At 41.6% G+C, this 60,245-nt stretch overlaps 1 protein-coding gene across 1 annotated transcript; it reads right to left on the reverse strand.

Moving 5' to 3' along the window:
* Nucleotides 1-2,122: 2,122 nt before the first annotated feature.
* On the reverse strand, nt 2,123-59,434 carry LOC117225560 (uncharacterized). The gene is made up of 18 exons (XM_076519441.1): nt 59,316-59,434; nt 58,829-58,996; nt 56,104-56,298; nt 17,513-17,621; nt 17,319-17,417; nt 16,894-17,089; nt 15,516-15,702; nt 13,736-13,824; nt 12,956-13,229; nt 11,350-11,449; nt 11,099-11,251; nt 10,089-10,284; nt 8,838-9,016; nt 7,580-7,946; nt 6,589-6,935; nt 5,475-5,798; nt 4,617-4,730; nt 2,123-3,015 (listed from the first exon to the last, which is right to left on the reverse strand). The coding sequence occupies exons 1-18, from the start codon at nt 59,432-59,434 to the stop codon at nt 2,875-2,877; spliced, it is 3,357 nt and encodes a 1,118-aa protein (XP_076375556.1). The 3' UTR covers nt 2,123-2,874.
* Between the last annotated feature and the right edge of the window lie 811 nt (nt 59,435-60,245).

Below are 60,245 nucleotides of genomic sequence, written 5' to 3' on the forward strand. Positions count from 1 at the left end.
TCGAATGTACACAATGTAATCGTCCATGTTAAAATAGTAACTTGGAATAATCAACAATGCGTGTTTGAACAAGGGGGACCACCACCGTGTGCACCGTGCGGGGAAAATCGAAATATACAAGCAAGCGGGCGGGAGGCGCGGCGCCGGGGCGGCGACGCGCAAAAATACAAGCCTTTTTCTCGCGCGTGTAAAATCATTAGCATCCGCGCGAGTTACGAGCCTCATTTGCATACCCGATGCCCGCGGTATAATGCACGCCGTTTCTGGAGGACTCCTCGATATTCGCCTCGATATCCATTTTTCCCTCCCTTCCCCCCTCCCCCTCCCCCCCGTTATATCCTCTCCGTTTTATTTGGATTTCATTCGGTAAGCTCCGGCCGCGCGAGCAAACCGTAAATCTCAAATATAAAAACACTATTCAATATACGAAATACATTTTGTCAAGTTTAAAAAAGAGAGAAAGAGAGAAAGAGAGAGGGAGAGAGTTAGCTAGAGTGGGAGAGAGAGAAAACTAGAGCTAGAGAGAGAGAGAAAAAGAGAGAGAGAGAGAGTAAATTCGTTCTAACTTCATCCCGTCGATCCAATTTCCAATAAAATTCCTTTTCGAGAGCCCGAAATTGCTTTGCCTCCTGAGAATGTAAATATTCGAGTGTCACAGAAAGTATTGCCGCGTTCGGCGGCTTCGGCCGCTGTGTTTCCCGATTATTATTTTTCGCAAGCAAAATAAATTCGGCGAACGGCGACGTAGCGATCGCCGATCGCTGAAATTTCCTAGATTTTTACAGAAATTTCTAAATCTTCACAGTAATTTCCTAGATTTTTACAGAAATTTCCGAAATTTTTACAGAAATGTTCGGACCATTACAGAAATTTTCAGATCATTACAAAAATTTCCTACATTTTTACAGAAATCTCCAGCTTATTATATTCCGATATATCGTTCGGCGCTCTCGCGAGGCTCGCGATTGTTCGAAGCGCGCTAATTGATCGATGCTGTTCGTCGGGACTGCCGATTTCGATTCACTACGTCCGCATAGCTTTGCGATAAGGTCGCGATAATTAATTCTAGTAAATCGATGAACTAATGATTCGTTGCACGGTCGGTCTCGAAAGTTTGCGCACCCGCTGCTGAACTTCCGTGTATTTCAGAAATACAGTTTCTTTCAGTATCTTAACCGAGTAGAACAATTTTTCTGATTCAAATTTCTTTGTTTTCTCACTTCAAATGTATCCTGACTGCGCCGATTTCAATCTCATTGCCAAAATTACTTGATATCAATGTTTTTGGTGAAGATTGCAAGAATTAATTAATTGTAATTATAAAATATATAACGATAATTATATGTATATAATATATATAACGATTTAGATGAATTAAATCGAGTCGTAAGATATTCGAGCACACTAAATTTGATTACCAACGAATTATTAAGACTCGTTAGAGCAAGTACTTAGTTACTTCGATCAATTTCAACTTTCCCAGTTTCACTTTCCTTGGCTAAACTGTGCTGAAGTTACAAGCTGAACCCGTGAATTTCGTGAGATATTTTTGGCTTATAGTTTGACAATCGACGGCGTTAAATACTGCATTCATGGAAGAAAAAATGTCTTATGATTTTTACGTTTCTTTAACACTTCGAATTTCGCGTGAGAAATGGCTGTCGAAATTACTGTTGTCCTTTAAAAATCAATCTTCACACGTGCGTTCGATGCGAACAATTTGTGACGATTCTCATTGACATCTGCGCGATGCAAAATTATTAAAAATGTATCGAACTGTCGCGCACGTTACAATTTTAAACCACAGTAGAACCTCTATTATCCGATCCCTCTGGTAGCCGAATTCTTTGTCATCGAGACACGTTGTTCGTTTAAATCAAAGATTCACAATTTATCGTCAATGAGGACTTAATTTAACAATTGAATTCACTATCTGACCGCTTACGTTTCCTGGATTATCTCTATTTTACTTATTTTTTACTTAGGCCAGTGGTGCCCCTATTATATTTAATTATATATATATATATATATATATATATATATATATATATATATATATATATATATATATAATTAAATTTCCTTATTCTTTTACTTTCTTCATTTTTAAATTAAGAAATATAATATGTCTTATTCGATAAATATAAATATTAATTATACCCGAGAACAAGCCAGGGGCACAGCAATTGATATCGCTCCACAGTGACTGATGCTACTACCCTATACAGTACATTCTCTCTAATTATTGCTCTGCTAGTAAACAAAAATGGAGAATTTTGGAAGAGCAACTCAATAACAATAATTTCGAGCGAGGCTCGATTAATCGCATCTCCTCTTCCCAAATTGTTTATGTAAAAAATTGTAATCTTTGTTTAAAAGCTGAGTGTCAATTTGAGAGAATTTACTGCACTTACCCCTGGATCGCATAATTACCGAGGTTCCACTGTGCGTTGATTCTACGAGATCGTTAACATCGAGCTGAAGAATTTGATTAGAAAACAAAATAATTTCATTTGAGAGATCGCGAATGAAATTTAGGAGGCGTGCGGAAAGTTTCGCGACCGACGGTGTGCCTGTCCTAAAAACAAAATTCAGCTAATTGCACGGGAGCCCGGTCGCGGGGCGAGAAGATCGCAGAATTCGGAACACCGGGACGGGGCGATCCCGTTCTCGCACGTGCGATTCGCACGGGCCGAAGTGCTCTAATTGAATCCTTCGCAGCCACGGGAAGAGATTTCCACGGTCGCCAGGCGAAGTTTTCGACGTCGTTCGGAACTCTTTCGGCGGCGGCGAGGTAAGACTAAAAAGGGGGATGTCGGGAACGGTGGATGGCGGCGCCACGCGGGGGCGTGCGCGGAAGAATTGGATTCTTCATCAATCGAGATCGGGTAGGCCGCCGTTGGAGCCGAAGCTGTCTCTGGAATCCTTTTGGGCTCGCTCGAAATGGCTGCCGGGAGAGACGTCTTTCAGACGGTTCTCGAAATTCAGAAAGTCTGAGCCGCACGGACTGCAGGCCTGCATTGATTGGGCAAAAGGTTCTTTGTTCAAGCGATCCGGCACACTGTTCCTTCAACCCTTAACAACCCGCCGGCGTTCTAAGCGATTCGCGCACCCACCGACCGATCGATTACAAACAATGTTCGTGGAAAATTGTTTTTGAAAATGTTGCCCACTTTCGTAACTATCTTTTCAAACGGAATAACTTTTTTAAAATTGGCTCGAAGGGCTTCGATATTTTTGAGATGTTTGAGCGACTAGTTTTCTTTGAAATGAGTACGCGAAAAGTTTTTTCAAGTTGCAATCGATTGGAGTGATGAAAAAATTAAAGAACGGTGTCTTTTTTTAAAACTTTTTTATCTGAGCCCGTAACGAAAATTTAAGAAATGCATTTTATAGGTCACGGTAAAATTTCATCGAAATCGGTTGACCTGGATATGAGCTTTAATCGATTAGAGATCGCGAAAATCGCGGTTTTTCACGAATTTCAAGCAAAAACGGGTAATTTTTACATCTCTCAGTGACTATAGCTTGACTACGCGTCGACCGATAATCCGTCGATCATGAAATTGAGATAAATAAGAAGTTTGCAAATTAGCAATAAAGAGGTAACGCACAAATGAACTAATAAACTGAACTTAACGAAACACAAAAAGAATGTCAATGTTTTTTTTTTAGAGAAAACTCTGAATCGAAAGAAGATCCCGTGATGAAAGATGCGTTTTGCACCGCATAACTAATTTTCAAAGAAAAGCGAACTTGCACCGATTTTATTCTGAACCCTCGATTTATCGAACGCCAACCTTTACTTGGACGTTTAAATATTGACAATAGGAGAGCAGAGTTTGATTTCTGTTTAACGCTAAACATACCATGTCGGTCAATTTCCGCGCTGCTTATTGACCATTATCGATCGGTTATGGCAGTAATGCATGCAGGGTTGTCAAGGGTTAACCGGACTGCGGATGTTTATGCATTCTGAGCTAACGTACTCAAGTCATTTTGCTTTAACCCGGCTTTTGTCTCGAGCACCTCGAATATTTCACTAGTTATTGATAATCGAAACAGAATTGCTATCATTAGATTACTATCGTCGACTACCTGATACGATAGTCGAGCTAAATTAATCGTGACGAAGATTCCATACACGCTCCGGCAAATTTGAATATTATTCGTTTTCTCTAAATCGGAACAAAATTTGATTCTTCTGTTATCAAAATCTATACAAGCAGCATAAATAATCTCATTCTGTTACAGAAATGATTAAGAATGATACTTCTCTCAAAGTTTTATATTTAATTTTCTAAATTCGCGTCCACGAAGAAAATTTCACTTCGAGTAAACGTCAATTACTTCAAATCTTAAAATTGTGCATATTTGAAACAGTTTACGTAAAGACGTATCTTGAATTACGTTATTTTTATTTACATTTTGAACCTCTATATACGATTATTACAATCGAAAATTCTAATCATCCGGATGAATGCAATAATTCAATGTGCTCGCAGGAGGTGAAGGATTAGGAAATGTAAAAATGGCTCAATGAAATCGTGCATCAATACGGAGAATCGCAGGTTTGCATAAACACCGCCGGTCCACTTACGATAAATTGTTTTTACTTGGATCAAGAAGCTGTCGGACTCGGTATTTTCTGTTATTTGCCTTTCCAACCGGGGCGACGAGATCACGGTGCTCTCCGCGCTGTTGCATAGCCCTCCTTCGCTGTCCATCATCTTTCAAGAATAATCACGAGTTCGTTTAAAATGATTAATTTAATTTAATTAAATAACGGCGAAGCACTCGTATAATTGCGATGATCCCGACATCGGACTGCGGATCTTCGTGCGAAATAAAAACTGTCGTTCGCCGACCGGGACAAACAGAAAGCAGATAAAGACGTCGAATCACTTCGATCGATGCAAATGCAGCATAAAATCCGCAGTCCGTTTATTGCTCGAGTGGAACGGAAAACGGCACGACAGGTGACGGCTGTCGTTAAATAAATTGAGTTCGTTAACGAACGTGAAATTTCGAGGTATGTTCACATTTTATTGCTAGCAATACAATGTAAAAAAAAAAATATGTAAAAAAAATAACGAAAGCACGAATGCGGACGCAATCTCGGCGGAAATAAATTAGTCTAACTAAAATTTCGCTAATAATAATAATAATAATAATAATAGTAGAATCTGAGAACGTTCCTGGCAAGAAAACTAAACCATTCTCGCCGTGACATGAGCGATCAAAAATAATTGGTTGCTTCTCGCTAGAAATCACAGTCGTGTAACGCCGTCGAATAGGTCGTCGGTTCAAAAAAGTCTTATCGGATGCTAGATCGAGTCTATTCGGGATTCGAGCAGATGGTGATAGAACTGCATGTCGATCGAATAGAAATTGATGTTATTTTGCTGCCAGGACCTTAAGAACTCGCAAGCGAAGCACTCCGTGAAGTTACAATAGTCAGGGGAATCTGTTACCAGCTTGGTCTTCTCCTCGACCATCTCGACCACGTTGTTGCCGTCCTCGGTGCTGGTGATGATGCCGGTGGCCAACTTTTTCCCAAGAATTTTCACCTCTTTCCGACAGCCGCCGGACGTGTTCACGACGTTCGTCTCGCATCCGTTCGTGTTCGCGGCGGTGTTCTTCAGGAACTGTTCGTACGGCGTGAGCAGCTTCACGTTCGAGTACTGCGACGCCATGATCTCCTGACTATGATTTTTCGGGCCCAGGATCTTCACCTCGCCGAGGCCGGAGAACAGCTTCGACGGCGGCATGCTGTTGTTCGTCTTGATGCCGAGGACCTTGCCGCGAAATTACAGCGTTTATGCATCAAAATAATCGCCGCTGACCGTCGAGTAATTTTTCTTTTTTTTTAACAGCATACAATTTCATTTGAAGGACAATGTCAGTGGTGGTCGATGATCGAAGGACAATTTCGATTTCGTAAATCATTATTAAAATATATGAACTTACCGAAAGTTAGGATGATATATTTTTTTTATTCTTCGGTACACTGAAGGGTCGAGGACAGTATAGAGGGTGTCCCATGAGTATGTTAACGCTTAGAAATGAGGGGTTCCTGAGGTCATTTGAAGTAACTTTTTCCTTAGCGAAAATGCGATCCGCGGCTTCGTTCGCGAGTTATCGAGGAAAAACGGTGACCAATGAGAAGCGAGATCAGCTGATGCGAGGCGACCGAGTTAATGGGGAGCAGCGGGTTTCGATCGCTCGGCCGGCTAGCGCTACGCGTTCTCGCATCTCATTGGTCAGTGATTTTTCGTTAATAACTCGTAAACGAAGCCGCGGATTGTATTTTTGCCAAGGAAAAAGTTACTTCAAATGACCTCATGAATCACCTCTTTGCAAATGTTAACGTAATTATGGGCCTTCATATAATGGGCCTTAACATAATTGCGCCTTCCATGTGTAAATAAATAAATAAGTAAATATATAAATAAATACATAAATAAATAAATAAATAAGTCGGTGTAGAAACGACCTGAATATCGGTAACAATGTGATATAAAAAACAGAGAATCGACGTGAATGTTAAACAGTGACAATTGGGACATTGCGAAAAGACAAGATTACCTTGTTACTCTGATGCGTCGTTCCCAGAATCTTGATGTCCGATTGGCCAATGGGCATCAAACCCCCGTCGGGTTCACTGTCGTCGAAAACGGATGACAGTTTCATCTTGCTTTCATAGACCGAGTGATGTTCCTCCATCGTAGAACTACCGAGAATGTTCAGATCCTCAGTTAAACTATTGTTGCTCTTCAAATACGGAAGCGTTTCACTTAGGATCGACAAGGGGGGATGATTTTTCAATAACAGGGAGGATATCGAAGGTTGCGAGGTGGTTGACAAAGTGGAAATGTCGCTTCGGTGACTGAGAATGTTTGTTAACTCTTGTTGACTCGAGGGTACTCCTATACCTATCGTAAAAGTCAGCGGATTCATATTTCAAGGTACTGGTCTCTCGATCGCAGTGCTATTATGGTTACATTTAAAAGCATCGCGTCGCTGAACGATCGAACAATTTAGAGCCAAATCGCTGTCCTCGAACTTCGTCGATGATTAAAGGATGCAGCATTTTTAAGCGAATAAAATAATTGAAGAAAAATGGAAACCTCTGAACGCGAAACATTTTTATTTTGCATAAAGATCCCCGGTGTACAGTAAATTCTCCCTGACTTTCCTTCAGCTTGTAAATGCATAATTTTGGAAGAAGATATACTATTATTTAAGCCTTGCACCTCGTCTTTATAATTATTCACAATCGACATCTATAAAAATGAGCCACGAGGCTCGAATAATCTTCTCTTTCTAAATTATCCAATTTTTGTTTACAAGCTGAAAGAAAATTCGGCAGGATTTGCCGGACTTATCATCGAACAAATACGTCGCAGCTTTCGTCAGATGATCCAAGAAAATTCTGCGAGTACGAAGGGTTAAAGGACTCGAGCGTGCTTTACTCGACCGGCGCGGAACGAGATCTCTAAATTGTTCGGGGCTGTTCGAGCATCTTGCGGAATCCAGAAACACGTAAGAGATGTCAGCGTTAGAGTGGAATGTTCACCTTCGTCGTCGTGCTCGTTGACGGCGAGGCCGGCGTCGATGGACAACGATTTCGGGCCGAGGATTAAATCGTCGATTTTCGGCTGCGAGAGGAAACTGATACCGTCGACGAAACGATCGTCCAGGCTCTTCATGTCGAGGATCCTGATGTCTTTGTCCTCGAGAATCTCGATGCCATCCATCGGCATGGGTTTCTGCGCCGAGGCCGAGTTAAGTACCATGATCTGATTATCCGAATCCCCGATGATCACCTCCCCGTTGCCACGTGTGTTCACCACATTGATCGCGTCCGCTTCGTCGCCGTCGAGGATCGTCACGTCGTGAGCGTTCTGCGCCATCAAATCGCGCGCCTCGCTGTTCGTCATCACCTAATTGCCAAGTTAACGCGGTGAAATGACTGACAACAGCCGCGACGGTAGTTCAGAGACTTTTGACGAAATTCTGCAATGATCCGAACTCCTTCGTGTTAACACCGCCATTTCTTAGTTGAATTGTCCCAACTAATATTTCTGATCGCTCGAAAAACGAGACAAATCAACGGAATTGCATTTGCTTGAAAGCTTGAATATTTTCGTTTTGTTTATAAAAGACACCGGGGTGTTCCGAATATTTTCAAATATCCCGAAAATCATCGCACACTCCGCATTTAATATTCTATAGCGAATAATAAAAAGAATTAATTAAAAAACAATTTTAATTTAATTCTAATTTAATTCTGATTTAATTCTAATTTAATTCTGATTTAGTTCTGATTTAGCTCTGATTTAGTTCTAATTTAATTCTGATTTAGTTCTAATTTAATTCAGATTTAGTTCTAATTTAGTTCTGATTTAGTTCTAATTTAGTTCTGATTTAGTTCTAATTTAGTTCTGATTTAGTTCTAATTTAGTTCTGATTTAGTTCTAATTTAATTCTGATTTAATTCTGATTTAATTCTAATTTAATTCTGATTTAATTCTAATTTAATCCTAATTTAATTCTGATTTAATCCTAATTTAATTCTGATTCAATTCTAATTTAATTCCAATTTAATTATATAATTCGAAATAATTAATTCGAAGATTTTCTCGTTACAACGTTACACCGAGACTACCAATTTCGGATTTCGCGTCGAAGGAGAAACAAATCTTTCGAATGTACCCCAGTCGAAAAATTGACTGCGCAACAAGGATCGCGAGTCTTCGAAAGCACATATTGGATAAGTGGCAACGCCCGGGCCGGGAATAAGCGTGAAAATCATGATCGATAAGTTTCATCACCTCGTAACGGCCGTCCTCGGTGGCCCGCACGAATTGTATCCCGCCCTGGGCAGCCAGTTCCAGCAACTCGTTGCAATCCTCCATCGTCGGGGATACAACGGTTCCATTCTGGCGATTTGGCTCGTTTCTCGGGGCCTCACCGTACGTGAACTGGGAATCCAATGCCGTGACTAGGCTCTCTGTCGACAATGCACCAAATAAAGACCACATTGCCGCGACAGTGTGAAAAACAGCGCCGCCTTTAACGAGCCAATTATATGGCCGAGCGGCGACAGACACGCTCGAATCTTGGCGTCGCCGGTGTCTCGGGATCGCAGATTTCATCGTGAAGAACTGAATCATTCCGTCGTGAAGCTAAATTATTTAACCGTTCCGATCTACTTCTGGAAGATCTTTTTCGAGGAGCAATGCCATCAGCCGAGGCAATTATTCGGTGCCGGTTTCAGGGACGCGAGAGTAAATATTTTATTTCAACCTTCACTTGTTCTTCGGGTTCGTTTAATTTAGTCATCATTGATTTTAAACGAATAGTTTTAGAGCAATCTTGTCTGAATTTTTCAATTTTCGAGGAGAAATCGGTACGATAAATGATCGATCTTGTAAATTATGTGCTGTCGATGTACTTTCGATATTTTCTATAAATGTATTCTTCAGGGTGTCCAAAAATTATGGTACTTCCGTGAAATGAGGGGTTCCTGAGATCATTTGAAGTAACTTTTTCCTTAGCGAAAATGCAATCCGCGGCGTCGTTTGCGAGTTATTAGCGAAAAACAGTGACCAATGAGAGGCGAGCTAGGCTGACGCTAGGCGGCCGAGCCAATGGGGAGCAGCGGGCTTCGATCGCTCGGCCGCCTAGCGCTACGCGTTCTCGCCTCTCATTGGTCAGTGTTTTTCGTTAATAACTCGTAAACGAAGCGACGGATTGCATTTTCGTTAAGAAGAAAGTTGCTTCGAATGACCTCAAGAACATCCTGGGACACCCTGTATCATTTATGCATATTTTATTATAAACACAGGATCTGTTTAAAATAACCAAGAGATCGATCAGATTCGATTTCACTGTGCGGAGAGGAATGCGCGCTAAGACATCTGCTAACGTCTACTAAGTATTTTCTACTAAAGACATTCGGAAGTCACTCCGAGACCTCGACCGTTCCAGTATTATTAATCTTTCCGTGTAGGATTGTCTATTTTCCGATATCCCTGGATGCCCCCACAGTTTACGATTATTCATACGAAGGTAATCCTCACCGTGTTCGCTTTCCGGACCAGGCGGCTCGACGATGAAATTGATTTTTCCGTCGGGATCAATGCTCTGAATGACAGTCGCCACCACAGGCACCTTTATCTGCACAGCTTTGATCCTGTCAGCGTCCGGCGCGATCGTCGGGCTCAGGCTCATCTTTCCGGCTATTCGAAGATCTTCCGCTGTCGCCGCAGTCAAAATCTAAGAAACAGACACGCAACATTGCTCGTCAATTTTATTTTCAATCAGATGCACCTATTAACAGGTTTTTCAATAATTGAAATGTGTTTAAGGGGAATATGTGGGTTGCAGAGTTATTTATTCAGATTTGATAATTAATCTTTGCGCAATTAATAATTCTCTGTTAAATAATATTATAAATATTCTAAAATACTCTATCATAATTCCCAACTGTATATGATGTTCTAAATGTTTTAAAACAATTTAGAATACTCTACTTAATATACTCTATAATTGCCAAATTTTATTAAAATGGACAAAACGTAATATTGTCGAAAAAGTAATTCATGCCATGCAATTTTCGCAATTATAATTTAATTAACACTAGATTATTATTAACGCGTCATTTGGGCATGTTCCAAATGTTTCAATTTGCGATTATTGAAATTTTAAAGACACATTTATTTATTCAACAAAGTTTCATTAAACATGTATCGTAACAAACATTGCTAAAAAGTAGAATAAATATTGTTAAACCTAGTGTTAAATAAAGTACTTAAATGATATGAAATATAAGAGATTGTTGGCGTAGAGGTGAAAGTGTTAAACAATAATATCAAAAAAGCTTGTTGCATTATATTAATCTAAATAATTCCATGTATTATGAACGAAATTATCGTAATTTTTGAACAGCCTATTAAAAAATTCTTAACCGATGGTATTCGATGTTGAAAGCACTGTTAGACGAGTAAATTGTTAATAAATGAACCAGCAAATAAAGTGTCGATAAATAAAGCCGATAAATAAAGTGTTAGTAAATAAGCGAAGGTTTTACATTCTTGTGAGTTCCAGTCGGCGAGACTTTCACGAGGATAGGAATTCCCTTGGCAGGCTTGAAGAGAGCGAAAGGCGTTTGGTTCTCCAGCAGAGCCATCTCCATCGCTTTGGTGTCGATCTTGTCGATCACCACCGACTCCATGACATCGGACTTTCGAGAAACAGTTCACGGCGTTCATTGTCACATTTCTCTTTCTCCGTTGTATTATGATAAGAAAAAAAAGATGTAGATTATTCAGCGGACGGTACCTTAGGGGGGCTACAAATCGCGAGCAGGGGGTCCTTGTCTCTAACTTCCATGGTCTGATTGCGGTCATTGTTCGGCAGTTGCACGATCCGGACGTTTTTGCTAACAGTGAATTTTGAACGATTTTAGCGGATTCAATGGACTCGATTACATTTTCGTGTTGAAACAACGAAAAACCGTGGCACCGTTTTCATGGAAGGAAAATGGATACGCGATAGCTTCGTGTGTACCGTTAAAAATGTACCAGACTGGCGGAGTTGTCTGCATTTATAACTAGACCAACCAGAAATTTTAATTGCAGCATGAACTGTTGCTCGAAATTTCAAATTCATAGCATGCTAAAACAATGTTTTCAATGGAATCGGAAAATTTCGATTGTGAACGCAGCAATTCACTCTCGCCAGTAGAATCGATCAATTAATTCTCTAAGTATTAAACTGCGAATCTTTACGTAAAATAAAAAGTTCCCGCATCAATTGCAGAAAAATTTAAACGTTAAATATTTTTAACTCAGAATTTCGATTATAATTTCGATGTAATATAAGATATAATATATATATAAATATATATATATAATAATATAATATAATATAATATAATATAATATATATATAATAATATAATATAATATAATATAATATATATATAATAATATAATATAATATATATAATATAATATAATATAACATACAATATAAGTGAGAAATTGTTTTCAGTTTGAATAATCTTAGCAAGATAACGATGAAAAAGTATCCTCGAAATTATCTGGCAAATTATTTCGATTTTCCGTGTTTCCATTTCAACCATAAATGCAGAAAATCCGCAGTCTATAACAGAACAGAAAAGATACAAGTATAAGAAATATTATATTAGAATAACCTAACCCTTCAAGGTCCTACATCGAAGCAAATTAGAAATTAACTTCCGAACCGATGTACTTATTTATTTATTTTCTATGTATATTCATGGTTAAAATATGTACGATCAAAATATTTTTTTTAACTATCGAAAACAGACTATAAAATTACAAACAAAAACGCGGCAAACTCTAAATTCTAAACTGAGAGAATACTCGGTACCGCAAAGGGTTAACGTGTTCGCTGAACCGCGAATGTTTATGCAAAATAAAAATGTTCTCGAGTCGATGGTAAGTGAACATTATGTGACCTAACCCTTTAAGGTCCTACATCGAAGCAAATTAGAAATTGACTTCCGAACCAATATACTTATTTATTTATTTTCTATGTATATTCACGGTTAAATTATGTGCGGCAACGATCGAAATATATTTTAACTATCGAAAACAGACTACAAAATTACAAACAAAAACGCGGCAAATTCTAAATTCTAAACTGAGAGAATACTCGGCACCGCAAAGGGTTAACGTGTTCGCTGAACCGCGAATGTTTATGCAAAATAAAAATGTTCTCGAGTCGATGGTAAAGCAGCGAACATTGTGTTCCGAGTTATGAGAGAGAGACGTAGGAAACAGGAAATAGAGGATGGCCCGGAAAGATCAACATTCAGGCTGCGTTCGTTTATCCATGGAGAAAAGGCTCTCCGTCATGGAGCAAATTAAGCGACGCCGGCGTCGCGACGTCTACGTACTTCCTTATGATGTTCGGATCGTTGATTTCGGGCTGGGAGGCGGTCGGATGTCGATAGTTTATGCCGTGCTTGTACTCCTCGTGCGATCTCAAAGAGAATCGACGCGGAAACTCTTTGCCGCAGATTCCGCACACGTACTGCATTTTCTCGGCGTGTGCATGCGCTTTGACCTTGTGGCAGACCAAATTCGACATTTGATTGAAGCCTTTGCCGCAAAGCTCGCATTTGTACGGCCGCTCGTTCGTATGGGTAAACACGTGGTTCCTCAAATTGCCTGACAACGAAACGGTGTTCAACCATTAAAGCTTGTAATCATCCCCCGAATTATATTGACCGACGGCCGCGCGTATCGAGATCCGTTACAGGCCGATCTCGCGCCACGATTTCAGCCCGCCGCAAGTTTTCCGGCAACGATGATCGAGCCAGATCGAAACTTTCGACTTTTCTTTTCCACGCGATCGCGCTCGATCGCTGATCGGAGTCCGAAAAAATTCATCCTCGTCGAAGCTGTGGGATCGAACTGTACGCAATGTCTTTTTTTGTCAAACGCTATATGTTTTATGTTATTTATACGTTAAATGTTGCGAGAACGACGCGACCGGTGCGATGATTTTTCAGAGAAGTAACCGGGCTCGTTCGCGTTACCGATAGAGCCTGATTAAAAAGTGCGAAAGACGCGTTAATTTAATTATCGGATCGATCGTCCGCTGTTGTTCATTATTAGCTGGTGTATAAAATAATGGAAAACGTGGAAAGTTGAGCTTTTCAACGTTGTGATACCTTTTTGATGAAATCCTTTCCCGCAAACCTGACACTTGTGCGGCTTGTGCTCCGAGTGTGTTTTCCGATGCGAGATCAACGTGGAAACTCTGGAAAATTGGGAACACTAGAGTCAGCGTTGAAAATCAACGAGTAACGTACACGTGCAATTATCAAACCGTTTTAATATCAATTTTGTATATCTTTCTAACATCCCTATTGTCTCAGGTTGCGCCTATTTTTGTCACGATCGGACCGCAGATTTTCTGCGTTTGTGAGAAAAATGTGACACTAAAATCCGTAACGGTAAAAAGCTTAAATGAATTTAAGGATTCCAACACGTCCGATTTATTAAAATTATTGAAGGAAGAGAAATATTTCTATTTAACAGCTTTTTCCTACGATTAATACAGCATTGTTATTTAGAATAAAAATCTGCGGTCATAATGAATACCAAAAATCCTCGAACTAATAATAACAAATACCATCGTTAAAGAATCAATTGTCTAACACTGAACCTACCACGCCGAACTCGCACATTTTTTATTTTGAGACCCTTGACTGAGACTCTTGAGACTTTTGAGGACTGTTTTACAATAAAACAATAGCGAAACGTTTAAATAAATTCAATCCCGTCATTCTTGCAAAACGACGCACACCCAGAGCGCGTTTATCGTTCGGCAATCTCGAGGAAAAGTGGGAACAACGTTTTAAATAGCGCCGAATTAACTTCTCCGCGTGACAAAAAACGAACAACAGAGAGGCCCGGTGTCCGTCGTATCGGTAATATTTAAAGCCCCCCGGAAAAGCGATTCCGGCGGTCGGTCGAGTATCCGCGCTGGAACGCGCTTTAAGCGGCGACGCGCAAAAGCGGCGCTTTATTAAAGTTAATTCACAAAAGGACAGAGACGTCAGGCTCGTTAAAAATTTTCTTCCGCCGGTTCCGCACAATCGCGCGATCCCCGTGCCGCGATTCAAAACGCTAATGACCCGGCGTGCTCGGTTACGCGGGCATAATTAGTTTCCTCGCTTGTCGGCGAGATTGTAGTTTCGAAATTTTTCTCCCGCGTTTTTCCATCGCGCAGCAAACGAGACCCGGCGAACGGCTTTGACCGAGGATTCGGCGACGGAGACGGACGGAAAACCGACCCACCGACCTGGTCAACTGAAAATGAAACTGGGAAACACGAGATCGACGATTTCGATCCGGTAAATCGATTCGAATCGGACGTAGTTGCAATAATTTGTTATTCGCGGTACGTTAAATATTTTGAACTCAGAATTTCGATTATAATTTCGATGTAATATGAGATATAATATAATATATAATATAATACACAATATAATATATAATGTTATATAATATAATTTATAATATAATATACAATATAATGTACAATATATATATTATATAATATAATATATAATATATATATAATATAATATATAATGTATACTGTACAATATAATATAATATATAATATTATATACATAATGTAATATATATAATATAATATATAACATTATATGCATAATGTAATATATAATATAATATACAATATGATTATGTGACTCTCATCCCCCCTTTTTCATGACATTTTAAGGATCGAATTTTCTGCATTTCGTTGAATGCTAATTGTGACGTTTCTAAATGGCTGACGCGTAGGAGAGCAGGCGAGGCCGAGAAGTAAATCGGGGAACACGGTGTTGACGGTTCCATACGATCGGAAAGTTACGGGAAAGCAATTAGGATGCAGAGAGTAGTGTCATGAAGAAATAGCGTATCGATTCGGTTGCTGACCTGTTGAAAGTTTTCTTGCAAAATTCGCAAACGTAGGGCCGGGCGTCGCTGTGTATCGCCTTGTGCTGGCTCAGTGTCGATAGCTGCCGGAAAGCTTTGCCGCAAGCATCGCATTTAAAGTTCCTTTCGTCGGTGTGGGTCGGCAAATGTCTCATCAAGGTATACTGATGCCGGAACTCCTTCGAACCTATCGCGAATATTAAGTTGCCTTATATATATTTCTTGTTTAACGGATCGTCGAACAGACGCAACACCGTCTCGAACGATTTAACACGTTGACGTGCGAGGACGTTTCGAACGTGAAGAGTTGTCCAATAGTTTTATTTAACAATTTGAGTGTTGTGTTTATTTTTACAATATAGTGTCTATTACGTCTTCTCAATTCGATCGAAGTCTGCGAAAGGTGACAACGTTGCAAAAGCAATTGATGTCGCACAGATTAACATTTCAATTTTTGGCGTGATTGAATGGAATAATTTATTTTCCGTTATATTTATTTATTTATAATTCTTTTGAGGTTGTTGGCGGGGGCAAAATGTTAACACTCGAATCGCAACAATGTAACCGAGTACGCTTGTGATAATTTATTACATTATTCATATCGTGTTATTATATATCAAGAAGAATAGTTTTTCTCGCAGAGAAACGATCCATTAATAAAAATTGCATGAAAATTGAACTATCGAAAAATCCAACACGTCGGACGATAGACAATTTAGGATGATTTATCATGCCCTGTTTCCCATTTTGTTTCAGAAATCTGTTCACGAGAAATCGCGTGCGCCGTGCACCTATACATGTATGTATCGTAGTGCACATTCTCGAGAGCCATTTTCTGTCTCACAGAGAAATTGGAAATAAAAATTGCTGTACAATATTAATGAGCGCAATGGCCCAGTTATTAAACCAGCTGTTTAAAAAACGCTTTTTAAATCATCATTTTATTGTTCGATTGTTCTGCCTTTAACCTTTACGTTCTTTTCGTTTGTATTATCGAGCATGCCAACGTGTTAATGATTTATCTCGAAGCAAAATACAATAATGTCTCCCTTACTGACGCTCAGATTGTGCACAAAAATGGACAATTTGGGAAGAGGGGACACGATTATTCGAGCCTTGAAGCTCGTTTTTATAATCGTTGACAATTCGTGACTATAAAAAAACGTACCGCAAAGCTGGAATAATCGCATCTCCTCTTCCCAAATTGTCCATTTCTTTGGACAATCTGAGCGTCAATTAGAGTGGCATTACTGTAAATACGCGATATAAAATGAAGAAAAGATAAAGAAAGTTGAAGAATGAAAGAGAAAGAAGAAAAAGAAAAAGAAACAACGAAAAATATACACGAAATCATCGAAAGAATTTGATTTTAGCTCACAGATTCCGCATTCCCAAATTTTCAGCGTCTTTCCATCGCGTTTCAGGTACTTGACGAAATGAAGTTTCGATCTTGGATCATCCTTGTCGATCAGGTGAGTGGAGGACGAAGATGGCGTCTCGACAATCGGATGCGAGTACACCATTACGTTGTCTTCCGGGGCAACGATATTTTGATCCAATATTTGAAATGAATTCTGCATCTGTAACGACGATTAATTAGATTCTACGTCCGGTTTCTAGAAACTATTTGCAAATGGTGCAAGAACGAAATTTCTATGAAACGCGCGCGCGCGTTTCAGAATTGCATTCAGAAATGAAATTCGCACATACCAGAAATATCATAATCTCCGCTAATGTACCCATGACGGCCCCGTAACGGTCTGTTATTAGAATCGGTGTTACATAAATAATCCAATGATTTACCTTGTACTTAAATGCATCTTTGCCAAGAAATTTCGTTACGCTATCGTCAATGTTGATCACCTCGGAATCTATGGCAACGTCCAAGTTCATGCAATCATTCTGGTCGCAAAAGAAATTATATTGTTAAATTATATTATTATAAGAACTGTAATATGTACATGCGGAGAACGATTGTTACAGCTGATGCCAGTTACCTGAATCAACTGATGTTCATTAGCTGAAGACAAGCCGGGTATAACAGTGACGTCATTCCGCCCATCGGAACCTCCTGCCGTCTCCTCCTTCACGTAAACTTCGTAAACACTGATAATAGAATAATCAAAACGTTCTCTTATATCAATGATCACATTTCAAACGGTATACCGCGTTGAGAAAATTTTGTCATCAATTTCTTCGCTTCGAACAGAGAATACGGTAACGAAAAATATTCCATAAACCATTCGGCTGTTCTTGACGAGTATATTCGTCATTACACAAAATGTTGCAATTACTTCACGACGAGTATATTCGTCGTAATACAAATTGTTGACATTTCTTCGTGATGAGTATATTTCTCATAAGACAAAATTGTGCCATTTCTTCGTGACGAGTATATTCGTCATTACACAAAATGTTGCAATTATTTCATGACAAGTATATTCGTCGTAATAAAAATTGTTGACATTTCTTCGTGATGAGTATATTTCTCATAAGACAAAATTGTGCCATTTCTTCGTGACGAGTATATTCGTCATTACACAAAATGTTGCAATTATTTCATGACAAGTATATTCGTCGTAATAAAAATTGTTGACATTTCTTCGTGATGAGTATATTTCTCATAAGACAAAATTGTGCCATTTCTTCGTGACGAGTATATTCGTCATAATACAAAATGTTGCTATTTCTTCATGACGAGTATATTCGTCGTAACACAAAATGTTACCATTTCTTCCTGACGAGTATATTCGTCGTAATACAGAATATTGACATCTCTTCGTGACGAGTATATTCGACGTAATACAAAATGTTGCCATTTCTTCACGACGAGTATATTCGTCGTAACACAAATTGTTGCCATTTCTTCACGACGAGTATACTCGACAAAGACAGCTGACTGGTTAAGAAGGATATATATATATAAATATTTTGACATTCTTCGTTAAATTATATACATCACAAAATTGTCGTATTTAAAGAAAAATATAATATAAAACAATATAATTACAGTGACTTGCAAACATTTCAAAGAGACCGCAACGGATCGCCTGATCAACAGAATAAAATCAATGAACAGCTTCTACTTTACAATTTGTAAAACATAACGATTAAAACGGGCACGTTTGTCAGGCATGCCGAAAGTTCATCGAGGATCCTGTTAGCATAAAAACCGGCTCCGAAATCTCGTTAAATCTTCACGCTTGTTCTATACATTTTTTAAATCTGCAGCGCGCAAGTTATGAAAACAGCGTTTGAAAAAAAAAAGAAAGAAAAAAATATTCGAAAAATTCGACGAGAGAGATATTCGTAGCTGTGTTTAAAACGGTCGCGAGAGATCTTTGTTCTAATTTATTGACGCGGCCGGGAAATTCGAGCTGTGCGCTTATGCAAAATGAAAATTCTCCGCGGAAAATTCCGTGCCGCCGTTATCTGTAAACGTCAGAACTAATTTACCGCAATAGAAAGAAACCCCGGGGTTAAATCCGGGAATAAACCTGATTACACCGTAATCACTTAGAGGTCTAACCCTGACCTAACTCTCGGCCCTAACCGGAACGCATGTTAATGTTTTAAGCTCACCTGATAACCTCGTCCGGAATGGGACGAGGGAATTGCTCCTGCGAATCTTCGTACTGGGTCTCCCCTACAAAGTGCAACAGAGTGGTTCGTTGAAAATTACTCGTCTTTGCAGAAGCAATCGGTTTCTGCGCGGCCGGGCCGCCGCGAAATAATGAAAAAGTTCGCACGCGTTTCCGGCGCACGCAAAATCATCCGTAAAGAATTATACGATATGTTTTACCCGGGACACTGTAAAAAATAACTCTTCGGGGATAAAATGTACACGCTCCCGTTCTAATATTGGATGAAAACTTTTTGAGTCGGCTGTTTATCGGAGCAGCTGTAATAATAATGCATTGTCCCGCGCGTGATCGCGCCCGCTCGTAAATTCTCTCCTATTCGCCGGCATGGAGAATAACTTCTGTCTTTATCGAGCCGATCGCGAGACACTTGGGATCTGTGTATTTTTTCGCGGAGAGGCGTAACTTGAGAAGTGCATCCTCGAGACGCAGGTATCAGGCGCGATAACCAAATCTCGTTCGGGGTCTTTATAATCGATTCAGGAATTCCTGATCCGGCCGACGAAATGAAATGTTCGAATGTACTTTCTTTTTGTCGACGGAAAAGAAAAGTGCGTCGGGGTGCAAGAAATGCAATTAATGGAAGAAAATGAAACTGCAGATCTTCCGTGGAAAAGAACGTTTCGATGCCGATTCCTAAAAACAGAGACGAAATAAAAATGAATTTGTTATTGTTCGTGATTTTAACAACGTGAAAATAAATTAAAGTCAAACATACTGAAACTGCAGAATAAAAATTGTCGACGTCGAAAGCTAGAAATAGAAACGTGATAAAAATGGATTTTTTCTTTCGAAGATTGTGATAAGTTGAAATAAAGTCAGATGATAAAATTGTGAATCTTTGAAAATGCAAATGAAAAACTTTCTATATCGATTGCTATACAAATAGAATTGAAATAGATACGAATATTTTCTGTTGAAAATTCTAACGAGTTCAAATAAAATCAGATAAAATTGTGCATCAAATTGTGCAAAATAAAAATTGTCTATCGTCGAAAGCTACGAACATAAATGAAAACGAATTTTCTCTTTCGATAATTTCAACGAATTGTAAATAATTCTTTTTGAATGTTTTCAATTATATATTTTCAGCGAACAGATTGTAAAGAACGTCACGATTTTAAGGAAACTATGAACGTAGAACTGTTCGAAAAACCGAGTTTGTGTACCGTAGACTGCACCAGCGGCATTCTAAGCTTGGAAATAGTATGCAGCGCAGCGTTTATTTTGGAACTCGAGAGTTTTGCGGTGGAAAATCGTCGATGCATAAGCGAATCCTAATAGGAAGCTTTCAAGATTCCGGCTGAAAAAGTGGAGCACGATACTCTTGTTACTTTAAAATCTCCCATGATAGTCTTTCGCTCTTTTTGATTTAATAATCTGCCGGCCATCTCCTCCGCCGCCCCGCTGCAGTTACTTCAGCAAATCTTTTATGCACTTTGCGCAATCTGATCGCGCCCAACTAAAAGAATCCGTAATGGGGACGAATGAATAAATCGCATCACTTATTTCATATTGATTAAACGGCCGAATTTCGGGCTATAATTTTTGTTTCAGTTTTTAAACCTCGATGCGAAATCCTTCGCGTTTCCCCGGCGCAGAATATTCCTTTTTAACGCGGCCGTAAAAAGAATTTCAAATATCAAAATGAATTCGAAATTAGGCGTCATTGCAACTGGCAATTTTTCTAGCCTTTTCTGGAACGCGGATACGTTTAATAATCGACGCGGGTATCCTTGGGAAATAAATTAATTCGACGGGTAAATAATTTCAGACAGAGCTCTAAATTATTAATGTTTCATGCGACAGAGAGAGAGAGAGAGAGAGAGAGAGAGAGAGAGAGAGAATTTCATCGCGAAAGGAATAGATAAACTTTCGTGCGAATTAAGTGTACACGAAAAATTCTTTTATGTAAATCCACAATCGACGATTGCAACGAATTGTTAATAATATATCGAAACGCTGAAGTTATCTCACAGTTTGTCCGCCTTATTATTAATCTGGTCCGTTCGTTTTCAGCATGGATGCACGAGATGTGCGATCTTCTTCCCGGACAATGTATCGAGGCCAGCAGGCGGTGCTGTGACAATGTTGCACCCAGCCGTTTACACGTTCCTTCAACTGGTTCGTTCGCTCTTTTTTCGACTAACGGCTACAGAGGCCGTGAAATATTCCCGTCGAATAAACTTCTCCAATTAAACTTTTCTCCATCAAATAAATGTTACAACTTATAGGACGTTAACAGTTCTCGATTCGAATTCGTTTCCCAGACAGTGCAGAATTTCGCGAACTCCTTCCGCTGCAATTTTTCCCGACGCGTTACCGTCGAACCGAGCATTATTGTAGCAAAAAGCAGCGAGTAAAAATCGGCAACAATTTCTCGAAACGATTACACACCGTCTCCTCGACTATCGTATCGACGGAATCACGAGTTCCCCGACAGAAATCCTAAACAGATTCGACAACGTAACGTCGGCTCGCATAAATCTCCGCAAAAATTCACGAACCAGCCAGTTCGAAAGCAAAATATCTCGGAAGTCACTCGAGAACTCACTGTCACAAAACGATTCGAGACGAAGCTTCGCGATTTCCGCGAATAACGTTCGTCGCGATGAGAAAATCGTGGTAAAAGCCGGCGCGGCGCGTTAAGATCGAAGAAAAGCGCGAGAAAAGAAACGATCCGGGACGATCGAACGGGTAATTTACGATCCTCGATTGCGAATTCTCGTTTCCCGTGAAATCAGGGACCGCATCGGTAGCCATTGCGCGATCGGATCGGATGCTCGCGAGAGGCGGCGAGAAAAAGACTGTCAAATCGGCGGCGTCGCGTCGGCTCGCGACCAGCAGGAAACCGGCCTCGTCCGCGGTCCTCGCCTTTTTTCCGGCTGCTGTTCCGCAAATAAACGAAAGCCGCCATTATCACAGCTCATTTTTCACGGCCGGAGAGGCGTGACGGATCGCGGAGAGGACCGGTCGCGTATCGCGATCAAATTCGCGTCGATCCGAGAGAAAAAAAAAACGGGAACTCGGGGCGAAACCTCGAACGGGAATAAACGGTCGATGGAGAGGAGAAAAAAAAGCGGATCGGCAAAGCGATAATTCGTTTCAACGTGGCCGGGTTTACTCACAGTTGTACCCCTGCAGAAGGTTATTCTGGGACATTTCTCTCCGTGTTGCGCCCTCCGAAACCGAACCACTTTCCACGTGGACGTCTCGCAGCCTGATTCGCGTCGATCGCTGACGGGGAAATCATTCGGGACGGTCCACGGTCCCAAATCGGTTCGCTCATATCGCCGCCAAACGGGCAACTTCGGAAACGTGACTCCCAGTACCGTGCCTCCCGTTTCCGAAACCCCATTGACCTCTGACCCCGCGATTCTTCCGGCGCTTCTCGACGCGAACGCGGTCCGCGCAACATTTCGAAATGTTTTCACGCGACTCGAGCCTCCGATCTGGAAAATAAACGGAGTTATTTGTAACAAATTACGTGCGTAAATTATTTTCAATTTAGAGCGCGTCGATTCTATCGCGCTTTGGAATACGGATGATTTTTAGTCTCGCTGTTTCCGTGATATTCTAAGGATCGAATTTTCTTCCAACTCGAAAACAATTTGCTATTTTTTTTTTTTTTAATGTGTTACATGCGATTGTTTTAAATGGCCGGCATAGACAGCTTCAGGTTTCTAGTTCGGTGGATCGGTACCGGTGAACATAGTCATTTGCGATTGCGATGGGTGTGGAATATTTTCAGATTTGAGTATCGATTTTATTGCTGTTTGAAATATAGGCGGCTTTTATTCGAGCTATTTCGATGAGATTTTAAGGATCGAATTTCCTCTGACCCGCTCGAAAACAATTTGCTATTTTTTTAGGTGTTACACGTGATAGTTTTAAATGGCCGGCGTAGACAGCTTCAGGTTTCTAGTGCGGTGAATCGGTACCGGTGAACATAGTCATTTGCGATTGCGATGTATGAAATATTTTCAGATTAGAGTATCGATTTTATTACTGTTTGAAATATAGGCGGCTTTTAGTCGAGCTATTTCTGTGATATATTAAGAACCGAATTTTCTCTAATCAACTCTCTGAAAACAAATTGACATCTTACAAATATTACACGCGATGTTTTCAAATGGCTGTCACAGACAGAAGTTTCAATTTAATAAATCGGCTAATAAATAGCCGCGGTTATCTGCAACATATTAAAGGTTTCCAGTTTAGTCTGCCGATTCGAGTACTCTTTGGAATATAGGTGGCTTCTATTCTCGCTATTTCCGCGTTAATTTGACACGTTAAGTGCCGCGTTCGTCAAACGAGGATGACGGTAATTTTTAAGTAGCATTCAAGATTCATTTTTCGTGTAATACACTCTCGAACGAGCGGAATTTCAGGCGGATCTTTCGAATGCAAATGAGTTGAAGTACCACGATCTTTCACTATGATCGATTTAAATTTCCTAGCTTCCGCCTCGTTAATTAAATTACTTCGATTTTGTAAGGTCATTCAGTTGATTTTCGATGCTTTAAGGATCGACGAAACAGTTAGAAACGAGAGATTTTTTTGTCATTCCAAGTAAGAGCAAACTTACAAAAAAAGTACAGTAAATTCTCCCCAATTTTCCTTCAGCTTGTCGGAAAAAATGGAGATTTTGGGAACGGGAGGTACGATTATACGAGTCTCGCGACTCATTTTTATAGTTGCCGATTGTCAACAATTATAAAAACGAGGTACGAGGCTCTAATGATCCTATCGTCTCTTCCTAAATTATTTATTTTTGTTTATAAGCTGAATTTAAAAATTTGGGACAATTTACTGTACTCATTTGTTCAATTTTTATTAGAAAAAGAAATTTCTCGTAGAAACTTTTCTATAATTTCAATAACCGAGAAAGAAAAACATTTGGAACAAGTCATTTTGACCGGTTTTTTAAGTCTAGCGTTAAGCAATATTCCAGTCGACGTGTTCCGAAAACGTACTATAATTAACTAGGCACCAGATCGGGTGAGAAAATAACTTAATCCTGACTCGTCGTTCGTCCTTCCAATTTAATTGGCAAAATATTAGAACATCAACGCATAACTTCGAAAGTCCCGTTTTAACCCTTTACCGTACCATTTTCTTTACAGTTACAACGATGAGAACTTTTTCCATAGCAATGATTTCTTAGAAGAGAAAAAAAGCTTTGTATTTATTGCGTGTTTATTTGTGTTAATCAATATTTATATTAATATCATTTATATTTGATTCGCGACTTAATGGAACGGAACAGCTTTCATACTTGATAGTTTATTATTAGAAATCTCTACCACGAGTCTGACTCGTTAAAGTACGAAAAGGGGTTAAAGAACGAACTACTGGATGACATAAATACGGCTGAAAAATTCACTGAATTTTTGGGTCGGCCGAAGGTATAAAAGGCCGTCCGAGGATATAAAAGGTGTTCGAATAAGCTTTCGCCAGGTGTACTAATCTTTGTTCCGATTTCCACGAAAAAAAAGAAAGAGTCCAAGTAACCGGAGAACTCGCGCAAAGACACAGGTATAACAGCAATTGTCGACTTATCCAATATTAGCTTGACTAAAAGTAGAACGAAGCTCGGCGAAAGTTTCGGGGCCGTTCCGAAACGTTAACAAGTTGAGGCGAGGCGAGTCTCTCTCTCTCGGTGTAACACGAACCCGATCGGATTCGATTGCAGTGCCGGCGTGAATATTCCCGTGGAAACACCGAAATTCTGTGCGATCGGCGAACAACCATGAAGCCATCTTCCATCGTCGAAGTCCCCGGAATTGCCCGCCCTCGTCTGTTTTCGAATTCCGGTCAGGTACATCCACATCGCTGTTCACCAGCTCGCCGGTATGGTCTGCGGCATACTTGCCTGACTCAATTATTACTTGCTACTTCTTGTTACCCGCTGTTTAAGTTGCCTCGACCCTTCCCGCCGCCCTTCCTCGTCGCTATTCCAGTCAGCCGGCCTTCGATTCGCCCTCTGTCTACGCCAACTACACCAATAAGCGTTGGCCGCCGTCGAACTGATATCGTTCGAACTGTTTGCAATATCGGCAAAAAGACCGTGACAGATCGACCCGGACGTCCCGGTGACCTTCGCAGCAGGACCACCTCGATGTAGACCAACGAACAGAGTGGTCCTTGGCGAGGTAACCAAATTTTTTATACAGATTTTGTAGCTCCGATCCCGCTAAATTGTGACACTTCGTGGGAAAACGTCGCGCGCGAAATGTCAAAGTCGCGTTTAAGATTGAACATCTTAACGATATCCTTTAATTTTTTAACGTAATTGTATATATATATATATATATATATATATATATATATATATATACTTCGTCTTCGAAGTATTGTTAAACGTTTTTTTCCACAGTTGCGATTTAATTCCCATTGTTGGATTTTATTCAAATGGTAAATCGGCGATTCCGCATATATTTTAACACATACAAAAATCTTCATTATTAATCTAAAAGCATTAATAATTCTTCAAGAGATTTTATTCGCGATCTGTAGGAAATAATGACGATGAAAATAGCGATCTCGGTGTCTACTTGTCGAATGAATAAAACGTGAATTCGATTTTAGAATACCTCCAACAATTCCAAATTACATCAAAGCTTTCGATGTTCCTTTTACGTCCCGGGCTTCTAACAATCAATATTTCAATGCGGTTCCGCAAATACACATTTCCTATCGAAATCAATGGGAGCATGTAAATGTAATGGAAATCGCCTTAAAAGTGTGCGAACCCCTCGATCAGCAGCGACTCGATAGAAAACATTTCCCGCAAGCATCGAATCTGACTTATTCGAAATTGCCGATCGATCGACGGTATTTTTGAGAAACCGATTCCGAGGAAAACTTTAAAAAATTAAAACATAATTAATGAGGCTCAGAGTTAGCGCTGAATCTATCGATCGGATCGTATTCACTAGGTCAGTACATTTCGTTTCACGTTTATTGAAATTATCAAAATGATTTCACAGGAAACAGTTGTTGGAAACGATCGTCTCATTTGATTAATCGAAGAGTAATCATACAAACCAAAAGGTAGAAAAATGGTATTCCATCTGAATACACTAATTTCTCTCGGAAATGCCAAATTTCGGGTTGCTGGGAATTTCTCTGTGCTAGTCCTAAATCTATGTAATTTATTGCTATGTTGAAGTAGGTAAGAAAAATTGCGGAGCTACAAGGTGCATGACTAATCTCCGTCGAATCGCGGCATGTGGCCTCTGAATTGCCTTCGAATGGTGGCATGTGGCTTCTGAATTGCTTTCGAATGGTGGCACGTGTCCTCCGAATTGCCTTTGAATGGTGGCACGTAGCCTCCGAATTGCCTTCGAATGGTGGCACGTGGCCTCCGAATTGCCTTCGAATGGTGGCAAAAAATTAGAAATAAGAAAGTTAAGTCACCGTTTTTGTTCCAGTATTACTGTGTATTTATATTAACCTAAGCCGACTGCCCCAAGTTTCTATAAAAATAAGCCGCGAGGCCCGAAAAATCGTGTCTTAGCGCGACTTAGTATTTTCAAATCTGCGTGTCTCGATTCCCGAACATTTCTGGAAGAAAGAAATTACTCTATTAATGAGAATAACTGCCCTAGCACAACTGTTCCGACAAGCTTCGCAGCATTGTTTGGTTGCCGAATGCTTCCGAATCCAACCTGAACGACGACGTAATCAAGATTCCATAAGAAGACGTACGGTGTTACGCGAATAATAAAAAGTTCAGCTTTAGGTCGCGGAATATTCATCGACGAATGGCCGATATACGATTGAGCAACGAGCCGTTAACGTCCACGGGGGTGAAATAAAATGGCGTGCGAGCGGGTAGGACGGTTCGAGCGGAATGTTTTCACGAACTCTGGTCCCGCGGGGGGTGAAAAGGCGCAGGAATTCGCAGGGGTGGAGAAAGAGCGTGCCACCGGGGCGAAGAGGCGACAATTTGATTTTCCAATCCAGATAAAGAAAGCTTTCTTCCTCGTTATTGGTTACCGGTGAGTTCTCTGGCCTCCTCGTTTCCGAAAACCGAACGAGGCACCGCCGTTCCTGCCTTTATACAACGGAACGCGCCTAATCGAATCTCTTCGGCACTTTTCGCGGTCCGTATTTCTGACGTCTGAAAGTCGGGAGACAGAGCGAATCATTCAATCGAACGCTTTCAGAACATAGATAGACATGGTAGACGCCCGAATTTCTCGGAATTGTCCAAAAACGGTGCTAATGCGGTTCGACGCGTTGTTAAGTGCAAGTTTTAATTAATACTAACAGCGCCACTCTAGCTTACGTAGTTATACGGGGTGTTCCATTTGATGTAATTCACTCAATTATCTTCTAAATTATAAATCGCTTCAAAAAATATTTCAAGTGAGGTTATAAGGGAAGCAAGCTTTTGTTGGATGGACGTGCTTCGGAGATTTCAAGGAGATCATAGTTTTTTTTAATGGATTTGTATTTTTTTTTAAGCAAACGGATCCTGCATTTCAAGGTTAATTCATTGATCTGCAACACTTTGATCTTCGAAGGTCGATCAAGATCATTTAACGCTGTTTAAATCTTCGTTAAACGTCCCAAAAATTCCATCTTCCTTCAATATACTTCGTTGTTTTTTATGAAAATATTTTAGTCAACGGAGAACATTTTCCTTGAATTAATATCTGCGAAATGCCGAAAGATAATGAAAATTTGCGCGACCATTCGCCGTCTACAGCAAAAAGCACGCGATGCCCATTGCCCCTCCTGCTCAATTACAACAACATTATACATTAACAACGACATTGTTAACACATTATTCGAGCACAAATATTTTTCCTTGCGCGGCCCCGGATTCGTCGAAGATCGTCGGAAAAATATCGAAGAACCAACAATTAAGAAAAAGAAACAAACACGTTAGCGAGCCGCGGCACAATTTTCCGTCGATCTCCGTCGACGCAGAAGTCCCCGGAAATCGATAACCCCGTCGAACAAAGTATTATTACGGGGCCCGTGAGAAACTCGAGGATCCCTGTGTCCGATGCTGTCCAGTTCCGCGGGGACGTTTGTGAAATCAATTTTCCGTGGGTTTGCGCGCGGAATATCGTGCTTATCGTTGACCCCGGAAACGACGTCGATGGGGGTCAAAAGAGACTCCGTGGGAGTAGGGTGGCGCGGCGATGGACTCGATCGACCCAAAAACAAAGCTGTAACTCGATAGAGTGGTCTCCGAGTGTGACACCGGCGGAACTCGTTGTGACAGAGCGGCTGGGCGCCCGATTCTCTTCTTCGTTTCCGCTCGTCGACCCCTCGGACAAAGGGCATGGACCGAGGCCGGAGGGTGCGGAAGAAGCAGCAACGGCGGGAAGACCCGACGGAGGCGGAGCGTAGAGGGTCGAGGCAGGGGGGACGCGAGGCAGAAGGACGACGACACTCGTCTACACCGAGACCACCAACTGTCCAACTGTCCAAGTGCCCATTTTCGTCTTGGCTGGCTCCATCTCCTATCTTGAATAATATCTCCGTCGGATACCGACGGGCACGTCTCCCGAGTCTTGACAAATACCACCGCCGCCGGCCCCCGTACCTTTCGAGTTTACCTTACGGGAACGTGCCGCACATATTTCGATCGGAACGCGGAAGGGAATCGTTGCGAAGGGAGCAGATGGCCCCGGCTTCCCCCGGCAATACATTCCCCGGCGAGAGCTTTCCGACGACCGAACAAAATTATTCGACCCCCACCGCCTGCATACCGATTTCGTTAGGCCCGAATTGTCCTCGCCAGTTTCAATCGACGGACCCTGGATGGACCTCCATTAGCCGGACCTTGCGCGGCCACTGCGTTCGCGCCGTAACTGTCGCAATCTCGGGTCTGTCGCGTGACAGTTATGGCAGAGGTACTACATGGTTTTATGGTGTGCTCGTTTTGTATTAGTTGCGGTCTTGATCGCTATTGAAAATCTGCTGTAATCGGAAACTTCTGTTTAAATTTTTATTCAAAATTCATTGAGATTTGAAGTTCCATTAAAAATCTATTAAGATTTAAACTTCTATTATATATATATATATATATAAATCTGTTACTATTCGAATGTATAATAAAAATTCATTATAAACTGAGAGGGTCAAGGCATTCGACAAATATCAATGGACACGTTCATTGAAGCTCAGATTCAGCTTTTCAGATTCAAAAATCCATATTCCTTATTTTTGGTTTTCGTCGCTGCAACTTTTGCGGGAGAAAATTACGATTAAAAACGATTGAAAACACGGAGCGATTACGTTTTATAATTATTCGCGTAATAAGTTGAAGTCCGAAACATGAAACGCTTGTTACACGAGCTTTTTCGAAAATATTTCGTATTTTACACAGCAGAATCTTGTAACATATTTTGTAAGGCTTATTCATAATTTTATTTATGAATGTTTCTCAACATATTTTGCAAGGTACTTCTTTCGGATGCATTAGTCTTTGTATAGACTTCAATAAAACACGTGGAAACGTGAATTCCTCCCGGATTATATGCATTCTAGTCTAGTAGCCAGCAAATAAAAAATAACAATAATAATAAAAATTAACGTTGAAAATATTAAAAGAATTTTAAGCGAACGTTTTTCCTTTGATCGATTAATTATTCCACTGATTATATCGAACATACCAATTGATCGCGATGACTTTCGAATTAAGAGAACCGCGGCAGTCCAGCAGCCATTAGAAATGAATCCGCCACTCTCGTTAATGATCTAAGCCACGCCATAAAAAAAAATGGCGCAGTGCACTCATTATTTAGCATTTCAAGGAAAACGTCGCCGAACGCGTACGCGCGCGCACACAATAGCCTCATTCCGACGAGTCAAAGCGAAAGCATTTCATTATTTTCTTACCGACAGAATGAAAAATCGCTGTCCAGGACGGCTCGATAATTGAAGCGCTAATGAATAGGATATTAGAATCCCCTTTGTGCGACCCGTGAATCGATCGCGGGAAAGGGGCCCGGCCGGAGGCGATCTTAACAAACGGACGCGTAAAGACGATCACGGCCGCCGGAAACGCCTTTTCCGCGAGACTCATCTTCCTAATGGAGCGGCGGCGCGTGTGATTTCGTTTTCATTTATTAATATTCTTAATGGCATAATCTCTAGTTTACATCCGATTGCTGTCGGGCGAGCGTTGCAAAGCATTTCGAATCAATTTCCCCGGGAAGAGGGACGACAGAGAGAGAGAGGGGACACCCTTTTCGCCCTCGGGCTCGCGTCCCGTCCCGTTCCTTCCAGGATTGCTTGTAAAAAATTAATTTTCTTAATGCAACACTATCTGGGAAATGAGGTGAGTGCCGAGATTGCGAAATAATTAGTGTTCCCCGAGGCTTGTCCGGGGTAACCCGCGCCGCTTAAAGCGTTCCACGTTTTCCATATCTCGTGATAAAACTTTGTAAGCCTCTCCCTTCCTCCCCGTTTCCTTCGTCCTGAAATGTTCCTTCCTCTCGAACGGCGTGGATGACCGTTTTCCCCACACGCGTGAAATAAGATTCAACGGGCCGTGACGTCGTGTTGTCGCGACGCCGTATTTTCCAGCCGAACTGCTCCCTGGATTCGGAAACGCTTTATTCCTCCTTGTAATTCCGTCGTCGATCGAATATCGCCGGAATGCGGTAAATTCTCCCTAATTTTCCTTCGGCTTGTAAACAAAGGTGGACAATTCGGGGAAGAAGAGACACGATTATGCGAGCCTTCCTCCTTGTTTTTATAATTGTTGAATGAATAATCGTATTTCCTCTTTCCAAATTGTCTATTTTTGTTTAGAAGTTGAAGGAAAATTCGAGAGAATTTGCTGTACTGTTTGTCCCGACGACGATCTCTCCCTAATAAATTTTAGATGATTAAGTATTGGAAAAATGATTTGTAGGTGTTGTAATCACTTATTACTAGACTGCGGATTTTATGATTTTACGATGAAAGTGAGGACATCAAATACGGTAAAAGCATTAAAAGGAATTAAAAAATACTATTGTTTTATATTCATCTTGTTAAAGTGATTAAAGAACGATGTCTATAGTGGTAAGCACCACATATTGTAATAATGTAATAATAAATATTGTAAATATTGTAATAATATAAATATTGTAAATATTGCAATAATGTAAATATTGTAAATATTATAAATACTATAAACATTATAAATATTGTAACTGTAATAATATAATTATTACCAACACAGGAACATTCAATTCTAGACGTACGTGTGCCACGTCCTCACCCCGTCGAGCTCGTTCGATTCCTCGTTGGAATGGGGACGAACGCCATCTTCCCTCTTTTCGCCCGCGCCACATACAACTATGTTTTATTTATAAAATCTTCGACCGCGGTCACAGGAACGCGGCCGGCCGCCACCTCGTCCGCAATAAAAGCAAAAACCGATGAATTTAGCCGACTGTCTCGAAAATCTCCAAGTCAATTCCTCCCTTTCCGCCGTCGCCGCGTCGCCCCTCTAATTTCCAATCGAAGGGGATGAAAGTTAATTGGCTGCGGACGTTGACGCCGCTCGAGGAGAAACACGTGTTTCGTGCGGAAATTAATGGGATCCGTCGAAATCTCTCCTTTCGACGGGAATAAAGAAATACAGGGTGTCTCGAAAATGTAAATCCTTGGAAGCGGAGATTCGCGAGGCCATTTCGAGTAATTTTTCTATTAGCGAAAATGTTCTCCGTGGCTTCATTGACGAGTTATCGACGAAAAACGCGGACTAATCGGCGAGCGAGCACAGCGGACGAGCGCCCGCTCGACGGGGCATTGGCTGAGAGGGTGGTGGAGGCGCCAGTTGGGCTAGCTATCCGATTGGTCCGTGTTTTTCGTTGATAACTCCTTAACAAAGCTGTGCAGAATATTTTCGCTGAGGAAAAAGTTTCTGCAAATCGCCTCAGAAATCGTCTCATCAAAGGGTTTTACCGTAATATTAGAAAATAAAAATATTATCGTTCTTTTTCGAGAAACTGATATTGTCACGATGAGAATGAAATGAACAATTAATTCAACATACTTGGAAGTGAGATATCGAGTTCTAGTAAAGGAAACGACGTTCTAGAATGTTCAAGTCACATTCTCAAATTTTTGCGGCTCGATAGTATTGCTAGTTTTTCAGTGACGATTGTTCGAGAACGGAATTGGATCTGAATGACCCAGCGCGGCATACGCGTTTCGCACAGGAAGTGTGACGGCGGATGGTTGAAATGAACCAGTCACAGTGGCTACTATTTTCGGAAGTACCTTCAGCTTTATTTTCGCTTAACAGAATGCGAAGTAATATTTTGCACGCCGCCGAAACGAAACAGTTTAGGGGAAAGAGAGGATCGAAGGGAGGTTCTCGAGTTTCCAGCGGCGACGGCGCCCGGGTTCTGCATAGCGCATTTCGATTTCTTCATCGGAAAAGTGGCAAACGTCAATCCTGAGCGTGGAGCAGTTGCTTTTCTTACTGATCTGAATTGTAAATTTCATTTTCTTAATAGCGCCCTGCTCCGGAACGCGGGGTTCAACGATGAAGAAGCTGCCGGACTGTCGCCGTTCTAAATGTAGCGAAGCAAGTCCAACAACCGCGAGTCTTTCGGTCTCCTAATTGTTTTTTTTTCTTGGCAGAATGGTCTGCGATTGGCACTGCTATTATTGGAAATGGAAATTCGATAGTCCTGACGCGAGTAGATGTTGTCAGATAATTGTTGCGACGTCGAGACAACGAGAAGCTGCAAATTTATCTTCTTTTTATACAGTGAATTCTCCGTAATCGACGCTCGGATTGTGCACAAGAAATGGACAATTTGGGAATAGGAGGTACGATTGTAGTTACCGATTTCACAGTTTTATTGTTTTATAGTTACAACAACTTTATAGTCGTCAACAACTATGAAAACGAGCCGCGAGGCTCGAATAATCGTATCTGCTCTTTCCAAATTGTCCATTTTTTGTGCACAATCTGAGCGTCAATTAGGGAGAATTTACTGTAATATGCTACTTTATCAGAACATTGATTAGATCAAAATTGAAATTACTTGAAAAACTATCGAATTTCCGATTGACAGGTCCAATAATTATAATAAGTATGTTGTTCAATTTACTTTTACGCGCTTCTCGTCCCGTTCCACGGTTCTCTGTGACAGCCATATTTTATAATTGGCACGGGACCTTTGCTTCTTCGTTCGCCTTTAGAAACTCGGTCTGGCAAAAGTTTCGTCATTTAAATATAGATTACTGCTGTGGATAAGTAATTAGTAGAATGCGGGCTCTGTGTTCCTACGAGATATTCGCGGCTGTGCAAAATAAATTTAACGGAACGTATTATTAGAACATTTCGCCGTATTTCAATTGTGTACTAATTTTATATCTAGATATGAACACTATAAACATTTTAAACGCTATAAATACCATATATATACAGAGTGTCCCAATATTATTGTATTTCCGGGAACTGAGGGGTTCGTGAGGTCATTTGAAGTAACTTTTTCCTTAGCGAAAATGCAATCCGCGGCTTCGTTTACGAGTTATTAACGAAAAACAGTGACCAATGAGAGGCGAGATCAGCTGGCGCGTGGCGGCCGAGCCAATGAACGGAACTGGGCTTCGTGCGCTCGTTGGCTTGGCTGCCTCGCGCTAGCCGAGCTCGTTTCTCATTGGTCAGCGTTTTTCGTTAATAATTCGTTAACGATGCCTCGGAGAATATTTTTGTAAAGGAAAAAGTTACTTCAAATAATCTCAGGAACCCCACATTTCACGGAAATACCATGATTTTGGGACACCCTGTATATATATTTTATATCTAGATATAAAAATTACATACTTGTTTTATATCTGGATATAAAATTATTAAACTTACTTTATACTCGGATACAAGAACTAGACACATTATTTTATATCCAGACATAAAAGCTAGACCTAGATCTTATTTTAACTGCCACGTAATGGAGAAAGCGGGTCTGCACGTGATGAGCCTGATTCGCGACAGCTCCAAAACCGGCGATGCTTTTTTCGCTCTTAACGTATCTTCGCCAGCAGAATTTTTATCGGCGCGTCACCCAATGTTCGGAATGTTTAATAAAGACTCTCCGACAATCTTTCGCGTAGCCGAGAGCCGTCCGATTAGCTCAATGACATCGTTCAGTCACGAACGAACTGTCAGGCCGGACACCGTTAATATCGAGGATGCAGTTTTTAAGCGTCTATCGTTGTAAATTTGTCTTCGAGTATCGAATATTGGAAGTTACGGCGCCGCGAAGTCGATAGAAAAAAAGACACAGAGAGGGGCAACCGTGCGTCGAGAAATTACGTAAACTTTATTACGGTAACGCTGTTACGGCGCTTCGTCATATCTGATAATCATTGCACGAAATTAGTCGGCTACCGAGGTTTTCATAAGGTTTGAGCTTGCTCTCTGAAATTCCGCGAAACCGCTGCAATTCATTGCGCAATCGTTCTTAAACAGAGCATCACAGTACTAAATTATTAACCAGATCGACGAAAAATCTACTCACGTTTCTGCCGAAGATATTAATTCTACCAAGCGTCCGTAATTTACGATGTTTCGAATGAAAACACGCCGATGGAAAATTGTACGAAATATTTTAGCCTATTTGCCTGGATGTCGGCGAGGAGGTCGTAACGTAATTCGACCCCCATTGGCCTAGTTCTCCATTCTGAAATACCGTCATCGAAGCGACAGAAGGCGTGGTCAGCAAGATTTATAAAAGAGTTGGAAAAAAACCTTCGTCGCCAACTTATTTCAAAGGGGAGGGGGGGGGGGAACTTATTTCAAAGGAAATTGACCAGGTCGCCCCGAGAGTGTGCAGAATTCATTAAAAACAGAATGATCGAACGACGATGCGGACATTCGATTGAAGAACCGAAGATCTCATTCGTTCGCGAAGTTTTCAGAGCCGGAGAAATTGTGAAACTTATGTCATCGGCGTAGCCGTGTGACCGAAGCAAACAACCATCCAACTGAGGGGCGAGTTTTTTCATCATTTTATGCAGATGCGTGGCAAGAATTAACGATTGTAAAGAGAAAGGCGAACAGAGAAACGAAAAACACAAAATATAAAGAAGTTTTCGAGAATTAGAAATCTTTTAAAATTAAGAACACTAATTAGTAAGACACAATCGAAGAATAGTTCGTTCCGTTAGATGAAACTTGCGGCTCGGGACAAGAAGACCCGGCAAATGGTTCGAGAAAGGATGAGGAACCGTGAAAAGGTCCGAGGATTTTTGTTAACTATAACGTGGAGGGATCGCCTGAAAAATTCACCGGCAGCGAAAGCCTTCGTCCGAGTGTAGAATCGCTGGAACTTCCGGTTCTGGGAACGTGGACACCGACGGCCACATCCATCGATACTTTATACGTTCTTCGATGTTCCCGAACTACTTGCGTTTGAACATCGCGCAACTTCCAACGTAAAATACGGCTCCGATTATTACGAACTATTAGAAGTTGCTTTCCCGGCGAGTTTAATGGAAATCCGAAACTCGTTGCAGCTGTTATGAAACCGTATTCCTTGGCCGGCGCAAAGATGCTTAGCGAAAAACCAGCGTTTCGCTGGCGAACCAAAAATGTTGAATATTCTGATGATGGAATCACGAACGCGAACGTTGCGAATTTAGCTGGCACCGAAACTATATTTCTCGGGTGACGACGACGATGTTTTATGAACGCGTTAGGGTAGTGGAGCTTTCGTTTATTTTCAAATATGATTAATTTGATATGAATCGTATAAGAGATATCAAATTGTTTTACTTAAATTCAGTTAATTATTACTTGAACATGTAAATGGCGGGACTTCTTTAAATAGCACAAAAATTATTGCAATTTGTTGATACTGAAATCGTGAAACTTTCTGTGGAATACTTATTATTACATTAAATTATTTTTATAGAATATATAACATTTATGAAAGTACATTATGTGTTAAATTTTAATTGCGCATAGTTATCGAGGCTCAGTATTCAGGAAAGGAGCACAGTAATTGCAGCACAGTATTTAAGAAAGCAGCACAGTAACAGAAACACGGTATCCGAGGCACAGTAACTGATCCCTGTGGATCGTAGGCACACGGTAATTGGCTTCAGAACATTTGTTCTCTTTCTTCTAATATTGAAAGGAGCTTCGATACTTGCGAGAAAATTTATATCGACGAAAGAAACATCGAAATTCGCCTTAAAGTCCTTAATAAATGTCATTTAAGTTGCTAAAGTCGTGTTAAAGCAGCGAAAACTTCCGAAGGCCGCTGACAGGGTACAGTAATTGGCTCCACTGCCTCATACAGCCACGGAATATTCTGCACGCGAAACCGGGAACAGCGAGATCGCAAACGCAAACGCGCGAAGCCGAACGCGCGCGATTCATCTTTCGTTTCTGTTTTCGCGGATGCGCGAGCTTGTTTGTTCGTTTCGGGAAAATTAATCCACCGTCAGGACTACTTATTCGGCGGAGCAAGTTCTGCGGCGAAAACGCGGCGAACTTCCTTCGGGCACAGCGTTAGATAATCCGGAAACGTGTTTGACTTTTAAAATTTATGAAACTCGACTGACTAGATTAGACTCTAAGCAAGTTTGCGGTTTTCATATCTAACTTTCGTTGCTGTTTACGCACAGCGACTGTTCAAACTTCCCCCTCGCCTGCCTGCCTGCCTGCCTGCCGTGTCCGCCCGGGCCCCAAGTAAGTGCGCAAACGTCTCTATTAACAAAGTTTTAATCGAATTCATCACAATGCCGCCCGTTTCGTTTAATGCAAATTCCGCCGGCCGGGGACGCGCGACGACTCTTCCGTTTTCTAATGTCACCAAATGAGGAATAAGTCGCGCGAGCGTTCGCCGGGATTCCCGCTTAAACGACCGTTGCTTAATGTTGAAGGCGATGCTTGTGTGCGTTACGCCCTCATTTTGCGTTTATGACAAACCGGACCGCTGATTCGACGCGTTCAGAAGAAAATCGGGTCGATAAAATATCAAGTTGAACGAGTCTTTTTCTCCACAAATAAGTCGATATTTTAAAAAATCGCGACACTTCTCCGAGTCTTCACTTTTCCCGTGATTTCGTTAGCCGCAACGTCGACAGAAATTCGCGTGGAATAAGAATAATCTTGTGCGATAAACTATTAGAATTTCTCAAGTCTCTTGGTATATTAATAATATTATATATATATATATATATATATATATATATATATATATATATATAATATAAATAATATATATAATATAAATAATATATATATTAATATAATAATATAATATAATATTATATAATATAAAAAAATAATATATAATAATATAATAATATAATATTATATAATATAAATAAATATACATCTAAACAAGATAACTGCTGTAATTGTATGGTCGCTGGTGAGCCTCGTGTTTAACGCAGAATTTAAAAATGAGGAAGAAGCAGTGACAGAGAAAAAATCAGCCGATCAGCTGTTCTCCGCGGGAGGAAAGCGGATCGACATTTTCCGCGGTACATTGTAAATTTGCGGGACATTTGACGGCACAAAAGGCGGCAGTTAAGCCCGCTTAAGAGCGTTCGCGGAGTGTATTTCCCCACCCAGTGCCCGAACGACCGGTTGGCGCAATAATACGAAATAATATCGCGTCGGGCATCGTTGGGGGGACGAATGCGGGCCGCGTCGCGAGATTTCCGGCGCTCGTCAATGGACTGCTAGAAGAAGGAAGATTACATCATTTCAACGGCGGAGCCAATAACGCGGCGCCACTGTCGGGAATCGAGGACGCCAGCTATAATCGGAATCAATCGTCCCGTTAACGAGGTAGTAATTCTTCCTCTCGAACGGCGACGACGGGGCAGAAGCGAGGGAGCCGGAGAGTGCTCGGGGGCGAAAGTGTTCGGCGTCGCAATAGGGGCGTCGCGACGCTTCCCCGTTTCGTTCTGGCGAAACGAGAGGTAGCCGGGAACTGCACGTGGAAAGTGGATGGCGGCCTTGTAAGGAGCAACGTAAATTGTTAAGGCCAGGCCCTGCCTAGTTGTAAATTAGAAAACAGGCAATCTCGCCGGGGTTGGCTGTTTTCCCGTTTCTTCTTCTCCTCTTCCACCCTTTTTCTTCCTCTGTTTCAACCTCTCCCTCCCACTCCCTCCCTCTCTCTCTCTCTCACTGTTTCTCTTTCTCTCTCTTTCTTTCTCTTTCTCTCTCTTATCCGCACCTTGTTTCCCACCCTCGACTCCGGCGTCGTTCCATTGCTCTGTCCCTGCCGACGTTTCGTCGTGTGCACGAGGGTTTAGTACGAGCCATAAAAGAAAAAACGAAAAGAGGGAGAGCGCGCAGAGGGTCTTAGAAATCCGGCCGAAATTAAGCCGAAACTTACGAGCCGGCCCCTGCGAAGCGACAACGCCGACGGAGCATCTGTTCGGCTGGCCGCCGTTAATTAAGTCGTTTTCGGAACCTTCACGACCCGCCTGATCGCCGCTTGCGCGCTATAAAATTCGCCTTCGAGCCGCTCCTTCGGCCTTGTCATGTTTATCGCGGCGCCCGCTCCTGGGAAACCTACGTTACGCGACGGTCAACGCCTGCCACCGAGTACCGTCTGCGAATTTTCCTTTTTTGCCTCATCGATTTCTCATGACCGTACGTAGACCGCGATCTTTTCAGCGAAAAAAGATATCGCGATGAGTATAATAAATTGATTGTGAGAAATCTGAGTTGACTGAAAATGTCTTTTCTTTATCGGCGATCGTAATGGATTGAAAATGGTGCAACAATATCGTTAAATTCTTCTGACGTATTCACGGTTTTGCCTTTAATAAATTCATTTTGATTAGAAATGCAAGAAATCCGCAGTGTAAGTATGAACATATTAAGATTAATGTTACTGTACAGATAGACGATTTAAATAATATCTAACATTATCAGGAAACATTATCGGCGTAATAATAGTCAGCAAACATTGCGAGCAAAATAAAAATTGTCCACGTCGGTTGTAATAAATGTGAGTCAGATAGCAATGCCTTTCCTTTCCTAATAATTTTAATAAGCTTCATATAACATACAAATATTCTCAAGCTTTAGAGTTTCGTTTCTGATCCAGCTATTCTTGTCAGAAACGCACGAAATCCGTGCTAAATCCATTTAATTCATTCTCAAGTTCTCGCAAAACGATAAACCATAAACGGTATCCGACGCCACATCGAATACCGAGTTCGCGTATCAAAGGGTGAACGGTAAAAATCGTTCGATGGCTTCCCAAAAGATTTCCATTGGCTCCGAAATCGCGTACCGATTCCACCCTCGGCGGCAAGGGAGGAGCATCGGCGGGAATCGGTAGGAAAGAGAGCGGCAAATGGTCGAGTCAACTCGTCAGCCGGCCTGTCAAAGGAAAACATTCGGCCGGCAGGAACAGCGAGCGCGCGGATATTCTATTTGTCCAAGTGTACAGTCTAAAACGAGAGGAATCTCGGTCGCAATAAAAATACCAGCGGGCTCGAAAGTATCTCGGTGTCCGCAATATCGCCGAAAATCTCGGCGGATTCGCGCGAGAAGGAGAACCGCGCGCGAGAGCGTTCGACAAAGCTCGGCCCGGTCGCTCGCTTCTCGGTCGATAAGAATAATTTGGTGGCGTCGGATTTCAATCTGTCCGGAATGACGGATACGACGCAGAGGGTACGAGGGCGGATTCGGCGGAAGTTGCGGGCGGGGATCGGGGGTTGGTTTTCTAAAAGGATGCCGGGGGGCGGATGACGAGCAGGGGCGGCTCCTTTTTAATATCTCTAATATTTCCAGCCGATATTCCCATTTATTCGCGATCCATCACTTGTCTGATGTGTAACCGGAAGCCGTCCCAACCTCGCGGACACTCCACTTCAGAAGTCGATTCGCCCGATGGTGGGCGTAGTTCGAATTTCCCGCTGTAAAACGATCCGGCCGCGCGACGCGACGGGTCGAGTGGCGAGGCTGTTGGCAAATGTTTTCTTTCCAGATGGAAAATAACCAGCCCCCCCGATATCTATCGGGCCACCGTGCATCGATTGCCGCGCGCGGCATGGAAAAATAATTCTGCCCCGCGTAATTTCCGGCGAACGGGCCGAGAGACGGGTCCCGCCGGGCCATCTTCGAGCTGCCGCCCGCCGTCGCCGCGATATCCGAGTCGACTGTTTTCATTAAACGCGCCGACACGTGGCTCTGCTTATTTTTATAATAAACCGCGTCGGTCTCTGGATCGTCGCTTTTTACACGAAAAGCTTCGAAAACGATCGAATATCCGCGAAATGCCGCTTTCTCGCGAAACCGTCTTCGAAAATGATTATTTTGCATGGAAGTCCGCAGTCTGTCGATCGATACTTATGCGGTGGAAGTTGCAGAGCAAGTAACTCGCGGTATAATTAAGAGGAAACCACGAGAATCGCAATGAACGTGAACGAGGATTGAAATTTTCCGGAAAGCAGAAATCGACCGTGAACCGATCGCGAGGAGAATTAATCGACCGAAGTATATTTTTCCTCCGTAGAATTCGCCGCGAAAATCATTACGCGAGGAGCGTTTTTTCTCCGATTATTCGAGAAGTTGAAAGGCTTTTTGCCGGACAATCGAACGATGTCCGTCAAGGACCCCGGGAACCGAAACTCTTGTCGGGACACATCGAAAGCGCGGGCAATAAAAAGAGGATATCGACGGCCGCTGCGAATAACTGGGCTCCTCGCAGTGGTTACGCCCAGTTCTAGTCAGACTTAGCAGTGGGTTGGTCCGATTAGGGTCAGCCGAGAGTGGAACCAGCCTTTGCTTGCACGGATCGCGTTCTATCCTTCGCAAAAAGGACCCTCCATCCGATTTCTGCGAAGGATCTCAGAATCCGCCGACATTCCCGGACCACTTTCCCGGGAAGTTTTTCGGAAAATCAACGTCGTTCCGGTCGCCATTCGGACGTCGGGACTCCGGGCGACGTCCGGCCAACTTTTTATCGGTATTTTGACCTGTTATCGTTGATTACTTAGCTTTATTTCCTGCTGAGTTCCCGTTTCCTCTTTTGTACCCGCAAAATGATTACTTATCGCCCGACCATGCTCCTCCGCCCCGAAACGAATTCGCACGCGTCGGCGGTTCAAAAAACTCGAGTGATGTCACGATAGAAATTCATTCTTAAACGTAATCAATCGTAAATCAATCGTAATTAAAGGTACAAGCTTGCGCTGTGATTTCTTTCGCAGCTACGTTCATTAGTAATTCTTCGTCCATAATTATTTAATTCCTAGATTTTTACAGAGTTTGACATTATTCTCGGATTATTTCGAATAAATATTTATCTAAGATAATTATACGAATGAAGTCCTTTCAGGCGAATGTTTGAGTCGAATAATTCATTAATCGAATAATTTATTATTCGAATAATTCCTTATTTGAATAATTTATTATTCAAATAATTACTTATTCGAATAATTTATTATTTAAATAATTCTGTATTCGAATAATTTATTATTCAAATAATTTCTTATTCGAATAATTTATTATTCAAACAATTCCTTATTCGATTAATTTATTATTCAAATAATTCCTTATTCAATTAATTCCCTATTCGTATCATTTTCATATTTGAATAATTCGAAAAATTCTTTATTCGAATAATTTGTTGATAATTCGAAAAAGTAACGTGCAAGAAATAAATCGATAAACTATAAAATACCGCTTTATATTTTGTCATTTTTATTCGAATCAATTATTTTCCGTATGAATACCTGTACGAATAAAATTTTAATCGGATAAATTTCTATTCGATTGAATATTTATCCGATCTTTTATTCGTCATCCGAATAATATTTTCAAAGGCTGAAAACGATATAACAATATTATGAAATCTTCTTCAACCGTTCACAACATCATTTAAAACCCGCAAAATTCGTAATCTAGAAACAAAAATAACAGAACAACGAAAGATTACAAACGAAATCTTCGTCACAAGTTCGACTCGTTGTTACAATGCAAGGGTTTGACGGTTCAGCAGCTGAATGCACCAATTAAGAATCAATCACTCTGACGTAGCATTCGCTGAAGGAACGAGGAACCCAGAGAACGTCGAGAATAAAATTTTCTCGACTAACGACGAAGAAGTCTCTGTGTGACTTTGCACGTCGCCTGTGAAAGCTCTCCGCTTTATCGCTCGCTGGTATCAGACAAATCGATTGCCGTTTGTTTATCAGAGATTGATGGCGAGCCTCGGCGAGGTACACGGACGTGAGGAAATAAGGCGCGGACCACTTGCTGCCGTCGATAATCTAGTTGAAGTGATTGGATATGGATTATAATAGGGTTTCGACTCCGCCACCGTGAAGCACTCCAGTCTCGAGCACTCGAGAAGTCACGTGGACGGATCGACAATAATCGAAATGGAGCCTCGGCGGATCAAATCACAACCATCGTGGCCACTGAAACACTTTTAAATGTTGCTTCGACGATTATGCAACGAGAACGATTAATTAGTCTGCGTTAATTTTCAGGCGAAAGTACTCGAAGTCCCGGGAGAGAAGCTGAGAAATATAAATATAAATATAACAAGCTGATAAATATAACAAGATTCTAAAATTTTCAGTAGATTAGAATTTTTTAAATTTTGTATACTCATAAAATTCCTAGTTTATTAAATATTTTTATTAAGCATTTCAAATGGAACCTCGGCAGATCAAATCACAACCATCGCGGCCACTGAAACACTTTTAAATGTGCTTCGACGATTATGCAACGAGAACGATTAATTAGTCTGCGTTAATTTTCAGGCGAAAGTACTCGAAGTCCCGGGAGAGAAGCTGAGAAATATAAATATAAATATAACAAGCTGATAAATATAACAAGATTCTAAAATTTTCAGTAGATTAGAATTTTTTAAATTTTGTATACTAATAAAATTCCTAGTTTATTAAATATTTTTATTAAGCATTTCAAATGGAACCTCGGCAGATCAAATCACAACCATCGTGGCCACTGAAGCACTTTTAAATGTTGCTTCGACGATTATGCAACGAGAACGATTAATTAGTCTGCGTTAATTTTCAGGCGAAAGTACTCGAAGTCCCGGGAAAGAAGCTGAGAAATATAAATATAAATATAACAAGCTGATTATATTTATATTATATATTATTTACATTATAATATAACAAGATTCTAAAATTTTCAGTACATTAGAATTTTACAAATTTTGTATACTCATAAAATTCCTAGTTTATTAAATACTTCTATTAAGCATTTCGACATTAAAGGAACGATCGCGTGAATTCCTTTTTCCACTTTTTGAAATTCGTATTACAGTAGATCTCTCTCTTATCCGAATGTTTATTATCGTCACATCCTGATACCAGAGCATTCTAAAAATTTCTTTCAAAATTAAAAAGAAGAATAATGTATCTAAATAACGCAAGAATTAGATAATAGAACGTTCGTATACCAGAATATCGTAAAAACAAGTGTTCGGATAAGGGAGCCTCTACAGCGTTCCGAATCGACTTAACGAATTCTATTTTCTCGCTAAAATGCACTGTGCACCTCTTTCGTTCCCGGCTGTTCCCGCCATTGTTGCATTTTAATACACAAGTAGGGGGAGGGCGGGTGGAGGGCGGTCGATGCGGCGTCATAAAAAATCTGAAAGCGAATCGTAAATTCTATCGAGCCGGTTCCATAAAAAAAAGGTAAATATATTCTATGGCAGCTATTAAGGGAAAAATCAAAGATGGCCGGGGCTCGCTGCGGTGCCAGCTCCGACAGAAACGACTGTTGACTCGCGCGAGACAGCGGTTAAATTTTCATGCAGGACCGTTGCGACGATGGGGTCGCGGAGCCGGGGATTCTCTCATCTTAATTTTAATTTCATCGCAAACACCGTCCGGAGAATTTATGTAGAAATATTCATCGTTGGTGTGCGCGGGCTCGTCCCTCATTCTCTCGCGGGAACTTCGGTGTAGTTACGCGACGGTGTAATTGGAGTTCGAAAGTTTGGATTCATTAGTGCCGAAGCGGCCTTATCTCGAGATCTAATTCGTGATACTTCGGGGATAGGCCGAGAGGCCGCCTGTTACTTTCAAGGACTTTCGAAGTATCCACCACCCACGGCTTTGCCCCCGATTCCCGTAGGTGGCCTGGTTACCTCGACGGTTAATGGCTGCGTTCACCATGAAAGAATTATGAAAGTGCCGCTCCTCCGTCGCTGCTTAAAATGCTTCGGACAATTATTTCCTTGGTAAAATCGATTATTTCGCACTGGGCAACATGGTTTGGAATTTATATAGCAACTTAAGAAGAGCCTAGGTTACGAAAATAATGTAAAAATTTAATGCAGAACTGTTGTATATATTACACTACATGTAACCCTACTTTGTTATCCTTCAAGTGGTCGCTAATTGCTATTAAACAGATTAAATAAATTAAATTTAAAAAATAATAATAATAAAAAAGAACATGGTTTTAAGAGTATGTGTGTAAATGCTCATGGTCACAGGGCTTGAATTCAACTGTAATTTAACTGTAATTTAACTGTGATTTAACTGCAATTTAACTGTAATTTTACTGTAAATTTTATTTTCCGGAGAAATGAGATTAACAATTAATTCGATACACTTGGAAGTATAATATCGAGTTCTAATAAAAGACACGATGTTTCAGAATGTTCAAGTTACATTCTCAAATTTTCTGATCTCAAAAGTGCTGCTAATTTTTGAGTAACACTTGTTTAAAAATTGCACGAAACACGTACTTCGCAAGCGTCGCAGCGAAGGGTTCAATTTAACAACCTGATAACATCATTTGCAGCTCGTTAACATTACAATAAATAGAAACAATCATTCATGCAGCTTCTATTTCGTGCTGCAAAAGAATTCGCGCAATTTTTACACTCCGGAGAGATCCGCGGCCAAAGGATCGCGCGTCCCGAAGTATCTTCGAAGACACAAAAATACGGACGTAAAACGAAGTCGCGGCCCGAAAACCGGCAACAGAAAATTACGGGCGACGTGGTTACAGGGTGTTGCACGGATTAACAACGGGGAAGAACGGGGAATCGTTTATGGGAATCCGGGCGCACGTCGATGCGGACGCCGCTGATCCGTCGGAAGAAGACGTTCTTAACGGCGCGAGGGGAGTATGGAAATCGTACAAAGACGATGAAGAGACGTCAGGGGCGGTGGTTTTCCGGGGAGCACACGCCGATGCTTAATCGAGCAGACAAATCGTGCCGAGGTACACGTCGCGGGACGATGCTCTTGGAATAAGAGTTCTCCATCGTGGTCGGCCATGCGAGAGGGAAACTGGGCTCGCGGGGCGGGGAGAGGCGAACCTTATGCCCGCGCCACAAAAATATTTGTTTACTCGAATCCCGTGCATAACAACGGGGGGAATTTCGTTCGCGGGGCCGCCCCTGCTCCCCCTCGCCCCCACGGTATCGTAAAGGCAAGGACGATGTTCATTCCTTTGATATCGATACTTACGTCCCCGTGTATTCTTCCCGTTCCGCGTTCTTTCTGTTTTTGTCGGCCGCGAGCGCTACCCCACGGAAAATGCTCCTCGTACCGGATTCCGTCCTCCGCGAATGCAAACGGGGGACCTTTATTTTTCCACTGTTCCGCCGATGTTTATGCAAACAGCGAGGCGCGTGCATGTTTATGGCCGCGGTCGCGGCCGCGCGGAAAATGATCGGCAGCCGGCGACAACGTGGCGGTGATCGACGGATGATCGACGGGACATCTGCGAGTTTTCTCTGCGAGACTGTTTCACGGTTTTTTTTCATGGAGAAGGGAAGAGGGGCGCGCGAAATTGTAAATCCATGTGGAAGGTGTCGGAGGCTTAACACGTTCCGTGCCGAGCTTTTTTTACTCGAATCTTCACACTTTAATATTTTACTAAAACTTGATGTATTACGTGCAATTATTCATTCTCGTACACATAACAACGTAACAAAAACTTATCAACGCCCCCATTCTTGCGGTGGAAATTGATTCTTCGGTTCTAAATTTCTTGTAAACAATTTGTTCAGTTCACTAAGTAAACATGCAAGCGTGTACCATCGATGGTACACGTGGCACGGAACGTGTTAATGATATGCTGCGATAACGAGTGACGGTAATGTCTCTCTAATTGACGCACAGGTTATCCACGAAAATGGACAATTTGGAAGGGGGAGATACGATTGTTCGAGCCTTGCGGTTCGTTTTTATAGGTACGAATTATCAATAATTATAAAAACGAGCTGGAAGGCTCGAATAATCGTATCTCCTCTTTCCAAATTGTCCGTTTTTGTGGACGATCTTAGCGTCAGTTAGGGAGACATTACTGTACCTGTTCCAATCTCAATCTAATTGTTCGGCATACGTCTGATTTTCTTCATATTTTGTGTAAATACATCTCTTTTATGAAAGGTATATAATTTAATAAGGAATGTCGAAGTATATCCTTTTAATCCTTTATATAGTATATATAGTATATCCCTATATTAGTAGTTTATATAGTATATCCCTTTAATCCTTTTGCTGGTTTCGACGAGTATACTCGTCATGAAGAAATGGAAACATTTTCTATTATGACGAGTATACTCGTCAGAAACGGCTAATTTGTTTAGGATATATACGTTTGATATTCTTTATTAAATAGAAAGCTTCGCCATTTTCTTTTAATATCTAATTCCGAAGTAAATGGTTGTACTGTATTAATACAGATTGTTACATCATATTTGCAATTTCTATAGACAAATTTTTCAAATAATCCTAAGTCCTAAATCATCGATTTTTAAAGGACAATTCCCACGTAGTTATTAAAAATTCGTTGAATATATCCAAATATTTCTATCGTACTCGTTGCAATTTTACGTACGTTCTCCGACTCGCGATTTAACTTGCGAATTGCGTTAGTTAATCCAAACAGCGAACTCGCTTAGAAAATTCGCCTGTTTTTACAGGTGAACGAAAGCTTGCATAATTGTTCGCGGATAAAGACGACGTGTAATGCTCGCGCATTCGAATAATTCCCAACAATTTGGCCGGACAGGCTCGCGCAGCATAAACACTGTCGAATTTGCAACACTAAAACGTACACTCCCGCGGAGAAACAAATTTCGCAACGCGCGCGTGTTGTTCTACCACCCGGCCGGAAGTTCTGCCTTCCGAGCGGCCGATTAAACCGTAATGTCAGATGTTTCGCGAATGTGACTTACACCGTTTTGCCAGGCGACCGCGGAACTATGGGAACGTACCGGAATGTATCGGATTTATTTATTCTGTTTGCCACGAAGAAACATGGCCACCGTCGGCAAACAGAGAATTCACGGGACCGTTCCCGTGCTAACTCCGGGCAGAAAAGTTCTCCGCGGCGGGTAAACGCGTGCGTGCGCGGATGCTTCGGCAAAATTGTTGATAAACTTGGCGCGTCGTGTTGCTCGGATGTTGCATCGTTCGTCACCGGATCCTGTCGCGCCCTCTAATGTTACACGGTGTAACGCAAAGCTGAAAAAAAACAACGGTAGCGTTACTTCGACGGAGCGCATTGCGAACCGAAGTCGAAACACGGAACTGCGTTCGTGCAATTAAAATCGTGCAACGCCCGGCACGGTAATTAACAAGCGCCTACCATTTCAGACTCTTCGAGTTCTGATAGAATCGTCACCCGATTGCGACGACGATTGGTCAACGAGATGATCAAAATTCCCGGGAAAAGATTAGGATTTGATTGAAGAACGTAATTATTAGACCGCGGTATTTAATAGTATCTTATTGTCCACTTAATAAAGTAATTACAAGTTAGAAACGATTTATTTTCATTTCATTACTTTATTTTCATTTTATTTGACTCTTATAATCGTCTTAGAAATTTTGTGGTATTAAAAGATAGTATTGTTACACTATTTTTAACTTATCGAAGTTTTCACAAGGAACAGTCTATTTTTATTTAATTTCTAATTCTTATAATCGTCTTGGAAAATGTTTACTTTGCACAATGATCGTAAAGACGATATTACTACACTGTTTATAACTGATTAAAGTAACTACAAGGAACAATTCATGTTAATTTAATTTCTGACTTTTGTAACCGTCTTGGGAAATTTATATTTCGCATGATGATCGTAAAGACGATATTGTTACACTATTTACAACTTACTAAAGTAATTATCGGGCACCCTTTATTTTAATTTAATTTCTAATTCTTATAACCGTCTTGGGAAATTTATATTTCGCATGATAATCGTAAAGACGATATTGTTACACTATTTACAACTTACTAAAGTAATTACCGGGCATGCTTTATTTCAATTTAATTTCTAATTCTTATAATCGTCTTGGAAAATTTGTGTTTCGCACAAAAAACGTTTACCACAGTCAATTTAACAGTTGTCGAAACCGTTCGTTCGCCTCGTCCCAGGAACGGCGACGCCATTCTACCCGGACGGTCAAGTAAAAAGTGGACTTCCGTGGAACAGTTGACCCACCCACGCCGAAGATTAAACTTCCGTCGATCCGATGAGCATAGTCGGGCATCGCGCGCGTAACAAAACGACCACGATAAGGATCGGGCCGACGCGATTCCGTTAATCCGAACGAGAGGGATTGCTCGCCGGTCTTCACTCATTGCGCAAAGGAAAGTTAGTGGCAATTAGATGATCCCGATAGGAGCATAATCGGCGGAACGGTCTTGTGCCCCGGCCCTTTTCGTAAAACAGGCTCAATCAGAGGCCAGACATCGCGCAACGAACATGGAGAACGGCCGCGGTAGGGGGAGAGAGACCTCGTTGAAGTTGTTCCATCTACCAGGATCCGATGATAACGTCCGTCCCCTGCTAATCTGACCGCTTATCTGGCTATTTTTTCTCCTACCTTTCTCTCTTTCTCTCTTTCGGTCCCGCGCAGCTCTCCGCGCTCGATCTTCCTTGCTCGGCCGGCGAGCTCTCAAATCGGCCGGAAGTTCCCCGGGCCGGGAATTAAAAGGTCCGCTTCCCGATTTCGTGGAGCCGGTAATCTCGGTGTCGCGTTGCGGGAATCCTCTAATTCTATCGTGCGTCGTTACGATAAACTCGCCGTGGACCATTCTATCCTGAAATCGAAACGAACGCCGGTAAACGAACCTTCAATTTCGCTGCGTCGAGCGAGGAACGCCCGGGAAACCGGGTAACCTTCTCATTCTCGCATAAATCGATGTCGTACGATCGTCGTGCGATCTTCGCATTTTTATTCTGTTATCGGTGGCTAAATTAGGCACCGGTTACGTGCAAGTCGAGTTTACAATGATTGATCTAACTCTTTTTACGGGATATTTCATCTTGTCAATGAAAACAGCTACGATAGTAATTTATAAATAATATTATAATTAATAAAATAAACAGATAAAATAGATGTATTTGCAATCAATGTCACGAAATTTCAAACATGTTTTCATAAAGTGTTTAACTGATTTACTGATTCGCTGATTTTCTGTCAGTCTAAATATATGTTATTGTTCTATTATGTCAAAAAATGGGTGTTTACCCGTATATATAAATCAAATTAAATTAAAATTAAAATTAAATTGAAATTGAAATTGAAATTGAAATTGAAATTAAATTGAAATTGAAATTGAAATTAAATTGAAATTGAAATTGAAATTAAATTGAGATTTAAACTGAATTGAAAATAAAATAAAATTGGAAATAAAATTAAATTGAAATTGAAATTAAATTAAAATTGAAATTGAAATTGTGAAATTGGTAAATTGGTAAATTGAAATTGAAATTGAAATTGAAATTGAAATTGAAATTGTGAAATTGGTAAATTGAAATTGAAATTGAAATTGAAATTAATAATGACTTGGTATTTCCAGGTATTTCCATCGTATGAGGAATCATTGCTTTCCAAACATTTTTTAGACATATTCAATCGAGTGGTTTAGAACCCTTTAGAACCCTAGTAAGCCAGATTTTCGAAAATGTTCGCTTATGCCTCGAAATATACTACAACATCCACAGTCTCGCCAGGAGAGTCCGTCAACCGCAAAAGATCGACTTATTAACGGCAATTAAATTGTAACGAAGAATCGATGCAAAGAAACTATTTCTATCTCTAGATCGTCGAATCGCAAAACTAGCGTCGAGTACCACAGACCGCCCTGTTCGGATCACATAAAATTGTCTAATCATCCAGCGGAAAGCGAGTACACGAAGAAAATCGAATGCCGTCGAAGAGAACCGACTCCGGCCCAGTAGACCGTCGAAACGCAAAATTGGCGTCGGACGTCGCAGTATCTCGTCGGCGGCCGTCTGAACGGTCTCCGCACGTGTTAGGTTCGTTCTGTAGAAGAAGACCGTAGGAAACGAGGGTGCAAAGGATCGTTTCCACGCGCTAGCTCCGGACAGCTAAGAGAGGACCAGGGTCCGCGTAATAAATAAATAGGGGTCGATGGCGTTGTAAACGTCCGCAGTAAAGTGATTTAGCCACTTCATTGGCTCATAGAGAGTTAAGTGCAGACGCGGGCTACATAAACGCCAGCCGGGAGATTCACTCTGCTCTCTTTTCCGTTCGTTTCTTCGGCCGCGACGTCCGCGTCACACCGTTCGTCCCTTAACTCGGGAAACGCGGCGGCCACGAGAAGGTGGAGGGGGGACGAGGGGGGGAACAACCCCATCCTTGGCCGCGTAAATCCCGGGTCGACAAGGCTCCCACGGCTTCCATCGGTTTACTCTCCGGCGAACGTAAAATGTGCCTTTATTTTTACGTTGGATTTAACCGCGCGGCCTGCCGTGGACTTTTCGAACGATCCTCCCGCGCGCCCACCCCCGCGACACGGCCCGCTGTGTCAATAACGGAGATCCACTAGCGCGTCCACGCTGACAGGATCCGTTGCTTACTTTCACGGGGACGCGGCAAGCCTGTTAATTCTGCGGGATGAACCGTCCCGAGGGAAGCTGCCGGCCCCTTTTTTTTTCTACCGCGGAAGAATATTTTCGAACGTCCCTTTGCGAGATTCCGACTCGCCTCCCTTCCATCCCGACCATATCCGCGACAGAATACCGGCTTTTGAAGTCGGGCTTTCTCTCGTTTCAACCCTTGGAACGTTAGCGAGTTTTGGCTACTTGGGTCCGCCGCGCCGGTTCGAGCCGGGTTGGATTTGTTCGACCATTTTTCGACCGTTCCGTGCAGTTTTCGTGCGACTGGGTTATGATCGCAGCGGCTCGAGTCACATTTTTCTCATCGAGAGGAGCCGGAAGATTTATTCTTCAGATAATGTAGAGTCAAGTTAGATCGAAGCGACGCGAAATATGATATGTTTGTTTCAATTTCGAAACGTAGGAGCCAAGTGCAACATGTTTTTCGCTTTTAAATAATTTGAACTAATTGGAGTCGATGCACCATAGTTCTTCGTTTCCTTTTTAAACTTAGTTACAACAGCGTTGGCAAATTATTGATGCGTTTTGACTCGCGTGCAAATGTTTGCTTTCGCTTGTTTACGTATTTAACGCTGGTCCGTAGCATTGCCAAGTAATTAAAATATTAAACAGTGTAGCTATGAGTAACTCCAACCTTTCCTAGTGGGTTAAAAAAATGTATTTTGCCAAGTTGTAAGAAACTAAGCTAAAGGTGGGACAGTTTTTGACCCACCTAATCCCAAATAGTTAACCCTTCGCACTCGAGTGGCGACTCTGAGGCGCCATTAAAAATTGGTACACTATTTTTCAAAATCATTGTGAGAGCACCAGACTCGTTTATGTTATAAGAAACTAAGCTAAAGATGGGCCAGTTTTTGACCCACCTAATCCCAAATAGTTAACCCTTCGCACTCGAGTGGCGACTCTGAGGCGCCATTAAAAATTGGTACACTATTTTTCAAAATCATTATGAGAGCATCAGACTCGTTTATATTTTTTAAAAATGTTAAAATTGCATTGCGCTTGCCAGTAGGCTCACTATCGCGCGCACAGATCGCAATAAGTCATATAAAATAGAAATACTATGGGGATCAGAAATCACGTCTTGGATTTCGGATTCAAACAGCTTCGACTGCAAAGGGTTGAACCCCGTCCATTCTCTCCGAGTTGTTGTACAATAAGGAGGACGATTCGGACGTTTCTGCACTCGGAAACCTCTTGGAACACGGAGCGGAGAGCCGCAAGTTCCGTCCGCCGAAGTCGCGAAGGCGAACCAGAGCGAAATGTTTCGGCGGATTACGCGGCGATATGAATATCAATGAGAAATATACAAAGGGTGGGAGCGGGGTGCGAAACAATCGAGCCCGCGGAAACGATGGAATAACGAGCCGCGATCCCCCTCTCGAACGTCTAAATCAAACTTATCACGGGGGAGACGCGCGGCTGCCCCGCGAGGGTCGAGGACTCGCCGAGGGTGGTTTTCCCTCGTTTACCCCTCGGTCGCGAGAACGACCCTTCCACTTAATCTTCGTGATCGATTCGATATGGATGTCCATCGGCCGACAGAGATCGGCGCGTATTAAAACGCGCGGAACGAGTGGACGGACGACGCGAATCGACCTCTCGTCGATTAAACGCAGCTCTCGCGCGTTAATCGAAACACTCGAATCGAGAAGAATGGGGGAGGGGAAATAATTCACGCCCGACGATTTGGATGTAGACGCGCCGGATTCATTAACGTTACACCGTCTACAACGACCGTTTTACGTGTCGACGGGAGGGGCGATATTTAACGCGGCGTAGACGCGTGAAAATCCGCGCAATTAACCGCCGCCCGGTAATTGATTATTATTCCCGCGTAGAATGCGGCATTTTGTTCTTTTTCCCAGGAAATTTCACGCCGCCGCTGCCCCGCTGTCCCTTCGATTTCTTTGGACACCGTTTTATTATCGTTTCACGCCGTTTTCTAACGATCGCCTCGTATTCGAAGATCAACAATCGAGAATTTCTCGAAACGCCGTTCGACGACGATAACAATTTGATCCATAATTCGACGGAAATTATTTGGCAAAATTTACTCCCCCCGAAATCTACTAGATTCTCCGCTCTCTGGCGCCGATTTCCACCGAACATTTTCACATCGTGAAATTACCGTCGACACCGTTAACAGTCGAATATCTAGAAATAACACGCTCGAAGGTACTCGGAGCCGTTGAAACAGAAGCGAAACAAGTTTCCATTAGCCGAAGGGGTCGGCGAATGCGCGAAAGGGCCGGAAGAATTTCCATATCCATTTTCCGATGGACCGGTTCGCGAATGCAGCGCGCAGTCATCGGGATTTGTAATTAATTTATTCGACTCTCGGCGGTGACGTCTCTTTGTCGCGGTTGAATGTTGCATTTTTCCATTAGCAGCTCGCTGTTTCCCATAATCGATATTTAATAATTCACGCGCGAGAGTGGCTTGGTGGGGGGGACAGAGAGGGGGGTGGAGAGGGGACGCGCGCGCGATAAGGGAGGAACAAAAATTGAATGTACACTGTTAAAGAGACCGGCGGTTTTACAATATACATATACCGATACGTATCGCGAACGAATGACGGGAGATCACCGGGAAACTCTCCGCAATATTCTCCGTAACGCAAACACGCGGCATGTAGTTATTTCGGCGGTCGCTAAATCCACAGCAATAATAACAAGTAGAAACGGTTTGCATTTTAAATTAGTTGCGGTTTTTGTGTAATGGAACGATTACCGGCCAGCGGCGAGGGGAAACGGCCTGGCCAGATATCCGGGCCGAATCGGCGGCGTTGTTGCTTTATTTAATCGAATTGCTTACTGGCCCCGCGATAAAACCGCGGAGCAAGATAAATCCCGCCGGTCAGAAGAAGGCAAATATTTTCGAAGCTATCGCTGTTTCACCGTAAATCCAATTTTCGGAATCCCTGCGATCGGCGGCCGGTGTCAGCGTTCCGATGTTTGTTATTGCCGAACTTTGCCATCGGTTTTTTAAACGAAATATGTTAGCGAACCCTCGGAAATACTTTATTGATGTTATTATTACCGATATTTTGTGCTATAAAATTTACGGAATTAATTTTTGGATGACTGTAGCAAAAGACGAGAAGCGATTACGGTAAATTCTCTCCAATTGACCCTCAGCTTGGGAACGAAAGTGGACGATTTCGGAAGACGAGCTACGATTATTCGAGCCAACAGCTATAAAAACGCGAGTCGCAAGGCTCGAATAATCGTATCTATTCTTCTCAAATTGGCCAGCTTTGTGTACAAGCTAAGGATCAATTTAGGGAGAATTTACGGTGTATAGAAAATTCGGCGATCCTGAAGAAGTAGCGTTAAGTTAAATAAATTAAATCGAGTAAATTGTTAAAATAAGGACGATATTCGGAAATTTTTGTATAACGTAAAACATTGACGAAACTATTTCTCGCTTTCCAAACATATTCGTCGACAATTCAAAATGCGTAACCTCATATCTCAAATCATCTCTTTCATATTTTTAAAGAGGAGAATCGTAAATATGAAATTTTGTTAAAGCAGTCATCTCTAATATGATTTAAATGTGAATTAAACTTTTTTCATAGAAAATAAAATTGATGAAGGTGTATTAATGATTAAATCGTTATTGTGCACAGTTATCGAGGCTCGGTGCTCAGGGAGGGAGCACAGTAACCAGTAGACCGTAGCCACACAGTAACTGGCTCCAGAACTCTTTTATCTCTCTCCTCACATTCAAAGGAGATTTGATGTGAAAATTGTCATGTGAAAATTTATATCCACAAAAGAAACTCTGAAATTTACCTGTCACCCCTTAAGAAATGTCGCTTAAATTGCTAAAGTTTCGTTTAGTAGCGAGAACTTCCGGAGGCTGCTAACAGGGCACAGTAGTTGACTATTCCGCAATTAGAAAATAAGTCAACAAACGTAATACAGCCACGTAAGCTGCGACGAACCCCCGCCGAGGTTTCAAACGCTAAATAAAAAAGAACCGCCGCGAAAGTTTGCTTCTCGTTGATCCCGCCATTAAATACCATGCTCCTTAGGAGGATCCAGTCGCCCTAGACGCGCAGCGGGAACCGCTAGATCATTTAATAAATATGTAATCGCGGCGCCAGAGAACTTTCCTAATTCCTTAATCCATCAACCGAGCGGTTCGCCGAGAAAATAAAAGTGCGCGGCATCAGCGGGCGTCTGCGATTCCATAAACCAGCTTCCGCATCAACAATCCCCGTGAAACACTCCAGACCGACCGACCCCATCCATCCACCACCACCACCACCACCAGCAGCGGCTCTGCTTTTCCCTCGAAGAAAGAAAAACTCAATCGCGGCTTTCGCTCCGGACGGCTCCTCATCGAAATTCGAAGGCGACTTCATTTTCCGAAGGTTTTAATCTCCGCCACCCGCTCGGAAGCGTGTGTTCGGAAGCTCGGCCAATGGCAAGGCCCGGCTCTTAACAGGAGTAGACAGATGGATTGAAGTGCGGAAGCTCTGTATTCAAGTACTATCCAAGTACCGCGAAGGACGAGGCCGCTCGTTCCGCTGGAGAAATACGGGGACCGGCGCGGCGGAAGCTAGCTGTACTCGGAGTTGATGGCGTCAGCTGTTACGTACTGTTGTCGACTCCCTTCCACCCCCCTCCTTTCTCCGCCGCTGCGGAAAAGGACCGCGGAAGAATACAGTATTCGATCGCGCGCGGCGTCGCACAGTGATGCGAGCAATGGAAAATAAATCAGAAACTCAGTATTTTTTTTTTATAATATAATCTTAATGTAGAGTCTTTAAATGTACGTAAACTATTATAAGAAAAAACAAAGAAGTAATAATCAACATCTAGAAAATATGTTAGTATGGACAACGATCTGTTTACATTTGCTTCCTCAAGCATTTGCCTGCTATATCTTAGGGGTTGAAATGATTTAATTACTTATCGTAGATTCAGTTTTATTGTCTCGAAGTTACACATCCATTGAGGACCTACCATATACGTTTGATTATGTTTAAGTTAACCTTTCTACAAAAAGGTAAACCACTTGACCACTTATCAGTTAATCACTGACCAGTTGATCACTGATCGCTTGATCACTAACCACTTGATCACTACTCACTTGATCACTGACCTCTTGATCACTTGAGCACTGATCACTGACCTCTTGATCACTTGAGCACTGATCACTGACCTCTTGATCACTTGAGCACAGATCACTGACCTCTTGATCACTTGAACATTGATCACTGAGCTCTTGATCACTTGAGCACTGATCACTGACCACTTGATGACTGGCCACTTTACCACTTGACCACTGACCAATGACTACATCCTTATTTTTGAGAATTTGTTTGCCGCAACTTTGGACGAAGATTAGAGTGCCAACATGAAACCTGTGCAACTTTGTGAAAAATAATTGTACGAACGTCTACCCTGACTCATTTTAAAGCTTGAAGCTTCTAGTTTTATACTTCTGAACGTGAGTTTTTGTGAGATTGATTTACACTTTGAATTTCGACAACTCAAACCTGTCTGTCCTGTCTACATATTTTTCTTAATTAGTTTCATCGCCCTTCGAGTATTTTAATTTTGAAGACTAACTTTTCTTAATACTGGAACATTATTTAACACTGGAGCATTATTGAACGATCATAACAAATTAACGTTGAAGAAAAGAAAAAACAATGAAAAATATGTTCTGCTATTGATCATTGTCTCCCTCATCACTTAGAATCTTTGAATTTCCCTCCACCTGTTGCCGGACACAAGAACGTATCGATTTAGGTACGCTCGAATCTTTGCAAAGGAATGCGGACTTCGTCGATCGATTATTCACGAATTAGGTAGCACATGCTTGTGCTTCTTGGCCACGTCCGTCGTTCTGATCTGCTGAAACCATTTCAAGCACGATACCTTCGCGCGCTGGGGACTCGGAGCAAAGCCGCGCCGCCTAAAGGAACCTGAATCCCCAGCATCGTAAACTAAAAGAAGGCATTCGCAAGTAAAGAGAACCTATTGCGAGTAACGGCCAAGAGAAACAATAAGAGAACCGTGCGACGCGACGGGAGGAAGAAGCTTCATCACGAATAGTTATGGCAGCATAGAATTTGATGCGAAATCGAATTCACCGGATGGAAAAGCCGTGCTCGAAAACTAGTTGAAGTTGCGACCCGGCCCAGAGAATTTTCGTTTTTTCGCGGTCTGAAAATTCGGATTGGTTGGACACATTTAATTAACATTCCTGAGAACAGGTTGCGATGATGCGTTGATCAATGTGTAATGATACGTGTATTAATTACTGAATATTATTGTACCTTTATTAGTCGAGACACGGTTGTTGCTTTTTCTGTTTATAAATGTAATTTATGTACCAAAGCAAACATTTTTTAGCTAGAGGAATTGCATAATATTTGAACATTTTGACGTTCCATTGAAAGAACCGATTTTGCCCTAAAATGTACTAAAATTTGGATACCGATATAAAAATCATTTACTAACAAAACTTGCTAATTGATTGAACATTTTGACCATTGAAACAAATTCTCGTAAAACATACAGCGTGATACAATTTTCTTGTTCTACTACTTTCCAAAAAGGTTGTCAAAAATGTGTTTCTAATCCTTCATTTTGGAATTCAATGAAAATGAAAAATTAGAAAAAATGAAAAACTTAGAAAATTGAATGTGAAACCGTAGACATTCGAAAAATTTAAGAATGTTTCTACGTTCTTCTCCATTTATTCGAATTACTAACGAAAAGAGCACATTCTGCTTTAATTAACAGTGCAATTCATTATGGAACATTTTTATTTCGCATAAAGATCCGCGGTCTCATAAAAAAATCGCGGAAGAAGTGGGAAATGGCGTCGCGCGATGGCAACAGAATAAACGGAATTTCTGTTGGACACTGCCAGTCGATAAAATTCGATCCCTGTGTCCCGTAATGGGATTGTTTCGTTCGAAGTTAACATTTCATTTCGACAAATAATGTTCGCGTTTATCCGCGACGGTATATACATATATATATGCATGTACGCCGCGTGTGCATACGGGATCGAACGCGGCGCGACGATTAAAAGTTTCCGGCGAAGAATTAAACGAACATTGAACGATAATGAAGATGTCATTGGAACGATTGGAAAAGCCGGGATGGTTGTCGCTTTCGTCCGTTGCATATTCATCGTTCCCGTTATACGTTCATACGTCAACCACGATCGCCGATATAATTGTTACTTAATTATTTATCGAAGAATTTAATGTTTGTTCATACTTTCAGCCCGTGAAACCGGATAATGTGATACTGGATTTTCCGTATAAACGTTTACTGAATTCGTAACAACGCAAACGTCTGCTTCCGCGCGCTGAATTTTCAACAATACGCTTCAAAAATTAATGTCGCGTGTTTGTTCGTTACGTATAAAAATTTCAGCGGATCTCGCGATTAATACTCGAAAACTGGACGGTTCCCGCGAGTCCGACCCGCGCGGCGATATTTATGCTGCATTTAGCGGTTGTTTAAACATTGTTTCGATATATTTTTCATGCCGCTTCCTCTACACTTGTTGAGCTTCTTATTAAGCTACGGTTAAAAAGCGTTTCGTTTAAACGAATTCGGCATTACGAGAAATCGAAGCGTAAATGTGGCTTTGTATTTTACATATATGTATATTATATTGCATTTATTTGAAGATGCGCTCAAAAATTAACTAACTAGTTGCACTTCAATTGAAATTGCTGACTTATTTGATGACTGACCACTTGATCACTGTTCACTTGATCACTGACCACTTGATTACTGAGTTCTTGATCACTTACCACTTGACCACTGATCACTTGATCACTGACCTCTTGATCACTTGAGCACTGATCACTGACCTCTTGATCACTTGATCACTGATCACTGACCACTTGATCACTGAGCTCTTGATCACTGACCTCTTGATCACTTGATCACTGATCACTGACCACTTGATTACTGAGCTCTTGATTACTTGATCACTGACCTCTTGATCACTGAAATTGAAATCGCTGACAAGAAATCGGTGAGAAAATGATTTATCGTAGAAAATTATATACGCTAGAAACATCGAAAGGACAATATTGTAATACAAGAAAACGTAAAACGTGACGAAATGGACAAAGCAGTATGAACAAAAAATGTACACAGCAATTTGAGAATGACGTCTGCGAAACGTGAAGCAAAAATTGCAGCAGGCAGCGTGCCGATTTTTATCGCGCGCGCAGACAATGGTTTCGAAATTCGCAGTGCAGCGAGCGCGCGCATCACTCTGATTTACTTTCGCATCGGTTTTCAGATTAACTATAATAGTACGTATTAGGAGCAGGCCGCGTGTTCGTTGCACGATTCCGATGAATGCCCGGTAATGCGGCGATATTGTGCGAGATACATGTCGAGATTCGTCTGCCCCCGTCGTCCATGACAGCCGCCATTATGAAAATTTGACGCGCCGCCGGCTGACACACATATGTTTTCGCCTACTTTATTGGTCACATAGAAATTCGATGCTACGGCACGTCATTCATTGTGCACAAGCGACTATTTAAACGTCACGGCAGGCGTCGCCGGACACTGATTTATCGATGGCACTTAAATCTGACGGCGAGGGCTCGCGAATTGATGCGACCGGATCACATCGGTCGGATTTCGCGCGAAACAACATCCCGCCTTGTTAAGGCGTTAATATCTGCGCCCCGAATTTCGCATATTCGCCGGGCGTTATTGAAATCCGCGCGGAGACGACGATTCGGCTACCGAGACGAGAACGCTATTGTTTATCGGTTATTGTTAATTTCAAGCCTCGAGGCCGACGAGTGGATTTTTCACAATTTCTAACTGCTTGGACAGACTCAAATCATAATATATTTACTCGCAGTGAACGTTTATCAAATAATACGAAATTCTAACAAAATCCTTACAGGTAAAAAGTTTTAATATGAAATTGTATGTTCACAAATCATAATAATATCTTCGTTCGCGGCTACCGAGACGAAAATGTTATTGTTTATCGGTTATTGTTAATTTTCAGCCTCGAAGCCGACGAGTGGATTTTTCACAATTTCTAACTGCTTGGACAGACTCAAATCATAATATCTTTACTCGCAGTAAACGTTTATCAAATAATACGAAATTCTAACAAAATTCTTACAGGTAAAAAGTTTTAATATGAAATATTTTTAATATGAAATTGTACGTTCACAAATCATAATAATATCTTCGTTCGCGGCTACTGAGACGAAAATG

The sequence above is a fragment of the Megalopta genalis genome, chromosome 2, assembly GCF_051020955.1.
Source record: "Megalopta genalis isolate 19385.01 chromosome 2, iyMegGena1_principal, whole genome shotgun sequence".
Lineage (NCBI taxonomy): Eukaryota > Metazoa > Arthropoda > Insecta > Hymenoptera > Halictidae > Megalopta > Megalopta genalis.

Bases quoted from the DNA above. Each gene is read 5' to 3' on its own strand.
- LOC117225560 (XM_076519441.1), bottom strand. From the start codon at position 59,434: ATGGCGGCTGTCATGGACGACGGGGGCAGACGAATCTCGACATGTATC. The intron at 17,090-17,318 runs GTAAATCATTGG...TTACAGATGCAG, and splicing joins AAGATGCATTTAAGTACAAG to AATTCATTTCAAATATTGGA. The intron at 6,936-7,579 runs GTGAACATTCCA...CTTTTACGATAG, and splicing joins CAACGAGCACGACGACGAAG to GTATAGGAGTACCCTCGAGT.